This window comes from Myzus persicae, unplaced genomic scaffold, assembly GCF_001856785.1.
Source record: "Myzus persicae strain clone G006 unplaced genomic scaffold, MPER_G0061.0, whole genome shotgun sequence".
In the NCBI taxonomy this organism is placed as follows: domain Eukaryota; kingdom Metazoa; phylum Arthropoda; class Insecta; order Hemiptera; family Aphididae; genus Myzus; species Myzus persicae.
Window position 1 is genome coordinate 1 of NW_019104219.1, and position 72,089 is coordinate 72,089.

The 72,089-nt window shown below is 31.7% G+C and overlaps 2 protein-coding genes across 2 annotated transcripts; both read left to right on the forward strand.

Moving 5' to 3' along the window:
• Nucleotides 1–14,725: 14,725 nt before the first annotated feature.
• LOC111040152 (cuticle protein 7-like) lies at nucleotides 14,726–15,819 on the forward strand. Its single transcript, XM_022323909.1, has 2 exons — nucleotides 14,726–14,835; nucleotides 15,298–15,819. Exons 1-2 carry the CDS (start codon nucleotides 14,824–14,826, stop codon nucleotides 15,670–15,672), a joined length of 387 nt encoding a protein of 128 aa, XP_022179601.1. The 5' UTR covers nucleotides 14,726–14,823; the 3' UTR covers nucleotides 15,673–15,819.
• Nucleotides 15,820–46,949: 31,130 nt separating this feature from the next.
• LOC111040151 lies at nucleotides 46,950–52,377 on the forward strand. Its single transcript, XM_022323908.1, has 5 exons — nucleotides 46,950–46,953; nucleotides 49,344–49,815; nucleotides 50,911–51,138; nucleotides 51,523–51,981; nucleotides 52,083–52,377. Exons 1-5 carry the CDS (start codon nucleotides 46,950–46,952, stop codon nucleotides 52,249–52,251), a joined length of 1,332 nt encoding a protein of 443 aa, XP_022179600.1. The 3' UTR covers nucleotides 52,252–52,377.
• Nucleotides 52,378–72,089: the final 19,712 nt, after the last annotated feature.

Consider the following 72,089-nt stretch of genomic DNA (forward strand, 5'->3'; position numbering starts at 1 on the left):
GGACTCTACTACAGCTAATATCCATAAACGTACGCAATTGACTGTGAGATTACTCTGCAAACTCCCCCCCCCCCTTTAATATTCAACATGATTATTATGATAATCAATCATTTTAAGTTTATTTATAAAATACCTTTTTACCACGGTGAATTATGTATAGTTATATGAGGTCACCCCATCAAAATTCGATTTTATGACTTTGACGCGAATTGGAATGATGATACACGCATGTTTATGACTGCTCTGCCAGAAACGTCTGAGCACGCTTATGCTTAAATCAACATAAATAGTACAATATTATGATATCGATATTATGCGCGCTACGAAGAATATCGTCGTGTTGCGGTTACGACAGGGGGCATAATATGTATGGGTTTCGACGGTGCGACTCGTTCGTTTACCACCCACCTGCACCGCACGGCCCAATGATTCTAAATTGGCTACTGACGTGTATAATTATAATTATTATTATTATTATTATTACTAAAACAACAATAATAATACGGTAGTCACCTACGCATTTAATGATAACATCGCGGGCGCACACACTATTAAATATTAATGTATATGACGGGGCAGAGAGAGTGAATTTATAAAAATCGACGAAAACACCGCGATGCGATTGCCCAACCGCCGTCGAAATCGCGGTCGGTTAGGCGTAAATAATATCGTTATAGCACCTACATTGGCGAGCCGATACCGCTGCAGCGGTAGCTTGCAGCCCGTCCGTCCGCGATCTAGTTCACGGGCGAAGGTCGGCTCCGTCCGCGGGGCACTCAGCTCTTGCGCGGGTCGGCCAAAGGTCGTGCTCGGTGCACAAAATCATTACCGCGTTTTATTATTATTATTATTATTAAAATAATCATTATTGTAATTATTATTTTCGTTTTCATCTATTACGCCAGCGGCCGTCCCCGCATAGACCGCGGCAGCGATATGAGCCTAATGAGCGCGCGAGTTTGTTTGTTTGTTTTTTGTTTTTTTTTTCTCTCTATTCAGTTTCACTTTCCACGACTTTGGTACCTTCACGCGCACATACACAAACACACACACACACACACACACACACACATACTTACTTATAGAATACGCTTACGACCACACTCGAGCAGCAGCCCGGTATAAGGCCGGCGGTATCGGTGCCAGAGATCACTGTCGACCCAAATGAACGGCGTGATCAAACCCGTTTAAATCGCAGTTCACACCACGCCGACGAGTGTGTATGTGTGTGTGTGTGTGTGTGAGTGTGTGTGTGTGTGTGCGAGTGTGTATAATAAATACCAGCGATAACCGATAATGAGCGACTTCGGGTCCGTTGCGTCATTTTTCGCGCAGCTTTTAACAAGCTGCCGACGTCTGGCGTCCGACTGTTTTTTAATGTATATGCGCGTGACGCAACACTATTATAGCTGCAGACAGGCAGAGGCATAATACCTAACATAATATATTAAATTATATCGATACACAATAATAATAATAATAATAATATAATATATACACGCGGGACGTACATTATAATGTGAACGCGGAGACGTGGTGACAGACGTTCGGCCTCTGAATATTATTATAATAATATTCCTTTTATTTTTCGCCTAATGAGAACCCGCTTGTACATAATATCGCACTCTGCACACTGGCACACCGCAGCCCACCGCCGAACGTGCGATAAACGATTAAAATAATAATATGTCGTCATTAAATGCACACCGTTTACTGCACGCCGCAGGTGGGTCGTGTAAAACATGCGTTGGGCCGATGACGCAGAGTCGTATATGATCCTCGCATATGGAAGTGAATGGATATTGAGAGCTATTTAAGTCCTCTGGGATGTTTAAGTTTAAGAATTTGTAAGTTCAATTATTTACCCATCATTTATTATTAATATTATTACTTTTTTTCTATTGATCTTAATCCTTGCAACTATGGCCATTAACTGTAACTGTTCGTAGGGGGAAACGGTTGATTTGAAACACGTATCCGTATGTGTTGCTGAGAACCCGGGTGGTCACCCATCCGAGAGCTAGCAACGACGGCCGGTACGACGTACGCTCGGAGAGTGGCCGCAGATTGAGCGTATGCGACCGCGCCTCGCCACCGTTTATGATTTGTTTAATTATTTACATTAATATTATGCCCTCGGACTGGTATCGAGCGGTTAATCAGTGGCACCAAAATATTTACGGACACGAGAGAAGAATTCGGGGAAAAACTAACTAAACTAACCTCGCAATGGACATTCACAGTTTACAACTATATCTTATACAACACGGACCAAGATGATAATATTATACTAATCATAATTTTAATGATAAACGCTGAATAAACCCACCCGTAAGGCTAGAACAATTAATGTACGGCGTTGGTGATAGCGAAGGGAAACATCCGGACCGTCTTATTCCCGTCACCTTCCCACCATGTCGATAAAAGTCCATTATATCTTGTAATTCAGTGATTATGTCCAATGCGCAAGGCTGGGCAAGTTAATGATATTTTTTAACTCGGTTAAGTTATGTTGAAGTATAAATAAAGTTAATGATTAAAAGTCAATTTAAAATTGTCCATCAATTTAATAAAGTTAGAAGTTGACCAAAGGTTGATATTAACTTTTTAATTCAAATTAAGTTAGTTAAAAAAAATTAAGTTTCCATTTTTATATAAGTAAAATTAAAATAATATCTAATGGCGTATAGTATTAATTTGTATAAACGACAAACGTACTATTACACTACCACTACAGTCGTAATAATTATCATAATTGTTTATAATATTTTAAACGAAAATATGAAATTATAACTATTGAAATTGAAATTAACTTGACTTGCTTAAATGCAAAATTAACTCAGTTGATTAAAAGTTAATTCTTTGTACTCCTTAAGTTAATAATAATTAAGTTAATAATAATAACAAAAAATTAACTTAACTTTTTAATTTAACTTAAACTTATCAATGCCCATCTTAGCCAATGCGTATACTCTATAGGGTCTGTTGCATGGATCTCACGCACGTGAACATAGGATGTCGATTCCGTTCAGATCCGAAAGGACTAGTTGAGTAATATTTACCAATTATTTTTACTCGTTAGAATTTTGTCGATCCGGGAATAACCAAGTCAGAAAAAATATCTTTACAAGTGGTTTATTTTGATAAAATATCAGAGATATGAAAATAAAAAATACGTAAAACGAGTAAGCGTCTTATTATATCAATATTTTATTGTTCAAACACGAGAAAATATCGACTTTATGTAAATGGAAAAATAATAATTACATTTTTTAAATGTGTGTCTAAAAATTATAATGAATAAAAAATTAACGAACTCAATCTCTATCTTAGAACAAAATTATCTCATTAAGTCGGCACGAATAAAAAAAATTGTTATGGATTCTGCAGTACGCGGTACGCACTTGTCACATCGCATCAGCGAATACAAGATTTGAAATTCTCAGTATTTGCATTATAAATTTATAATTTATAAAAGTAATGAATAAAAAAAATTGAAATTAATCTAAGTAATATGATTTTAAATTAATAATAATTATAATAATATGATATTTGATTCCTAGCTAATAATTACTTTTTATTGAATAGCAATAACGTTTGAACTAAATATTTATAGAATCCAAATTCATTTTGTCGAGATTATAAAATAAATATATTATATGTTGAGTTAATTAAGATTATAGTATGCAGGTGTATGAAACCCGATATATAATTAATACGATCAGAAAAAAACGCCGAGCATAAAGTTGACACCAAAACAGGTATCTGCGCATTCCAAAAACCTTCAAAAGCGAATCTAAACACCCGCCTTGTCGGACGTTTATTTGTGACGAAGTTGAATTCCATTCGACATAACTTTTAACTATATTTACTGTAATACGTAATTTATGTTCAACACAATTCGTTCGTACGATATTCAGGCGGGAGGCGCCTAGATATGCTAATAGAAATTACTGAACGTATTAAACGCATACAATTCAATACGTATATTATATTATTATTATTATTATGTGTTGCGTCGAATTCATTTTCGATTGTTCACTTATTCGAATATTCCCGCAACAATATCGTGCATTGTAATACACGGCACAGTCTATATATATATATATTATATGCGGAATACAATATGAACTTCGAAGACCAAAATTATGATGGAAATTGGAAATTCATTTTACGACACTTCGACGGAACACACCTTTTCGCATAAAACGAGCATATTAATAATACACAACAAAAAATTTTCCCCGAATGCCCGATTATTAATAAACTATTATAAGTGTTATACATATACGTATTATACACACGCTGTGCAATATCGTATGCTCAAGGTACGTGTTTATTATTATTTATTATATTGTAAAAGCGTCGACTTTCCAATTGAATTATATTTTTGCAAAATAATACGAAATAATGGTGCGTCAATCATCGATTTCATCGATTTCCCATGGCCACGAGGGCCGATAGTTTATGTGATTACATGTCTCATTGTCACACAAAAAATAACAGAGATACCAATATAATGTTATCCGATTATTATTAACTACTCGGAACTCCTGAAAATATACAGCTTCATGCCCCCCTCCCCCACCACCAATTTTGGATTTTCAAAACAGAATTAACTCCATTCGTTTGTGCTGTTGTTTGTGACAACGCAATTCGATGTTAATGAAATTTTTTGGTGCACCTCGGTTTGAGTGTATTTCAGGTTTTTAGAGTACCTCATTCACGGGAAAATCAGTGTCTGCAGCGTACCTTGCTTTGTAAAATAATTTCAACCAAGACTGGCAACCGTAAGTCACATATTGGGTTTAGCACTTGTCATATTTTTTAAACTACTTTCTAAGCTTTTCTGATATTTCTAAAAAATAATATTTGAAATTTTCGTCCAAATCGAGTAGTTTTTTGAGTAGGTACATAAGCTCTGCAAGCAAACAAACATTTAGTTGCCAGGTATAGTTTATTCAATTGAAGCCATGCAAACGATTTGATGCACATTATGATTTTAATAAACCAATGACAACCATTAATATACGACAAATAATAATATTATTTAATATATTATATTAATTTTTACTAATGCTATTAATTATAACCTGCAAGTTGCAACCAACGGAAATCGTTTATAGACAAAACAATTTCAATTCCCGCCGTGAATATCAAAATCCTTGTTTGAGGATCTCTTTAAAATTATAATTTTGGAAAATCCTTCTTCAGTGAAAGTCTTTCAGCATTTTATATAACACGAAACTACCGATAAAAGTACATACTTTTTTAGCAGTTCTGGCTAGTCAATGATTAATCAATCAATCAGTCAATCGGCCCGACAAGTTTTTTTAATATTTATATTTCATATTTAATTGTCATGCAGAAAATAATCAAAATACGATTTCGTCCGATTATTATTAATTACTCGAAAAGCTTGAAAATACAAAATTGACTTCAAAACGACCGAGACGCGATGCCCATATATCATCCTATATAATGTACCTACATCAGCCACACACAATCTGAAAAACCTCCTCTGCCCGGCGTCTTCCGTTCACGTACCCGACGAGTAACGACGATCGTTCTGTATAGGTACGCGTATAGGTACTGCAGTATATAAAAGTCTCGCGATTTATGAATTTCCGTCGGATTGTCGTATCTTTTTATTGATACATGAAATCTTTATTTCACCCGAGCAACGGCCGCCTGAGTATATGGGTACCCATCACCTATACATATAATATACCTGAGCGTCTAATCCAGAGATTGGAAACGCGGCAACGATTCTTTTTTACGATTCCGCGAGCCGTAAAAATTCATAAGCTCGTCCTGTCTCTGTCTCTGCCCCTCTCGTTTTTACGACGGAAAGCGAAAATGTTTTTACACACGAAACCCCGTCCGTCCGAATGCCTATACCTACAGGCAAATATAATATTAGAGATCCCGGCGAGCGGAAAATAAGAAAAAAAATTGCCACTTCTTATCAAATATTGAGGCGTTTGCCCGCCGAAAAGTAAGTAGATATAACCGGTACCTGTACCTATATATATATATATATATATATATATATATCGTGACATCTGTATGCGTATGCGTGCGCCAATACTACAAAATTAAGCCAATAAATTCGTTCGTTATTAAGGTTAGGTAGGTATATTACAGTAATCTTCTATACCACGTGCCCGGTATATATACCCATAGGAAAATGGTATCATCGCTTTTACGCCGATACCTATATATAGGTCAGGTGGCCGTTCGATAACCTCTCGATTAGTAAATGGCTTATATATTATCCAGTGTATTATTATGTACGTACTGTACTGTTCTCTCGGGTGTACCATGGCACTCGGCAAAAGTGAAACGTAGCCGAGCACGAAAATAAATAAAATAATAATATCGAAGTCGCTTGCATGTCGAACTATCCAAATATTAAGCTCCAGCTCTACATCACGGCAAACTGTATTAATAATTTTCAATAACGTCGTCGACATTTTTGCAATTGTTATATTGTCATAGGCACGTGTATTATTAGATTATGATATGCGTTTGTTTATTATTATATTACGATATTGTTTATTAAGCTCGTGATTTTATTAAAATATTGTAATTTAATAAATTAAATTCATGGCAACAAAATATGGTATTGGATATAATATATCCATCTGCGGTGCCAGAATAAAATTGCTAGGTAGATACGTAGTTTATATCGACAGCTCTTTTGTGCCAAACGTTACGTATACTACACTTAACAGTAATAATGGTATTTAACCATGATAATATTAACAATTTCAAAATTATTCCGCCTACATACTATAAAATAAAAATTAATTTTACGGTTAAAATCTGTCAGTCAAAAATATTAAATAATAATTCATAAATTAGGAAATTCAATTATACGTCATGATTAAATAATACATTTTTATTTAACTAATATGAAATAGTTATAAGTTACAACACACATTTTTTTTTTATTATAGTTAAAAATACACTTTTTTATTTTTATTTTATACTTGAGCAATATATACAATTATAATTGTATCAGGATAAAACAAAAATACAAAATCCAAATTGAATATTATGAAAACAGTTTATTTGTCTCATTCCTTACACACATCGTATATACTCCGGTATATACCTATTACCTATACATGTTAATTTTATGTTTTAGAATTTACAAAACATTTTAATTAAAAAAAAAATTTGGACAGTTAATTTGTTAGAACTCATCACTACTTTTTGACGAATATGTATTATATACCTATTACCTATACGAGTACGTATAATCATTGGCAGTTTTCTAGTTTCTACAACAATTTTCCAAAAAAAATTGTATTATTTGATATAATTCTGGAGAAAAAAATGTTAAAAAAAAAACTTTTTATACTCGTAAATTTGTTAAATATGTAAATATCATACACAATTGTTAAACTGTATAATAAATACACAAATAAATTTGGCACAAAAGAGCTGCTGATAAAAACCCTACTTATTATTTTAGTGCTGATGGGTTACACCCACTATCTCGGAGCGTAGGATTAAACCGAATTTAATAACCCACTATTACGATCAGTTGAATAACTAAAATATATAGAATATATTTTGAACAAAGTAAACCTTTGTCCTTTGATACAAAGTCATGACTTTCAAAACTGTTAAAAACAGATTTTATTGAGAAATGTTCACGTTATTAAAACATTTATGCTAACTTAAGAAAAATAACATTTTTATTAATTTTATTGTAGAAATAAATAAATTTTGTAATTTTATTTACTATTAAGTGAATTCATAAAACAATGTTCTGATAAGTACGAACCATAAATATTACTTTACTCAAATCCTACAGTCTAAGGTGTAGGTAAGGAAGCCACGTCGAAATAATTTCAGTATCAATGTAATTTCAGTACAAGTAATACAAATAAAATTTAAAGTTAATATTGCAAACAGAAAGTTCATAATATTCAGTTACACCTGCCAAGTAAATTATATTTTGTACTTAAATATTGATTTAACTATAGAAGCTCAGGTAGAGGTAGTTAAGTATTTTTAATCAATTATTCTAATTATCATAAATAGCTGTGCGCATTTCAAATTCAAAACAGTTGATCACAAGTAGGCACTTATAATAATAATAAAAGAGCTTCAATTTTATCATAAATTAAACTATAAAATATTATGTTTTAAATATATACTTTTATCTTGACACATTCATTAATATTTGACAATGAAATTGAAGACCTGTCAAATTTAAAATGAATGCATGTATTAGATGAAACTTGAAAATATATTTGAATATTTTGAGTGTGATTTTAAGGGCGTGAAATCCCGTGGAATAGTTCTTGTTGTTAATAATATCACCTATAAACTGCAAATCGCATTGACGGTAAAGAGGGAAAAAATAGATAGAGACACGAGATGAGCCTGAAAACCAATATTTGCATAACTCTGTAGGATAAAAAAAATCGACCGAGACAAGACAATGCGTTTGTCTCAAACGATATATGGAAACGAGTTTTTGGAAATGTGTAAATCAAACCAAAAGGTCGGAGACTACACTGGATTCATTGGATTTACATAAATATATACTATATATATAAAAAAAGTAAAATTGTACGCCGCATATTTCTTTTCTTTTTCGGTAATAATTTGAAGTTACACAGTACTATACTTCACACAGAGAAGTTAATTAAAAATAAAAATATAATGTAACAATTATATTTTAAGAAGGAATAATGGCATATATTTTGTGCGCTTAATAAAACTTACTAGTTACAATACAGTTGTATTTGAGAAAGAAATAAAAACAAATCACCCAAAACAAAACTAATACAAGAGACAAATTGTATTTAAATTTGAAAATTCAATTTAAAGCGGATTACATGATATCTAATAAATATTTATTAAATAAATTTGGTTTATTTCACTGAAGTTTCTGAATTATAATCATCAATGTATATTGTATATTATATATGAGGAAACAACAAACAATATGGTTTGAACGACGTCTGTTTTTATAGTTCTTATATTAAAAGTTAAAATGGGTAGCATTTACCTTTTCAGAATACATATTTCAAATATTAATAAACTGAAATTTTAATAAAACAATTACTAACTATATTAAATGTTTTACTGGATAAAAAAAATTAATAATAGCAATGTTTAAATCCAAACACACGAACATGATTTAAAAAATATAATTAATATTCTACGGTTTCATCTACTTTTTTAATATTCAAAATTAATTCTATAAAAAAAAAAATATTTTGTGGCAGTAGGTATTTTATTTATTTTACGATATTAAATCTACGTAACCTCTATGTACTGCACACACCATAAAAATATATATATATATGTAAATTATATAATGCACAGAATAACATACGATCCACGTTGTTGTACCGATATTAATTTTTTTGTGCTTTTTTCAAACAAAATAATGTTTTATAGGATGCTCTATGGCTGATATAACATTGGTTGGCACGCGTACAGGACGAATATTTCAAACATAATATGCTCAATTTATATATATATATATATATGCCGACATTTATCAGGAAATCTGACGTCTCTGAATTTAAAACATTACGTCTTGACAGTAAGCTCGGATTGTATTGCAATTTATGAGTGTTGGGAGTGCTTTATAGAATTCCGATACTCTTTATCGTCCAACGTTTTAAATTCGAGCGAGCTAACAAACTTGACGTACCTACGCATGTATAGGTGCCTGCCTACCTATATATGCGCACATAACACCGATTCCCGATCGTTATAAAATAAAACGCGAAACTCGTATGAAACGGTTTCAAATGAAGAATCGCTCGTATAATATTATTATATTATTATTTTATTATTCACTGAACGAAAAAAAAAATAAAAAACGAAGATTCGATCGGCATCTGCGAAGCCATGCAATCTTGTGATACACGAAGCAAGATTTAAATATTTTTATTCTTATTTCTGCAATAGGTGTATAGGTTCGCCGTTTTTGTTACACAAATTAAAACACAATAATGTTCGATGTTTGCTTTGTACCGATAACCAAAACGTAAAAATGGTGGTTGTGTACACAAAAATAAAACTCTCATATAGACCGTAGGTATATAGGTATGTCACGATTTTCGATTTTTTTATTGCAATCGACAAAATAGAATATGATCTCAATAGAAACATAGCACAACAAACAAAAAATAAAAAAACCAAAAATATAAGTGAAAGGAATCTCAGTTTATATTATTTCGATCTCTAATAGGTTGAAATAATTATAATACAACAATATAATGAATGACGTTTCAGATAATAATACAAAAGCCAATTAACTCGAAATAATATAATTATCGTGACGACCAACAGCCATAAACAGACGATGTTGTCAAAGAGTTTTCATCTAATTGTCATAATGAATAACCCATCAAAAGTGGATTTTTAATTATTACATAATATAAGCAAATTATAACAACGTGGGTATAACACACCGAGAGTCAGTTTTCGATAACATGAACATTTTACTGTTTTCAAAACGACCACAATTTTCGTGGAAAATTATTGATTATCATAATATGCTATCAATTTCAGAATATATTATTATTTACTGGCACACATATTTTTTTAGCTTAAGAAACATAAATACAGATTGGAACAATACGAGTAATAAATAATGATGTACATTAAATTCAGAGCAAAGTTAAAAATTAATTGACTTCACGTAGACATTTTTAATTATTTAATTTTTTCAACACCTATGTTCAATAAAATAATGTTTGTACTTTAAATTTGTTATCAGTCACAGTTAAATCTAAACAAAACACTTTTTGTTAAGAATACTTTGTATATTATGTTCACTGTTATATTAAAGTGTTAGGTATATTATAAGATAAAAATAAATTACTTTGTTAACATTGTAGTATATTTTTTTAAATAGTCAAATTTCGAGAACAACGATACTTAATCATCGAATGCATAACAACAACAAAAAAATTCATTCAATACTTAATGATAAAAGTTTGTGCGAATTAAAAAGAAAACTAATAATAAAAACAATACCTTTGTATTTTTTACTGTACAATAGCGTCAAAGATCCAGTTATTATTATTATTTTTATCGTTATTGTGATTTTTAATTACCGGTCTTGTGTCTTCTGGGCGCAAATTCCTCGGAAGCCGATTCAAATCGGGCAACGGTCTTCCCCATCCCCCCTCCCACTATGTCTACTCACAATTTGACCTCTCACAAAAACAAAAATAAACAAGTAAATTAAAAAATGGCGATTAACAGTTGATATTAATTTACGAAAGAGATCAAACGGAGTGCTTTCACTATTATATCGAAATGCTGCACAAACGAGAACAGAAATTTTATTCTTATCGATCATACAAGCTAAATACCATTATAATAGGTACTTAATATAATCCAAAGTTAAAAAAAAAAGATATTCCATATCGGTTACTAAGCCCTTTTTTTATTATTATATCTTGTTTTCAGATAATATACTTAAAGGTAATTTGAAATGACTCACGTCGATCACTCCGTTAATCTGCCGCTTTAATTTTGTGATCAACTATAGATTTTTATAAGCCTCGTCTAATGCCAAACTCTAAGTCGTATATTCGTCATATATATTATAATCATTTATATTTCTACCCATTCGACATTGACATTACATCCATCGTCAATATAGTGCCTTATACTCTTATAGAAAATAATCGTATCTATTGTAAACCCCTCCAATTAGATCAATAATTATAAGATTTTTATTGAGCTGAACATCAAAAGATAAATTATTGGATTTCACCATACGCTTAGCCAACGAAAACAATTTGATTTCATAAACATTTAACTAATGATAAACGAAAACAACATATGAAAAATTGAGTTGATAAAACAAAGAAAAATCTTCAAGACCATTAAAAAACGTCAAAAGGTCAAGTTTTTGACGGTTAAAAACACTAAAACCACAACGTTAGGTTTATCTATAGGTATAGTGACGAATTCGACTTTTCGAAATACGATAACAACGGTTTTCGAGTGTGATCTAATAGTATCATACCTGAATCTAACTCAGTACCAATCAATTTCACGAGTTTTTACGCCACTGCAGTACGATATAATATTATTATGTATCATTCATAGTTGTCGTAGGTAGGTGCTTTTTACTACAACGTCATCCAGTCTACATAATATGCAAATCTCAAATAACAAACTGGTTCCGCGGCTGTCGATATCGATATTTATTTGATATCGCAAAGCGATGAACTGTATAGGTAGAGTTTAAGTGTGCGATTATATAATTTATATGACGTAACGAAAGCACATTTAATTAACTCTATAGGTATAGCTGTAGAGTACGGTATAATCATAATACCTATGTATAACCTGTTGGTATCCGGAAAACCGTCGAATTTTAGTCGAATTAAGTTTTGAACAAAATATGATCTCTATAAACTGTGAAGTATCTCTAGAACGGTTAGAAGACAATACACTAAATTAAAATATAATGACGTTTTCTATTCGATTTTCAGCCGATTAAACGTGGACAGTTTTGAAATGTATTTCAAGTAATGAAATATGCAGTGCCATCTAGTGGTGAAAGTGCGTTTGAAAAATAACGCTGGACACACGAGAAAATGTCCTCAAAATCGATGGAGCTTTTTTCATACAACCTATATAAATAACTGGAACAATCATAACCTATATTAAGTGCCAACTAAATACATATTAAATATCGAAACAGAGGATAGATCGCATGCAATTCGTTAAAACTAGTACGAAACCTGACCTGAATAAATATTTAGAGGAAAAATCGAGTCTAAATACTTTTGATTTCTAAGTATTACGATATTCATTAGATACTATTACATACCTGTTTTTTATTTTTTATTCATCTAGTCGATTGTATACGGACTCCGTATCTTAGTGACATTTTGAATATGTATTTTTAAAATTAAAATATGTTCTCCAAGTTCTTGATACCCAGAATGCTTAGCGTAGGCTTAAATTTAACATTTTTAATAAACATTAAATAAATTAATAATAAATAATTATTATTAATGTGTACTCGCTGATAAACTTAATTTGTATAAATAGATAGTATGCAGTTAATAATAACGGGCACTGGGCACCGGGCACTGGGCAGCATTAATATATAATATTATTATTTAGTTTATATTGGTTTAGGTATACCTACTGATCATTGTTTTAATTTTATTACAACAAAAGTTATACATCGTCGGCTTAATTTATTTATTTCAAATAAACGGACTATGATAATGTAAAGGTAGTTACAAATCTGAATCAATGAATAAGGGTTGTTTTGAGTTGATTTTTTTATTGACAAAATTGAAATTGTTCTACTTATAGATAGGTACTCATTATTCGGTCTACTATTCATTATTCATGTTATATTATTATGTGACACCAGAAACGTAATCTTAGGCATGTCAATCGTGACTCACCTAATCATATAAAAGTACAATAGTTAAAACCTTATAAGGTTTAATTATTGATATTTGGGTACTTACATTGGTAACTACTGCAGTGTTGACTTGATAATATACGTCGTATTGAAAACTCGAAATGGTTTATTTTATTAACATTGAATTTCCGGGCAGAGAACTATGTGGTATTGAAAATTATATAAATCAGCGTTTACTGTATATCATTATTATAACTTAATTTAAATAATTAAATTTTTTATAAATTATATAAAATACTAGGGAACTTTGATTTTATGAATCACTATTCTCAAACCTCCAGTGTATAGAGAAACGAGTACAAACCCCTCGGCACCAGTATATATTTACTACTTCCATCCCTGGAGGTTGAACGTGCTGAAATTCAACACTGAAAGCCGAGAATGCATGATTTCCGTACAACTAATTGTTGAAATATTATTAAAGTTTATGACGTTTATGAGTTACTCGCTACAATATTAGAACTGAGTAGACATTGCCGGTTGTATAAAGCAGCTGAGTGGCCTTTCACACAACTCCGTTTATGTGGACTAGGTGTATGCTTAAACGATGGAAATGTCACATAAAAAACTCACCGAGCATTTAATTTTTTGATTAAGGATAGTTGTTTAATGAGCCCAGCACCCAGGTGGTGTTTAAACGTTAACTCAAATCATACAGAGTTAGACACTGTGTTTTACCATCATGTCATTTTTCCAAAATTGGAAAGCAGGTATACCATATCTTATACATCTATATCCAAGTATAAATAGCATACTATTAAAAAAATATATACCTAAATACTCAGATGAACAAGATTTCTCTAATTGTCAGTAAATTAAAGAAAATAGAAAAATATTATAATTTATCATCAATTATTTAACATTTATAATATAATATTACGAATAGCCATTATAAAATATTATATTTCAGTCTTGCAAATCATTATTTTAATTCAACCAAAATATCTCAAATTATGATAGCATGCACTACATTATTAATTATTATATTTTATAGTATGGTCCATGAGTCGTAGCACATACGATATTGTAATACATAATAACATGTGTATTCACTAACTTTTCGTAACAATATTTTTAAATTAGAAGTATAATTAATTGTGTAATAATATTTACACTAATAAATATGAAGATGAGTATTTCGTGTATAATTATCATTATTTTTTTTATGAGATGATGTAACTCGATTAATTTCTTAGTTAATTTATCTAGTTGAACAATCTAATATAGTAGGGACTACAGTTCTACAGTATATAAATACCAAAAACAAAGTTTCAATCATCATCAGTGTACTCATTTTTTGTGAAAAAATATTATTTGTAAACATCTTGTTTTATAAAATTGTTCATAGACGACATACTAGCTACACAATCAAAATGGCTACAAAGGTAAGATTATTATATTATTATATTATTTACTTATTTACTTTTTATAAACAAATACATTTAGCATTTTAATTTTGACAGTATTTTACGATATTACTATTGTAGGTATAAGAATATTTTATTTATTATTCATATATTTTGATAATATTTAATAGATATTAAAATAAAGTAGTATAATAACCGCTCATAGTATTACAAACAATAATAATTCTAATACATTAATTTCTTTAAATAAACACATTTCGTATCCAACACTAGGGAAATATTGCATCGACTAAAATATACAGGTTCCTGGTACACGTTAAGATATAATTTGAATTACATTTTAGATTCCGGTTTAGACAGTCGATGTTTAGTAATTTAAAGTAAAAAATATTGCCTTTATGATTATCATCGCCCATAGACTATACTAGTATAATATTATATTGTCGGCTTGATAAGAAAACTTATCGTTGAACATTCCAGTTGATAATGTTTGTTGCTTTGTTCGGGCACTTGGCCTTTGCTTACCCACCCACCGAGTACAAAAGTTACGACGCCGACCACTACGACCACGCACCCAAGCCATATCATTTCGAGTACGGTGTGAAAGACCTTCACACGCATGACATCAAGAGCCAATACGAGGTCAGTGACGGTCACGGTAACGTCAAAGGATCGTACCGTCTCGTGGAACCGGACGGTTCCACCCGCGTCGTCGAGTATACCGCTGACCACGAACACGGTTTCAACGCTGTGGTCAAGAAGATCGACGCTCCCCATCACCACAGCGAGTACTCCGACACCACGGACTACCACCATCACGAGTCACTTCATCCTTACGGACACTCGTCATACTGAGTTTTTTTTTTTTTAAAGCCTTTGTTATACTGGAAAATGTGTTACCAAAAACAATCGCGTGGTTGATGCTACGGATTATTTGCAGTGCACGTCATGTACATTTTTTAATCGAATAAAAAATTCGCCATTGTTATACTTAAGACACGATGTTATATTGTATTCTCTGTACTGGATGTTAACCTAAAACCACACACTATGCTTGTCCCGTTTGCAGGATATCGAATTGATATAGGTATATTTGGCTAGTAAACTCAAAAGAGTCATCCTGCGAAATAGTACTGTTGTCCATTAGTTGCAGGACGAGGTATAGACGAGGAAAGTAAAAAAAAAAAAATATTGGCATAATAATAATACATGTACTTAGTAGTACCTGCCACTTTAATACAACTATAAGTAACATACAATATTATATTTAATAACATATTTTCGCTTTTACCTACTGTGAATAGAAAACGATTCTATATACTTTCTAATATTATAAAATAACGAGAATTAAATATAAAACAAACATGACGTACGCAGGTATAATGAGCCTAACAATTTATTATCTTTTGATTGTTCTCTTATACACCTATATTGCCTACACATTACGCCGTACAACACAACAACATTATTATTTATTATTATTTTATCAATGCACTTACACTATTGAGTATAATATTTTGTATTTTCTGTACATTGTTATAAATTGTTTTTTGTTGTTTGTCGTTTAACCTGATTAGATGATTCTGAAAATCATAAAAATGGCAATTAAAAAAAATATCAAATTTAACTTTATGAGTACTTCAAGCTTGGCTTTAAGTAATTAAAGCAATTAATTTTTTATCTAGCGAAACAGTTTTTACAAAAAATTTGCGGATGAAACATCCAAAAAGGACAATTTAATTTCCAATTACAGTTTGAATTTAATAAACAATAATTTATCAATTATTATTGACAATGATTTATTGTTGTCATAAATTCATACACCAACAAAAAAATGCAACGTTTTACGAAATAAGATACTACTGGGATCTAATAAAAATATAAGTCTAAATTCATACAGTTTAATGTTCAATACTATACTTACTATTGTCTTATATATGCGATTGCAAGTAATGAGGGTAAAAATTTAAATCCAAATAGTTTTACTGCAATCAATCGAATTTTAAGATGGTGGGTTTATTAATTTTAAATATAAATCGAACAAATTAATTTTTTATTATTCGTACAACGTATAACTAGCGCGTGGACCTCAACGATTGAATAATTCCGCAAAGTTTCAGCGGAAGATCCTATACAATAAATTATGATAATACAACGACATTGTGTACGATGCCATCATGGATACGATAGGTTATAACGGCGTGCAGTGTGCGTGTATTTTTATTGCATTTGATTACCTGCCAGAATAATTCACTACCTAGGTATTTTAGGAATATTGAATTTCTCTTCTCCGATCTCGAACCGATCAAGTGTGCACTAAAAAATTATGTATTTGATTATACGTCAATTAAAAGTCCCGAGTCACGAAGTGAAAAGTACAATATTCAAACATTTTACTATAATATACCATTCGTTATTTAACTTTATTATTTGTAATATTACTCCGTCGTTAGGTTTACAATTTTTATAAAAAAAATTGTGGAAATTAAGAATCTGAGACTAGTTTATAGGTATTATACGTTTCAATATCATGCGTATATAAAATATATCGAGTGCTTTTAAAAATGAAAAAAATCAATGCATTTAATGAAGAAAAATAGTTGTATTGTGTTTAAAGGTTATTTCAGAAATTATTTTTTACTGAAAATTTTACATATCGATGGAGTGATGTAGTTGAACATTCAAACAAAGTTTTCAACTTGTTCAAACAGCAATTAAAATGTATTATAAATAGTACAGCAGATCTATATTATTATTATAATTATTTTGTACAAAAAATCATTTTTTTTTTTTACTTTATAACGTTTGACATATTACATATAATATTATTATCGTAAATAAGTTCTCATGAGTTAAGCATGTCTGATATACATATACGTAAATAACAATATTAAAAACCCATAAATACTCATAATAAAAATAAAATGTAATCATATTGTATGATGGCAATAATAACTGTTAAAAGTTTCCCACTCGATAAAAAAAAACCCACCGAGATTAATTTAATTTCAAATAAACAATTTATTTCTCATAGGTACGGTTCAACCGCCGCGCCGCTGTCACAGTTTCGTATAAATTATCTGTTAACGTACTGCGTAAATCGCACACATCCTATTATAATGGGCCTACGTAGTTATTAAAATTAAATAAAAATATAATAATTTTTGATATCAACACAAAAAACATATTTTATTTGGTAGGTAATTTGGATACGAAGGAAAGGCGTTTTACTTTAATATTTTATTTCGCGACAAACGAAAACGAATTAATATTTCCAATACCTAACACTGTGCTATAAGTTTAAACACGGCGTACTTTGTCTCACGATTTTCCGCTTCCACTGCTGTGAAAAAGCCATTATATTATACAGAAAATATTAATAAAAAAAAAAACAGAAAATCGAATATAATATTATATTATAAGAAAATCATTACATCCCTTCAGCAATATATAGATGACAACGAACAAGCAGATACGGCCCCAAAACTCGCCCACTCAGCCCCAGATGCTCTCATCTCCTCCGTTTTTTCCTATAACGTCTCAAAGAGAGTTATTGTGAAGATGACACATATTGCAGCAGAGTGAAATGAAACGGAATAAACGTTCAACCGAGCTAAACGAAATAAAAAAATCTTTTTCATCCTTTTCTCTTTATTGGTCAACACCACTAGAAAACACGAGATCTCAATCAACCGTCTTGAGATAGAGGACACATCCACCCCACCCATATTTAATGAAATAATAAGAAGACCCTATTTGTCCGTGGTGTGGAACCTAAAAAATGGGTTTTTGCACATAATCACTGTACAGGAGAAATGATTTAAATTAGAATGAAAAAGTTCTACACGTAAAACCTTTTAATTCTAAAATTAATATTTTGGATTTTTATAGTTAACTCGATCAATAATTGTGGATAAACAAATTGCAGGTCAAGTTGTCTTTGGAACTTTCTTGATATTGCATTCAATTTTCATGATTTAGTATTTATGGTAAAAAAAGTTATTCAATCTCCAACTTAAAAACGTTCCCTTAAAAATAAAATAAATTACGCCAGAACTTTTTCATTCTGAAACGACAAAATAGTTTTTAATACTTAATATTTAAATATATTGTTAAATTAGTTGTAGTAATACAATTATTTTATATTATATTTTTAATATCATTAATTATGTATCTAATCAATATTACATTTGCAATTTAATGTCACAAATGCCAAGGACATTTAATTTAAAAAAATATTTGACGAACAATTTTTATTTTGGTTTTCTCCGTAGTTAAGTGCGCTCCCCCCCCCCCCCCCCCCCCGAGATCGTAATATAATAACAATCTAACGGGTGTCATCGTGTGCGTTCGTGTGCACGTTACAGAACGATAAATAACGTTACAGTAATAATAATATAATTTAATGAAATATACAGAGTGTGGCCCGAAGTGTGGGTATTTATAGTTATCTCATACGGTTTTGCAACGTCGTTATAATATTATATATCCGCACGGAGCATCGACGAAAAAACGTGTACAATTATAATTATAAATTATTAAACTCTTATTACGTAAACTGCTGCAACTGCAATCGGGTCGAATTCCGACCGGTCGATAAACAACGCTCGTAACAATCGCGGTGGCGTTTTGTCTGGTTTGCGAGGTGAATTCGAAACTTCGAAAGTGTCCGTCTCTCGAAGAAATAAACAAAGATTTCGAAAAAAGCTCTTAAAACTTGACTTTCAGTCGATAGCGGTAGTCATTATAAAGTCGTGTCGAGTACAGGTATTTTATAGTTTTATTTTCAACAATATATACTTAGGAAACAATTATTTAAGGATTTTGGGATTCAATGATATTGTATCCCTAATTATTAAAATGCATTACTTACGTCCTGGATTTTTTGGGACGGGACACAACTCGTGTGCTCCCTTTTTTGGGTACCTAATGTAGGAATAAGTTATGTGGTATTATGTATTAATTGAAAAATCTTGTTCATTTAGGTTTATTATATTATATTTTTATTTATTCTAATAATTGTCGAGGCTATTATAGGTGATCGTAAGCTATTGGTAGAAAATCAAAAGATATAAGAACTGGATCGTTGTATTTTATAACTTTAGTCTACCGACGACTGCAACCGATCCGATGATTTATCAATCACCAATAAGACGATTTCCAATAAATAATTCACAGTGTAAAAAGGCATTCAAGTCATTACCAAATTTTAGAGTTAAATTTATGAATAGGAAAAAAATAACAAATTGTTGTTTGGCTTTAGAGAATATATAGACTAACCTTTAAGTATAAAATATTGAATGTTATCTCATTATTGTATCAAACGTTTTGTTATTGGTAAATAAATATTATTCTTATGGTTTATTATCGGTATATGTGTTACTAGTTTCAGTTACTGACTTGCCTAAAATGTGTAACAGATTTTTTTCTTTAAATCTCTATCAATATTGCCGTTACCGTCCAAACTTATCAGTGAATTTTTTTTAATATATTATACTCATGCCATCTGAATTTTTTGACCGAACCCAGCTTATCCGTTTTATTTGTATTGTTTGGTTTTTCGGCCTTTTTCCCAGACAAATATTTAATACGTACCATGTATAAGGCCACAGTCTTATCCCGAAATCAATATCTTATGTCAATATTCATCACTCGTTCGTCGATCAGTTTTGTACGGTGCTTTGCAGTTTTTCTTAGCACAAATCTCGCGATATTTATAACGTCAAATCGTGGAGCATAATACGCATATTCCGCCGTATTAAAATCATTTTAACTGTGTTTTGAAATTCAGTCGTATAACGGCGGTGAACAATTTTTAAGTCGGCTACGGTACCCACCTTACAGTCAAACATCGTTTAACCGAATGCCGTACGTACTGTAATGGTGATAGGCGGGGAGCCAAGATTTTCAACATCCTGACCGAATCCTCCGACCGGAGTGACAAGTAAAAACGAACCATTAAAACAATCCATTCAGATATGTATAACCTACTCAAAGTTAATTATCAAGGCTCGACCGTACAAACCCTATAAATGGCTCTTATAATATTTGAATCACGCGATGATTATGTTTTTAATTCAAAATCCAACCGCCACAGTCACCTAGGAATATCTCAATAAAACAAACAAAAAAATAAATAATATTGTTTATATGCCTGCTGGGCATAATGTCGCTGTCTACTGTTTGTATCACTATAACAATGATCGGGACGTACCTACTTCGTGAGGTCAGTTCGAAAAATAATGATAAAAATGGATCGTAATATCATTGTATTACTAAGTCATTCGATTGTCGTTTGGTCGTCGGTCAAATAGAAACTAAAAAATATTACGATCGTGTGATGGTTGCACCGGCACCGGCGGTTTAATATAATGTTATATATATTTTTATATGGTACCTGCAGTGTCCCCCGCAAACTGGTTTGCCGCGGAGCAGATTTATTTCTTAATTATCCCGAGACGTTCTCTACTATACAAGCACACGAAAATAATAATAATATTATTGTAATACCGTCGGCAGCAATAGACTACGAATAATCCGCCTACGTAAATAACAAAATACCTCCTTAGAGTAGGATACAAAATACATAATATCACTGCACACAAAACACGACTGGCCGGCCCCGAAGTTGCGGTGTTCGTATAATATACTTTGTACCTATACATAATAATATGGTGATGTGGATTTGATATTGGTGAAAAAAAAACATTCGGAAACTTGATGAACCTTTTCTGCTTATTTCTACCAGTACAGACGTTGGAAAACCATTTCTATAATTTTATTATTATTATAATTTTTTTGTTATTCAGACTAAGCCTCGGCAACTTGGACATTCCATTTGACATTCCATTTGATTTATGTATTAGTTGCACGTTATTTTTTCAAAATTATTACTTAATAATTATTACTAATAATTGTATTATATTAATGTTTTCAATATAAATTTATTTCATGAATGCAAGTGCGTTCTCGATGGTTATCTCGTCTTGTCCTAGGAACTCTGTGATGTTATGCTTATTTTTGGCTGCTTCTGTTTCTCTTCATTTGAAGAGTATTTCTGTCACTGCAGCGGAACTCCACAGGTTGTGCAAATGGTTTGTCATCCTATTAGCTCACCCATATGCGGGTCTGGCGAGTTCTATTTTTAGGCTTGTTTAAGTCACTTTTCTTCTTTTCTGGACAGATAGCTTGTAGTTTTCCAGCGCTCGGTTGTCAGTTTGATTTCATTGTGTTTGATTTATCGTCTTTTCAATTTGCGTAATAATTTTATTCCGATTGCAGGGTTTATTGATCTAAGAGTGTATCCATAGGTACCGCATTTTAAGTTTGTCTCTATTAGTTCAATCTTTGCTTTACAATTAGTCAATTTGTCGACTTTCTCGGTTCCTTCAATATCATTGTACCCTGCAGGTATCCAGGGTATGGTGATTTTAGTTTCTGTATTCGTTTCACTCGTTTACTTATAATATTATTATTATCTACGAAAACAAAACACACTGACATTTTCTCGGCCGTTACCTAATGGAAATATTTGTGTCTTGTGGATTCCGACTAGGAAAATTTCAATTTTATTATTATTAATACTAATTTTTTTTTGTCATTTAATTTTACTGAAAACTCTTTTTTTACAGACATAAACTTAAGCGGTACATATACAGATATAGCAATACTCATAGTATGTCAAATATCGGAGATCTCGGTGGTGTAGTCGGAACATGGCATATTTTTGACGATTTTCTCAACCGTTACAAACAATAAACGTAATGAAAACCACCAGGTACGATTGATACGAACAGTCTTGGTGAAACATCCACGAGCNACGAGCGCACTTCCAACAGAGCCACTGTCAGAGCACTGCTGTAATTATGTATTTTTTAAGTTCAGTGATTATAATCATAGCTCTCATACTTAATTTCATCTCTACACTCCACAACAACAATATACAGTGATTATCTCATGGAGGTCCCTATGACTCCGGTTTCTAGTCAACAATATAGAAAATTATAAAATAAAACGAATTGGACTACCTATATAATAACATCGATGTAAGAATTGTTTTTTTTTCAAAATCTTGAACTGGTCGGCTACAATTGTATAATATTATTATATTATACTATTAGTGTCATCGTGGTCATAAAAAGGTTTCCCATCGAGCAACGTTGACGACAGAGGGGAACGGTTAAGTACAAATACGTGCGAGTCGTGTTTTGAGTCTTGTGTGTCTTAATCATCGAAGAAAATCGGTAACATTACACTCGTCGGCCATGGTCAAAGAAAACATTACAATAGGTCTGTTATTTTGAAATAACAATATTATTATTATTATTATCGTGTTTACGAACATATTCGTAAACGAATAGTAGAGCGACATCTAGTGGATTGTATTATCAACGTTGCTCGACGGGCACGACACCTTTTTCGATACTTCAGAAGTAGATTTCAGTAGAACCGAATCATAATATTACACTCCGGAAAAATAACTACTGTAAATTGTAATAATTTAAGTCGTGATATTGTCCGAAGGTGACATTAAACTCGGAAAAACAGTCAATTATAAGTCATGACTATGAATTACCACACCGGATATGCCCATCATAATGATATTATAAATTTTAACATAACATAATATTATGGTGATATATTTTCATGACGAACGAGTAACATTCATTTTCGTGTCGTTATTGATTAACCCTCGAACTATATTTCCAACAGTTAATATTATGCTTTTGAATTTGTGAAGATTTCAAGATTGACGACATCTATCGCAAATCACCGGTTGCTCGCTTCATCTATTAAAATGAAATCGTTCGAAACAGAATATTATTTGCAACAAGACAAGCGCCGTATAACACAAGCATAGGCAATTCATGTGTCATTTCTAAGATGTCGCTATATTCCAACGCCGTGTTTGGAACATTAAATCACCATGATATTTTATTTAAAAATAAATAAGGAAATAATATTTCCATAAAATAAGTAAAACGAAGATAATCAATTAAATCGTTTTTATAATATTGCAATCAATAATTATTACCTATTATTTATCATATTATATATTTACAACAGAAATCACTTTTTTAATATTTTCAATTGACGTTAAAAATATTCGGAAAATAAAAATAACATAATCATACTAGTTACAACATAAGAAAAAATATTATAAAAAAACTACTCTAGTATTTTTTCATTTGAAGAACTCGATCCAAGAACAACATAATTCGTCCATGTGCAATTATTTTGTGTTTTAACTTAATTTTTTTATCAGTTTTTATACTACATGTAGAGGTTGCCTTTATATCATTACTTGAGCAGAAGACACTTAGCCATAAAAAGTTACCAAATATGCATTAGAATACCCAAAGTATGCATTGATATGCAAAATAAAAAATATTCCTTAAATATGCATTTTAAAAATAAGAACAAGAAAGTTTTTATATATATTTTTATATTTCATTTAATTTGTTTATAATTTATAGTTAGTTTCATTTATTCCATGTGTTATAACTTATAAGATTAAGTATTAAATTGTATTAAAATTTATAAAACCATCATTCTTCTAGGAAACAAGTATCAAATTATTTCAAATGAAAATGTCATAGGAGAAGAAATTGATAAAATTATTATTTAAATTAAAATATGTCTCAAAAAGTCAAAAATCGATAAAATATGATCTAAAAATCAAATCAACCCAAAATACTCATTTATATGCAAAAGAAAATTTTAAAACTACTTTTAAGAAAGCATGAAACGTATTTGTTTCGTACCCTGATTTTTTTGTGGTTGTGCAAAAACTACTGACCAAATTTCATGTGGTCATATAGTGTCCAAAGTTGCGACTAGGCGACGATAAAACGGTCACTCAATATGCATTTTTTTATACACACAAATTATACTAATTATACTACCACAGTTACCAGTAAACAATAAAAACATCGGTGTAACATGATAAAATATTATATTCCATAAACATTGTAATTAATATTCAATTGGTACACGAATGATAGCGTACAATTTCTCAAATCCCATTCTGACTTGATCCCCGTAGAGCAATAACAAATTCAATTAGGTAAAACATAATATTATTAATTGGCGTAACAATATATTATTACTCTCTCTACACATATATCCATCATCCCGTTAAAACGTAAGTGCAATATTAAACTCTGTACCATACTATTGTTTATTACCTACTTATTTGGTCTCGCACAGACGTACTAGAGAATACGATTATTGCAGTATTTCCCTCGTCAAAAAAAAAAAAAAACGAATACATATAGGTTCTGTTGCAGGAAGTTTTTATTGCTGCAAAAATGACTGGGCTCACTTTAGACGGCTATAATTAGCAACTAGCAATAATTGTTATTAACATTTCAAACGATAACGCCGTCGACGCTGAGCTTATATTTTTATACATTATTATAGTGCATACCGGCTGAAAAAAAAAATGTAATAACCTGCGTCCTGCAGGAAAGGTTAATATACAACGCTCGTTCATGTTCGGCAGTGCTGGGTAACAATATTATATACATACAAGAGAGACTTCAGTGTTTATAACAGGTATTTTATTGTTTAGAAAAACGATTTTTTTTCAATTTAAATGGCCTCGCCGCAACATTTTTCCATTTTTGTAATCGTACACAATGGGACATAATATTGAAAAAGGAGATTAACCTCATTTTTTTTTTGTTTTTACGGTGCGTCGTCGTCCTGCAGGTCGTGGTGCACAATAATGTAGGCGACTGCCGCCGCACACTATGGCGAGTTTTATAGCTAATAAAACATAGAAAACCATTTCACCGCAACGATTCGAAACAAAGCTTCTTCTCCGTCGCGGGTCGAAGGGTATAAATTAGTTTTCTTCGATTCGGTTTTATCAAATGCAGAGATCGTCGTTATAATATTATATGGTCCGACCGCCCGAGGTCCGTAAATGTCTCTTTTCGCTTGCTTCTCCATAACTTTATACGTACAATAAAATTATATTGTCTCTGCTAATACTAATTGAATCTTGCCCGCGACCTACGGTCCATCAAACGAACGAAACAATTATCGTTCTAAATAAATATCAAACTATTATTTTCGTCTACAATCATACGGCACAACACACATCTAGTCCTGCGTCAAATAAATCACGATTGTTATTCTAAACATTTCTCGTAATAAAATTTGCTTGTTTATAATGATAATAATATTACGTTCGTTTGAACCCTGCAAATGAAGCACTCGTGTCCAAATAATAATATTATACGCTTGAAAATTGTTTCAGACCCCAATAAGACGTTAGCAAGCATTATATTGTAATATATAAAAACGAAATAATATACCAACTAACTTTATAGATGCTTATGTTAATATTTTTCTTGTTCATTCAGTATCCGATCCAACAAACACATACCAACCTAATAATATTATATCTCGGGGAAAATAATTTCCTTCGGTCCATTATGTCTTGTATTTTTTTTATTCTTATAACATGGACGATTTTAAGACTAACAAAAGAGTAAATTTATATTTATGTCAAAATAACTAAAAAAAAATAAAAATAATAATAATAATAATGGGAAAAACAAATATAACGGTTATGTCAAGCAATTTCAAAGGAAACCCTAACCTCCCGTATGCAATAATATATTATGCATGCACCGACGAAACTTTGTGGTCATGTTTATTTGAACTGTGAACAAACCTAAAACTTTTAGCTTACCTTGTATATATTTTGATTATATTGGCCCGGACATTTATTGGTTTTGTCTCTTTTTCCGGTGTGTTTTTGTATATATATTTTTTCTATTTCACATCTATTTACTTACTACAACACTACCGTATTTGGCAACCAAAAGTTAGACTTTCAATAATTCATTTCCACACACACACACACACACACACACACACACACACACACACACACACACACACACACACACACCTTTATATAAATAGTGTATTACAGGGTTCACATCATCCCAGCGTGCATCCGTATTCTTATACCGCAGAAAATAAGTTAAATATATATGTATGCTGTTAACTTGGTATTTCAACGCAATCCAATTGATTGGATTGATTTTGCGACGAATCTGTATGTACTGCTTACTAAGGGGGGAAACAATGTTTCGGGGTAATGACCATGGTATAAATTAAGGTTTATTTTACTTCTGTCATGATCGCGAAACCCTAAGAGACATATCAAACAATCTGCAGCAGTGCTGTTTGCATTGCGATGGACGATTGATTGTTTGTTCATTTAATTAAATCATCTACTCCTGCAGCCGTATTCTGACAATATAATTTGGCTGCAATCGATTTACTCGTGGACGCATTGACAAAATGAAAACGTACAAAATGATAATACATAACTGGACGAATATATGAATTTGATCAAATAAACAGCGTGCATAGTATTCCAAATTTTAAATAGAATATATAATAATAATAGTATACATACCTCACCCTGTGGCCCAGCAAAGTTCAACAAACAGTTTTCCATTAAATAGTGTCATGTACAATTTATTATTATGCTTTACCCGTATAAATAGGTTACATAGGTACATTTTGTATTTTAAATTAAACAATTTGGTGTCCACACTTTGTTCCAGTAATTTAAAACAATAAACAACTATATGTTTTGGTATCCAATTCCACATTAAATCGATGAACATATATTATTATTATTATTATTATAATTATTGATTTTAAGTGTAACAATTTAATAAAACAGTCGTTGATTTTGTATTGTTAATACAATAAATATTTTGAAGCCATGGAAATCGACATAATATTTTAATTGATTGTGACGTAAACAACATCATTATGTTTAAATCAAACGTAGGCGAGACAAAAATAAATACTTTTATAGTAATACATCCCGATGGACCTTCTGTAATAATGGATAGGCAACAAAGTCTGCACTCAAGTGCATATAGTTACTCGTAGAAAATCGTTTGGGAAATCACTTATCTTTATCGACGATTGAAATAAAACCAAACGAAACGTCATGACCGACAAATACGACCGCTGGTCAGTACGGTTTTAAAATCATATGCAGATATCGGTGTTTTGTTTGCTCTATAAAAAGCTCATAACGTGTAACAACGACGAGACGTCAATCACAACAATACTACGTCAAACCACAACTCAACAACTGCACTGTACCGAACCTCTTCAAATTGTAATATCTCAAACGGGCCTTTCAGTTCCAAAAAGTTTTGGAAATTTATTTAACTTCATCGAGTTATTATTGTATTATTACTGTGGGTGGCACAGTATATGATGATGACCAGTATTGAACGTTTTCGATTGAAAAAGGCTAAAAAATATATCGTTACGAAACACGATATTGCTACTATATCAACTATAATATAAAACTATAAGTAATATATACTACATTTAAAAATACCATCCGGTCTGTGTCACAAACACTAGCCGAATCTTTGGCCTGGACAGGGAAATGACGTGGACATCCTTCGAAGAGCCAACGCCCGAAACTAAAATGTGTATCGATGGCCTAAAAGCAAAATATAATTATTGTCCACTTTTTTAAAAATTGCTTTTATACTATGTCCAGTCAAGAAAATTATAGATGCCCTTTACGATTCTGCCAAATAGCCAGTGCCCACAATTATTGGAAATGCACTATTTTCACATAATAATATTTGGCATTTTGCGAAATTTTTGATTGTAAAAATGTGAGGTACAATTGTTTTAAATTTAAATATTAACATTGGTGCTTATTATAAGCGGTCAAAATATGTAACATGTCCGGGCATACAATATTTGGAAAAACTGATGAATGCAATATTTAGTACATTTTTTTTTTTATTCAATAAATATTTCCATAAAATACTTGTATGTCTATAGCAAGATATAAATATATAATAACAGTTTCCATTCATAATAAATGCATTATAGTTCTTATTAAGTTCACGAATAAGTTAAAAATTATCATTAAAAAAATATACAACTAAGCTTATTTCAAAAATCATAAAATTTTAAAATGGCTTTCCCGAACATTTTGATATTTGAGAAGTATCATGTTTAGCCTTTAAGCCATCGATACATTACTGTACAATATTACGACAGATTTTGACGTCGTGAGACTTAAGGCCGCACAAGAACAAATCATACGTCACTCCAGTTACCGGGGTGACGTGAACGTTTTAATTATTTAATTTCAACCATATGTAAAATCTACCCCTCGTGAATATCTCGACTCTGAGACACCACCGACCGCACTAAATCTTATAATATTAATATAAATTACCATTTAATACATATCGCCCAAAACTATCGCAGTATCACACTCTGAAAAGTAGGTCTTGCATGATAATTACTATGCAACGACACGACCGAATTATTCATTCAATACTATTCGACAATTCCCTGTGCATAAAGTTCATTGCATGTACAGGGTAATTTTTTTTAACATGCTCTCAATATTTTTATAGTTAAATTGAGAATGTTATATTCGATTTCTGAATTTTGGAAATTTTTTAATATATTTGAAGACCATTTATTTTTGAATAGGCACTTGAGGTTTTTGGTCCTACTACTTCAGCTTAGGGATGATCCCGGGACAATACAAACTTCTATTTTTCAAACAGGAACCACGATTTTTCACTAATATTTAAAAAATATTAGTATATTGTTACTTTAGTGTCGAATGTTTACGTTCAGTACAGGTTTTCGTTTAAATTTCAGCGAGGTAAGACGGCGCACCGTAAAGGCAAAACGTGTGCTTTTCGAGTGTAGAAGACCGTTTTCGGAGTATTCAAAGACTTTAATTATGTAATCTCATATTCGTAAATATTATTTTTCTTCACAAGTTTCATCTTGCGTATTACATCCAGTTTTACAGTGAAAAGAATATGACATGATGGTCTTCGCATATTATTGTATCTTTGCATTAATTTCAGGGACGAAAAACTTTATTCAAAATCGTAACAACCCTTTAAACGAACAATTAATACGAAAACGAAAATAAATTATACCACTATATGATAAACAACAAAACCAAAAAAGTTTTGCGTCCCCTGAACTCAACTTATAATGTTGTCGAAACACACGGTATTTTCAAAATATATGTTATAACAGCGTCATTGAAGATGGAGCAAAATGTACGAACTACGATCGAACCGATAGCGGTCGCTTTGGACACGGGTCTTGCGGATAAAAATCTCCATCGTAGGTGTCCGTATGTGCATCGCTTTATAGAGCACATAATAATAATATTAATCATATATACAATATTTACATATAATATGGACATACGGTGTTATTCTTCAGGGATGTAAACGTTTCCAATAATGTCAGTGCAGCGCGTGAATATTATTATATTCGAACAGACGAAACGCATCGCGTCGGCCGTTTGTTTCCGTTTTATTACCATAATATTATTATTATTGTTGTTGTTGTTGTTGTTGTTGTCAATGTATACCATCATACACGTGAACCAGAAGGAGAAAGCTCGATTGTTATTATTATTGTTATTATTGTTGTTTTCTTCTGGCCATAACGAAAACATAAAAGTTTTTGCCACACTAAGAAATTACCCAGCAATGTATCATATTATTATAATATACGGTACTGGCAATTTATTGTTACACATTTTGATAAATTATTATGTATATGATAACGGCCGTGTTTCTATACTTCCGCAGCTTTGATCCGTTTGAAGAGCGAAATCCTAAGTTTATTGGATTCCTAGATGTCCGGCAGTGATTGATGACAATTTTGGGTGGCAATAATAGTAGGTACTATATTTAAAACAAAAAAATTATTGTATTTTTTATCAATATTTTATCTTTAAGCTTTATTCCGAAGCTAAATTGAATAAAACGTCTACTGTTATTTGATTTATTTGTACCAACCATCAAATATTATTTTATGTTATTTAATTTTCTCACTTGAAACGATAAAATTTTTTTTTTATCGGGGGAAACTCGAGGCGACATAGAACATATTGTGTGTGCGGTGGTACGGTAGGCGGTTTTAGTGTCGGTGAGGGTTTTACACGTGTTTGTGTGGCATTATATATTGATAAAAATCCAGGGTGATCACCCATCCGGGAACTAGCAACACCGGCCGGTGCGTACGGAACTGAGACACCACGGCACATCGCGCCAGCGATACAATTTTATTGGAACGGCTGTTGTTATAATATTGTTCAAAATGTAAAAATGACATATTATTTTTTTTTTTTGTATTTGTTATATTATTCTGTCAAAATATTAAGTGTTTTAATGGTTTATGAACTTTTGAAGTATGATGTTTAAATTTACGCAGTTCTACTAGTAAATTGTTCAATATATACATGTTGTAAAGGACTTTATGGAAATTGTATAGAACAAATATAAAATTGAGTTAACTTCAGTATTATTCTTCAAAGTATTCTTCTTCAATTATTCGAGTTTAGGGTAATTGGTTAATTTGAAATTTTATATTTAGAATCAAAATACTGTAAAGATAAATTGTTGATAAAAAAAAACATACATTTTGAGTTTTTCAAAATAGTTTATTTTTCCTGCTAAAATTGTGTTTTTAATTTTTATAGCACTGTGAGTCCGTCGGGCGGCGCTTAAATTCGGAGACTATTTTTTTTTTTTTTAACACTTGATTTATTAAAAAATGATTAAATTAATTAACATTTAATTCTAGGATTAACAATGTACAACCTCTTTTTTTGTATCGTCGACTAATAGCTCGTGTAATAATGTGGGACACGATCTCTTTGTATCCGGTAAAAAAAACAATATGTATAATACTATAATGTTTAGGTGGGTAGCGTGGGTTCTCTCACCATCTTTTTCTACGCGCATACTTCATAATTAATCCGACCTTTACAACTCATTAGCTAAACAGCTTTAATATGAATCGGCCGAACTGACTTTCAAAGTGTAGCTACGGCCTCGTCTTTTCACATTATACAATATTATAATGATTATATAGTAATCTGACTTCGCGTTTCGACTCCATTTAAAAAGCTCTTATTTTAACTTGACTATTTGACCAGCCAAACGCAAAAAAAGATGAAAGATGTTGTGATCGTTCATTTTAAATCATTAATTATTATTTATTTTAATATTTCGCTAATCATGCACAAGGTGATGCATTGATAAGCGAGTACACTCATTATATAGACAAGTCTACATTTTTGAAAATATTGTTATATATATAATTTTCATTATTATAAATATTTACATACAACATTTTTCGAACAAATTGTTATAGGTAGTAATCATTTTTTAAGTTATTGAATTTTAAATTTCATATTTTCCAAAATGACATCGCACAGGATTTCTACCTTTAAATTAATATCCAAAATTCTAAACTATGAATTTCCGTATGTATGGCATTGTACGAAATTACCTAAAAATATAGTCTTCCAAATAGCATAAAAATAAATAAGGTATGTCATTATTTAAAAAATAAATACTCGGAAAACGATAGGTAGCAATTGCATAAAAATTAGTCAAGACATAATTTGTATTTCATGATAGCCAAAATGACCTTCAGTTTTTTTTTTTTTAATGTAAAACAAAATAATCAGTACAATGATGTAGAACAGAGAATTAGTAATAACCACGAAAAAAGTATTGCTAACATTGACAATATACATCATAATTGAGTTAATATCTATCAAAATATAAAAAAATAAATAAAATATCTACAGTTGACAATTTACTCAACCAATCAATAAGAATTAAAATACTCAGTTAGTATGATCCAAGAGCATTTTCATACATTAAATTAACATTTAATATTTCGAAGTGCTTCTGTATATTATATAGACTGCTTATTGGGTGTGTATGATTTTATTTTGAATTGTTGCAGAGTGTAAGTTAACCTAACACTAGGTAACTAATCTTTCCGATGTTTTGTTAAAATATTATTTCTTAATATTTTTCATGCTTCAATATTTTAATATTTTGTTTTTTTTTCATTGATATTGTACATTCTTAAATTTGTATTATTTCAATATGACAATAGTCAATTTTTCCTTAAATATTTAAACAGTTTTGTAGTAAACAAAAAATGAAGTAGAAAATGAAAAAAATTTGTCTTCAACTATCATTAATGTGTTGAACTTTCATTATTCATTCCGCAAAATTAATGTTGTATTAAAATCCCAAATGAAAACTTTGAACTGCTAATCTGGCATATTTTCTCGAAACACTCAGAAAATAATGAAATATTAACATCATAATCCTTTTAATGGAATACTAAAAGTTAGTAATTAATTAAAATAAAAAAAAAAGCTCTAAGAGAAATCATAAAAGCATAAAAAAAATATCTCTGAGTGATTTAAATAATTTTTCATACGAAAACAAACTATAATAAATCGTATATCCAGCTGCATATTAAATTGTTTCAAAAAAAATTAGTTTAATATAATATGCAACAGTCGGAATTTTCATATTTAAATTATAATTTTTATTTATCAAACTGTTTGTTGTTTTACTATTTTTTGATTGTAATTATTATTTAGCTTATTTCGTTTTGTATTAATTATAGTTATCGGAGTTCCCGACTACAATATTAAAATGCTCTAATTATCATCAATATGTGCTTAATTTCGGTTTTGGTTCGTGCACGAGTCTCCGTCTAGGGCAGCATGACAGCAATGAAAATTAATTAAATATCATCCTCGAGGGTACATTATTCCCGGTGGACATTATAGAACATTCATTATCAAAGACCATACTCTCTTTTTGCCTTAAGGGTCAGATGATTTTTGGTCATGACGTTCAAAGGGAACAAAGTAAATGTCTAGTTTTAACTACTAATTAGTGAATTGTATTAGGCTCAAAAAGATTTATCGACTTGTCATGAGGGGTTAACTTCTATCGGAATATTAACATAAGTTGTTTATTATTATTATGATTTCATGACATTTTCAGCAGTTTCCCAACGTCTATTATTTTTTTCTCAGATAAACTTGTCTTTTGATAAAATCTAAATATTTTTTGTCAAGTTACGTTTTACAATTTTCTAAATATTTTATTTTTAGTTACCTAATCTCATCACTACGGGCCAAGCACCAATCAAAAAAAACAAACAATTACTGGATATTTTAATTACCTATTTTTTTGTTTTAAACTTCCAAAAATGATTACACTTATATTATTATTTTTTATTGTTTGCTCAAAGATTATGCTCGCTTTTTGTATAGTGTTAAAAAGCTACCATTAAATACCAAAGTTTATCAAACTCTCCGAATGGTATATTGCGATAAGTGCTCTCAGCCGATTTACCGCCAACGAATGTCTTGTTGATATGATTCACACACCACCGATTTTGCGTATTAGTGCGAAATTATAATATTAAAATATATTTTCCTTCGAAAAGATAGTTCATCGAGTTGTTGTACGGAATTCACGTGAATTCAATTCATACATTTCATGGTTCGTTATGATAACAATTAATTATCATATTTTGTAAGCTATTTCGTACACAGTCGTGACTACCGGACTATTATGCGACTTATTTATCCGTCTGATGATATTGTTATCATCGGAGGCAACGATTTTCTTACAAACTCGTGAAAAATTACCCAAAAACTCATTACGTTATTTTAAAACAAATACAATTATTTAAGGCACATCGGACTTATTCGAGAACATTAATCGTATAAGCGATGCGATGTTCCATTTCCCATCGCTGTTGTTTACACATTACACGCACTCAGTATATTACATTATTTCCGCATAATTAATATACACGATTGTTTTTTTGAAATAAACTGCAAGACCGTTACCGTTTATACACCAGGACTTTAGCAAAAACCAACGAATCATGACCGACCTCATACCTGACCAAGCTCGTTTTTGTGACAAAAATATTACGCTGTTACGCCGTGCTTGTATCATATACCTACTGGCTACTTACTATAATACACGAGACACGTTTTAATTACCAACACGCTATAAAGTGCAGGTAAGTCGTAGCGAGAGGCGTTGCGATAATTTAATGGCGTGTCACTGAAACGGGAAAAATAACGAAAAAGCCAGACTATACATCGAATTATTATGAAATTAAACAAACTCGGAACAACGTCCATTACTCATCAGTCGTCATTTCCGGACGTGCTCTCACATTAACAATTCGCTCGGAACAATATTTAAAATAGATGCAATTATTTTAAATCAAACCACGAGCCCATGATAAACTGATGCAAAATAAAATGATAATATACCCGGACATCAGGAACTCGCGGGTATAACGTGTTGTTCAACGAGAACCTTTTTCCCGGTACAATTTTCGCAAAACTCAGTTACAAACGGCACCAGGACAATATTGTTTTTGACTTTTAATTCCGAATCCCGAGCCCCGAGTGGTAAGGTCTGGCCCATTGCCCTTCAATTCCCCGGGGCATTTCGTTGATGTAGTGCGCGTGTATAAATAAATTATATATATATATGAGAAAGTGTGCAGTGTGTATATATGGTATGTATATATTATATTATGCATATATATATATATATATATATATATACACACACTTGGACTGTCGCCTTCTAAAAACTATAGATGTAGACTTAATTTTCTTGGAAAAGGCCCCAAGTTCAATTCAATTATTCCGTGACCCTTTACGAATCCTTTTGAATTATGTATTAATTTGTTTAAGAGGCGACCCGTTGTTGGGAATAAGACCACGGTACTGGAATTTACACCGAGTACGATACGTATTTCATATATATACACATAACATTATATATGTGTGTGTGTGTGTGTGTGTGTGTGTGTGTGTGTGTATAAAATATAAATATACATTTTCTACTGATTCGAAATTGATTGCTTCTGTAATAACGCTACTCGTCTAAAACATTTTTTTTAGTTTTTTTTAATGTATTTATTTTGTTAGAGAATAAAATTAATTTAAATAAATTTACTTAGGGTTACCATATTCGTGTTTAATTAGCAATAAGCCAATAACTAATTATTGTATGTACATTATTGTGGAACAACGTTTGAACTGTTTGAAGTAGATACTTACCCAATAATATAAACAAGTTTTACTGTAATAATGGCTATTTACTTATCACATGATATCAATTTATTTCATTTTTTTATTCATTGAAAAATAATAAGTTTTTCTTTTATTTATTGATTCATATACGCCTCGACCGCTATAGGGTTATTGGAGCTTCTGAAATAAATATACATTTTAAAGATTTATTCAAAATATTTTGAGTACGATATAAGCCTGTGTTATTTTAATTACATGTGATATAATCCAAGTGTATATGTCAAATGTTCTGCATCAGGTCGTCTCTTTGATGAGTTTAAGGAGAATCGAGGTCGTCTCTAGGTTAAGTTGTAGTAATATTCACATAGATTGTTGGAGAGAGTCAGTCTATCTCTGAAGTCCGTCCTTCGCCGTGAGATATTCGGCTATAAAAGGAATTTAACTAAAATTGTGATGCATTTTCGATGTTCATTTTTGCTCATTAAATTTTCGTGAGTGTACAATGTGTGATCAATTCTTAATCTGTTGATTATGGTTTTATGTCTGTGCGGTAGTGATACGTCAAACCTTCTATAACTACGAATTTGCACTTATATTAATTAATTATAGTGGTCCGTGGTCTGTCCCGCACAGATTTCAATTCAATTAACAAACAAACCACATTATTTTAAATTTTTCCTAGCTCTGCCCACTCTATCAAATGTAAAATTTACAACTCGGCTCTGGACTTAAAAAATAAATAGTAAAATACAAAATATTAATATTGAAAAATACTAATAAATTAAGTTTTAAAAAAATATAGATCTATTATTTGTTTCATACAAAACTAAACAACTTTTTTAATATTAATATTATATATATTTTTTTATTTTATTGATTTCATTATTAATATATTTTTTTGTTAAATATTATTGATGTACTATTCGTAAGCGTATTTTAAACGTAGCCGTGTCATTCATGAGGCCCGTTGCAATCCAGCCAGCGTCACCCTTTTATAATATAATATGATATATTACATATAACATTCATTGCCCATAAATATTGACAAAGTCGGTATTAGTACATCAGATCCTAGGTTAAAAGATTATACCTAGCATACAATTAATTCTTATTAAAACAGAGTTTGATGGTGAATATCTTGAATTTTTGGTTTTTCGAAAAATTCAATCTATACTTATTAGTTATTATGATGAAGCCAGTACGAATAGTATAAAAGGAGCTATGTGACAGAAGATACATCAATATACAAGATACAGTATGACAAGATACATGTTTGATATCAGTAGAATTATAACACTTATAGTTTCTTCACTGTTTTCAAGTTGAGTAGTTGATTTTGGTTAGTGGTAAATGGTAAGTAATATTAATTTTTCAGTGATCTCCTTAGTCGTTTCCATTAGTAGAGTACCCGTATTAGATATAAACAGTAACAACGAAACTGGAAGAAGATTTTTCTTTTTCACCACTAGACACAATTATGTCTGTAAACATGATTTCCCAAGTCGAATTTACATTTTGATTAAAATGTACTGTTAAAATTTAATTTCTCTATCCACCAGTACTAGACATATTATCCCGATGATGCGGCTTTCAACTTACTGTTAATTTCAACTGGGAACAAGTTTCATACATTTTAATCAGACGCAGTGCATAAAATACTAAAATAATACAATGGATAGCTATTTGAAACGAATAGATAAATTTAATTTAATTCATAACAGTAAGCTATATTATTATTGTTTGAGCAGAGAGTTTTAATTATACTATGATCTCATCGTATACTACGATCGTATAATTACCCAAACATAAAATCAAAGGAAAACAGTTTTAAGACATAGTACTGCAAATTATTCTTTACCACAGTCTATAATGATTCAAACTAAATTTTTAACAACTTGATAAGTTATATTATACACTTCTATAATCATCAAAATTAACATAACAATAATAATTACAAGACAGCTAATTAAAGTTCAAGAACAAACATTTTAATGTAGCTTAAAGTTTTTAATTGAAATACCGAATTACGAAACAACAATTAAAGAATTCAGTCAAGTATAATTTAATTTTACTCTGATGTATCAAGTTTTAAACCTAGCAAGCATCATTGAATCGTCTAGTTGAAGTGAAATGTAATTAAAAATAATAAACTGTTTCTAACATTTAATGTTTTTATAAATATGTTTTTTGAATATTAAAAAATATATTATAATTACATGGTTGAAAAAATATTAGTTACGTAATATGTTAAGTGTAGGTACCCATTATAAAACTATTATAGAATAAATCTATTTAAATTGCCATACTCAGAACAATAAAATATCTGAATTTGTTATTGATCTATAAATTCTATGTGTTTATCTCGTCACAAGTTTGCCTTCAAAAATAGTCATTGTACACGGTTGGAAATAAAATAATATGGGAAAAAGGTATACTTATGGGGATTCGAAAAGGAATGTTTTTTTTAGATCTATTTGAAGTCTATTACTGATCGATTTAATTATGTGATATGGATTTTGAAAACAAGTTTGGATAATTCGTTTTTATTTTTTAAATTTTACCTACAACTTTTATACAAATCATTTGGACATAAACGTATCGAAATTTGACTTGTAGACGTGTGTTACCTGTGAATTAAGCTTTTTCAAATAAATTAACGGAAAACGTTATTGTTAAGGATCAAAAGTAAACATAATACGAAAACCGAAGACATTCAAATCTGTTTTAACTATCAAAATTACATCATCGGATATATCAGTATGATGATTATTGGTTAAGCAGTGAATTAATATGCGATAATAAGCGACATTGCTAGTTATAATATATTATTATATTTTGCTAATTATTGACATGCACTTGTGTGTGAGAACAGATTTTCTCTTTTATAACCACATCACCACAAACATTAATGATCATTAACACATCGACACATTGACCCACACACCTGAAGAAAAAAACTTTATTATTGCCTATACAAACTCCTTATAACACCCCTTTGAATTTCATTAATGTTATAAAGAAATATTGTTAAACATATTTAATGGTCGTATGGAGTAGCCGAAGTAGTTTAGGTAATCTAAAAATGATTTAATATTCTTATGATTAAATTCGATTTATTCTTCAATTTGTAGGACTACTACTATTACAGTGGCCGTTTTTTAAGGAGAAAAATATAGGCAAACTGATATGACGTCAACTGTGCGACCTGTGAACTTGTCACATTTTAAACTAAGACTAGTACCCAATTGTTCCAATTATTATTTTTAAACTATTGAGTCTGTGATTCTGTTTAAATCATTTCATCACTCGCATGAATGAATGGTATGTATAATTTATCGGAAAACGTATGAATGTAAAAGACACATGTTTGTTAATGGATATTTTGGTCACTGATTTAAATCAACTCGAAACGATATAAAGATGAAACTTCTGACAAAGGCCTTCGAATAAACAGATTTTAATTCTGAAATATGATTTTGATTAATTTACAAGTTTACTATATTTTAATTGACGCGGATTTTAATATTGAAAAAAGCTTTTATGTTAAGTACCTGTTATATAATACTACAATAATAAAATACAAAAAACTAATTTTCAGTTCATTGCAAGTTCAGTTGAATAAAAGTAAAAACAACATTCAAAATCGTTTTTCTTAAACACAATTCAATGGTCAAAATCAAAAATTTTAAAATTAACATCTTTTAAGCAAAGTCTTATTATAGTTTTGTTAGATGATTAGGTTATTTTTTAATAACTGTCACTCTAAACTTTTTGAAACAATTTAATTACAACAGCAATAATAATAGTGACCATAATAAATAAATATTAACAATAATCTATTAGAAATTAGTCATTAACACTGTTTTTCTTTTCTTATTACTATTATTTCTACCACTGTAAGATTGAAATGGTCATTATATTGTCATTATATTCAACTTGGGTCAATCGATGCTTTTTGATAGAAATTAAATTGATCAAAGTTATCTTAAAATTCTATACTTCTAATATTAATTTTTCAAATAGTTCTCAATAGGTACCCAAAAACCCGAACATTTAATTCTTTTTTGGACCTAAATTATTTTTGTGATAGTTATTTACAATTTTTTCTAAATCATGTGACAAAATATAAATAAATAATCTATAATATAAAATTTGGTTTTGTTAAATATTTTATATTTCGTATGCGAAGCTTTGTTTGAAAAATAATAAATACAGTCCCGTGTGTAATACTGAATCAAGTGGGTATAAATAATTTACATATAAACGAAATGGAAATCCCAATACATCACAATATTAACACTTCACCACAGATATATATTTTCCACTAGTCTGTATAAATTATATTACGTATTACCTACCTGATGAGACTGGATGAAATTGTTCAATTGAATTTTTCTTGGAAATTCGATAGTCGTCAACTGAATGAAAATTTTATTATTATAATTATTGCTTGTAAATAAGATTTGAAATAAATTATAAAGACTTATAGCCTCCTTGTATGCTAAGAAGTGTAATAGTATAATATCTACAAATTTTGCGTTCATTTAGTGTATTAGTGTATTAATACTAATTTTTGTAAAGGTAATCCCAATTAGTGCCTATGGGCAATTACCTACCCCAGTCCATTGATATTGAAAAAGTTATATAATTAATTGTCGATTTATCCGATAAGATTAAATATCGAACGAACCCATAACTATTTAGGTATACAATAGTAGCTTTAGTAGTGAATTCGACACGTACCTATGTGGTTCTACCGATCTTAACTGTACGAAATGCCAAAAATTAAGTCAACTGTATGAAACTGTCTACGTAGTGATAGTCTATCACTAATGGTAAGTGTAAAAAGTTCATATATGATTACATAATTCAATGATAACCGAATGAGAGAATAACAGATAGAATAGATACATATTAAAAAATTACTCTTCTAGTCAATTCAATAGAATACCTAGGTATAAGATATTATTATTATCTTACAATAATTTTGACACGGCGTCTTAGTTATGCAAAATAAATTACAGTTATGTTCGTAATAATAGTTAACTGTTCCAAATTACCAGGCTCTTAATTTGCACGATACAGTCTCCTAATGTTTTATACTCGTATAATTATAATCAAACCAAGACAGGTAAGACAAAATGATATTTTTTTTTTCATTTTCAAAAGGTAGTGTTGTCGCATCGGCCAAAAAACTACCATTGGCCGATGGTTAAAGTCACGTAAGGATTATATGATAATATGAAATAGTCAGATATTTATTTAATATTTATAAATAATAATTAATTTCAATAAAATGTATTATAAGTGCAACATAGTATTTATACTAAATTTTTCCATATTTCATAGTTACAATTTTATTGTTTTAATAATGTTTAAATAAATAATGTAATTAACTGCGGAACACACAAAATAGAAAATCTAACTTATTATTATCGTGATAGCGATACAAATGAATTTGGTTTACCTTTACTTTTACGAATAAATATTTGAAATGATACTTAAAGTAAATCATAACATTCACTATTTATGTTAATTTATGAACTTCAAATATTATGCATATTTTAATCTTTATGAACGTCAATAAACTTAATCACTTGATCGTAGAGGTTTTTTTCCCTACACTGATATATAAGGTACTAATGGAGATGGGGATGGGATTAATAACGACTTGATTTATCAGTGAACCAAATTAATTCGTAAACGATCATGTTGTTTACAATAAATTAAAACAACACGAATAATATAATGATATCAAGCTTTTCAAAACGTACTCTATCATGCACATAAGTACATAACATATAATGTGGTTGCTCTGCTAAACTTATGGTAAACGTGCACAATGCATGTATGTGTGAGCTTAATGTAAAGTAACGGTTAGCTCGTGAAATAGATAAAGGTCGTATTAAATATGCGAAATGATCAAAATTTGAATAATTCTATTAAAGCAACTAATGCGCGAAAGCCAAAACTTTAGGACTGGACGGTCTGATTGTATGTTGTATCAAACCGTAGCCCTCAGGCGTTTTGCGTTGGCGAGTTTAATTCCAAATTGGTATTCAAAAACCAAAATTATTATCCGTCCCCTGTTTATCCCACGGCCAGATATTATACTATTATGTTTATGAATAATACGACTAAAATGGTTTCTGGATTATGCGGAACACTGTTGTACCTAGAATATTAATTATTTACTTAGTTTTGGTCTATTTTTGGACCGGTGTTTTTAGATTTATCCTGTGGTAAAAGTTATAATATCCATATGTTTTACAGTAATTAATAAGATATTATTACAATTACATGGTATTAATGTCGTCACAGTTTCACACAATACTCGTTACACATCATTGTAAAACAGATAATATTATTGTTGACATTTAATTCGTCAAAATATTCTCAGAATGCTTCGTTCGAATTGTATTCAGTAGACAGTTGTATTGGTCAGGTAATATTTTACATTCATTTTTGACGCCATCAAATTAGTTGTATTTTACTTTACCCGTAGTGTGTACGCTTGTACTGAATTATTGTACAATAATAGTTCAATGACCAATATGCGTTGCAGAACGGTGAGTAGTGATGATTTATTTAATAATTAATTTTTACTACTCATGACTGGAACAATCAATGCGCTATTAATATCGCATTGATCAGTTCTAATTGTTTTGATTTGTATTTTAGTTTAGTTAGAAGAAATCTGTATAGTCCAAAACTCGTCAACAATCGATAGAACTGTTCGCTGTCCGCGTTTCGGTATAAAACGTTTTGGACCAACGCGAAACTTCGTCCGCCAGATGTCGCGGAGCATACCGAATACAAAATAATAAATACATTTAATCAACACAAAACGAAATCGAATTATAACAATATTCAGTGCGTACAATAGATACCGTATTTTTAAACGATATTATGTCGTGACGACGCCATTGATGTTAATTACATTAATAATAATAGTAATGAATATTGTTCTCAGGTCTGTCTGGGCAAACTCTCGGCCATTTGTTTGTTCGTGATTTTCCGGGACACAGCGCTGACGTCCGTAGAGGTTAATATATTATTACTGTGGACTTTGCTGCGACGACGACGACAACGATGACGATAATAATAATAATAATAATTGTCATTTGGCTTTCGTCCTTTGGGGGAGGACAATAACGGTGCTCAACAGTCCGCCGGGTACCAGGTGGAAGCGAGACCGATGCCCGACGAAATATTATTGGCGACTTGGGCCGCTATTATAATAATAATATAGCCATAACGTCTTACTCGTCAAACACGAAAATAATATTGTCCTCAGGTGCCTCCTCTATATCCTGTCGGGCTGTTTGTATAATAATAACAATAACAGTATGATATAATGACCTTCGACTCTGCATCCAATGGCCTTTTCAGCTCGTATAATGAACGCCATCGTCTGCGCATAGTAGTATAACAGGTATTTGCTTTATTTTTTCAGTATTATAACAATTATTGTATTATATTTTATAAGTCACCAAATATACGTAATTCCCGAACAAAATACACTGTTATTTATTTTTACCGCAGTTCGCGGCGTGAGTCGTATCATTATAAAGGTCTAAGCGTGGTAATAAGCGACCATCATAATATAATAATAATAATTATTGTTGTCATCATTATTGCAGTTGTCACGATATCGTTATCTCTCGGAAACCGCTCAGAGCCGTTTGTTCGTCAGATCGGCTCGACACGTCAACCGCCGCGGTAATAACAATAAACGAGTGCCCTAACAATACGACAATTATTACGGGCGGCTAAATTTTTTTCTCAGTTTTTAATTGAATATAAATAATAATAATATTATAGTACACCGACCTACCGGAAATGACGGCGCAACGCGACGTCCGCCCTTCTGTCGTCGTGCAACGCGCCGTGCATAGAGCTCGCCCGATGGTATCAACCGCGGTTATTCGGTCGCGCCACCAGTCCGGTAAGCGGTAAGGAGGCGGGGGAGGGGGAGGGGGGGTCCGATTTTCCGTCTTCCGTGCCCGAAACGACTGCGACGACGACGACGACGACAACGGTGCAGGCTTATGCGTAACAAATAATAATATATAAGCCGTATATAATAATATAATAATAATAATAATAATAATAATAATAATAATAATAATGTTCTCTGTAATTGGACGCGTCCTCTCCGTGTCGTTACGACTCCATAAACATTTGCATTATTCGAATTTCAACGGTATTGACGTGGAGGTTTTACCTGAACCTTCTCTCGGGCGTACCTGCCTGCATTATCTGCTTTTATATTATAATAACACAACATTTATTGTAGAAGAAATGCGCTGGGTTTTTTTTTTTTTTTTAATAAGACCGTTCGTTAAAAAACATGTCTCGGACCGGCGGACGAGACGTGTATCCGAAAATACATGCACATCATAGTCACATTACTGTACGAAATCGCATTTCGCTCGTCACTGTGTATATATGTACACGGGTCGTACGTCCTGCCTTGTGGATTTCCGAACAATAACAATATTTCGGGTCTTTTTTCGGTAATTACGCTATATTTCCGCAAATTCAAAACACAAAATAAACATACCTAATATAGTAATATGTTTTCCGCGGCGAGCGGTGACACCACCACCGTCCCATCATCACTGTATACACGTATTTATAGTGTACAAAGTTTATGGCGTACCATATTTTGTAAACGTATCGGCGGGTGCGGTAATAATGAGATTATTTTTTTCGGCGATCCGTCGCACACAATGCTCGCGTTCGGTTCGATTACTATAATCTCTCGCGAGAGCTCTTAACTCGGGCGCTTGACGTTTTGATGTGCTTCGCATTGAAATATTGTTATTGAGCAAATAATATATATACGGCGGCGGTTGTTAGGTTAAAAGCTTCTGTGGAGATATGAAAGGATTCCGGGGCGGCTGTGTACAGAGGACGGCCATCATCGCCGTCCACATGTACGTGCGTATATATATATATAATATATATATATATATATATATAGTGCGACGTACAGTCGTGTACGATAAGTCGTAAACCCAAAGATCGTATACGTCGCCTCTCGTCCATGCGATACATTATGATATAATAGTAACGATGATAAACGCAGTCGAATTTTTCGGCAAGAGGATATCGCACTGCCGAAACCGGTGGCGGTGCGCGGGGAACGCGGGGGGATGAAAAAAACAAATAAACTTAAGTGGACGAGCCGAACGTTGTTTTTACGCTCGCCGGGCCGCCATATAGTTCATAATATAATAGTGTGACGGCTGCATAAGAGTCTGTGTGAGAGGGACACGCGTGTAAGTTGATAACATTGCGGGGGAGAGGGATGGACGGGACGAGGGACGGAGATGGCGGGCAAACGGCCGCGGCGGAGAGTAATGGCCGAAATACCGGTCGGGGAGAGGGACCGTGTCCAGACGTGTCCCTTTGTTTTACAGCCCATCATAAATAATACCGGGCACGTCACCCAGATTTGTCTTATCCGCTGTATAACAAGTTTTTTGAGACTTTCAAATGTATACGTATTTCGATGCGGGTGTGTGCGTGCGCGTGTGTGTATTTTTGTATAATATAATATATCGAATGAAATACGAGCAAATAAATTTGTTTGCAGCAGCGGCCATACAGCCCGGGGTTGGCCGGTCGGAAATTTATCTACGAGCAAAATCGTATAAAATATGACACACAGCGACTGTATATATTGTGCAGGGACTAGTATTTACGGTATTATATTCATGTACGTAAAATAAAAACGGAACACTAAAAGTCACATATACCACTTAGCTAAATATATCGGACGGAATTATGGGTGGGTACGGTATATCCGTCTGAACATAATAATGTCTACACGCAGTGTTGTGCAAATGGATTAGTATTGCTAGAATATATTACAATAAATCACACCGGTATTATTGAATATTTGTTTGTATTGTATAATGAAAACTCTATAAATAAAAAAAAAGCACACACACATTTGGATTATGTTCTCCGTATGAAATAATAAATTATTGTTTTAGAACAATGTTTGGACGACGTTACGACATGTCACGATGTTTGACCGTAAAAGTTTAATTCGAGAAAAAAAACACTGTAGGTATAGTAATATTATATCCTCTGAGGAAACCTCAAAAACAGAGAGTCCGAGTTAGGTATCCGAGAAAATATATCGGAGTAATTTTACCTTGAACAATTTTAATATTTTCAATGGAACGTCGTTTTTCATAAAAAAAAACGTCACACAGTTTTGGGTCACCATTCAGGTCACTAGGGGAAAAAGTATGTACACACACATAATATCAACTCGAATATATAGTTTACCCGGGACAAAGCCGAAGGCACATTTTATTTTTATGAATTATGTAATATGTGGTCATTTGTGCCGGAGGCGCGTCCGAGATTCTTTATTTTTGTCAACGTGTTCGGCATTTTTCATCGTCACTGTCGTTGACTCTCAAAGAAAAATCTTGAGAAATAAGTCCCGTCCCAAATAAATGAGCTGTATCGCATATAATGGATGGCTTTCGGTAACCAGTTTTTTTTTTTTTTTATATATAACATTTAATAAATACACAACATAAGGATTTTGATTAGTTATGGCGTCTTTCTTTATGGTACATGGGTAGTTGTATAACACATCAATCGTGCATTGCTGGTTACTATAATATTAAGTCAACAGATTTATTTATAAAATACGACTCTCACACGATTGCCTACTTAACATGGGTGACGGACTGAACAACGAATTCAATATGAAAATATTTGAGTGGTATCATTTTTCCCTCGAAAATGATTATTTGTTTTTCAAAAACACTTAAACCTATAATTTAATAACACTTATTCTAAATTATTCAGTAAAATTTCGAAAAAAAATTACTTAACCAAATAATCAGATGATTTTCAAGAAAAAAAATGTATAGCAATAGCACTGCTATATAATATTGTTGACCGTTGTTGTATTATACTAATATGATTATGACTTGTCTTTATAGACTTTTAGAGTACTCTTCAATGAACTAAAAGTTGTGCCTTAGCGCATTATCTGTTTAAAGTCATCGCGGTACGTAAATATGATGTTACAACAATGCACCCAAAAACCTCCAAACTTACTTTAAATAGGATGTTCTGTATGTACATCAATTAAGTTCTTTGTCACTTTAGTAATCAACATAATATATTCATTATGGGTCAGTCAACGGTCTAAATACGAACTTTAAAAAGTGATAATGGTTTTGTCCGAGTTACATAATTAATGGATGACCATAAAGTGTCAAGGTGAAAACTTGTAGCTTAATACAATAATATTAATTATTACTATGCTTTCAAATTTCAATGGTATAATTAAAACATGGATTTCAATTTTTGTATACGAAATAATCTAAAAAAAAATTAAATTAATTATACCTATTACCTTGCGGCTTGCATGTTCTATTTCTTTCATAGAATTATTTTTCAAACATCTTATATAATAAAAAGGGACATATGAGAAACTACGCCAATCACTATATTTTACAATTATATTGTTTTTAGAAAAGTTTTTAAGTGACTTAAATCTCAAGCAAAACTAATGAATTGAACTCAATGTTTTTACACTATTAATAAGTTATTTAAATTTAAAAAAAAACTTGTACAGCTTAAAATGTATACATTGTTTAATGTTTGAACTAGTTGAACTCTAATATTTTATGACCATTGGTTTTCTTGCTCTCAGACTGTTGATTTTTTTTTTATAATGTAATAAACTGCATTTTTTGAAAATTATGTTGTATATTACTGTTGATAGAGCAACAAAATTAGTATGAAACGACGAATCGTTAACTTGTAAAGTTAGAAATCACTATAGTAGAACACTCATATAGATGATGATTGATAACAATATAATTTTAAAATAAATACTTTTGATTGATTAAGAAATATATACTACATCATAAACATACTTGACATTAGGCATATATCAAGTAAAATTGAAACCAAAATGTTTAACTTAAACTCACTTTATTTTTCTTGTGATTTTATTGAAATCAGTGACACATTTATACCTACCGTACGAGCATGTAATTATTATTGTTCGATAACATTTTACGGGTCCATTGTATGGGATTTTTGGGTGGTCTCCTGTTTTGACAGACAGGGTTAAAGGATCTGCCACAGAAGCGAAAAAAGACCTCGGCAATTTGAAAAACCTCGAGGAAAACAAAATATATCCAAAAAAGCACTTTACCATGTCGATACAATAGACGACCCCCATTCATCAAACAAACAAGACACATTCCACCGCTCCCTTTCCACCACCAAACATCTACAGGCTTCCCATGTATATATAGATCGGCGTGTATCCGTTAAAAGCGCCTTTTGTTTTTAATAAATTTTAAAAGCTCCCCAAGAGTCTAATACTTAGACATAAGACGAGACCATTTTCTGATTAAATTACAGAGGACCTTGGCCGGGCGTGTTGTTCTTAGGAAAAAAACCAAACAAATAAAAAAACCAAAAATATATAACGTCTTTTGTAAAACGACTTTACTCATCCGAAAACCGGTAATAAATCGCGTCTTGGCAAAACAATTTTGATAGGATTTCACGGGTCAGTGCACAGTGTAAGCGTCTAACTGAATGTACCCGACCGAAGGCGCAAACGGCTAAAGATAACATCATGCGAAAACATTTATTCGTGCTCTTAACGCGAATAATCGAAAATCTTAGTTGTTGTGTATTTAAAAAAAAATTATGTACACATATATATATATATATATATATATATAGGTCAGGTGGATTAGTGTTAAAATGCATGCTTCTATAAGAGTGTCGACTGCGAGGAGTACTGTTTAACTTTTTAATCTAGATCGTTTTTTACAATAGATTATACGTTTATGTAATATATTAAATTATAATATTAAAAATTATGTATTGAAAAACCACAGAATAGGTATATACTAATCATCAAGCAATTACACAAGACATTATTATCTTTCTTCATTCAAATAATGGCTCTCTCAGCAGACGAATCCACACAGGAGACAATACAACAACAGTCCAATAAATAATATCGTTACACAAAACCTATTCATATTATTCAATTAAGTAGGTACTTAAAAAATATAATAGTTTAAGCAAGTATTATTACAATAAGTGTATATTGTAATAACTAATAAATAATGATTTAAATCACTGTCAGACTAATGGGCACAGTTGTAGAGATTTTATTTCTTTAATAGAAAAAAAAATATATAAATAAATAATAATATTCTTAATTCACTAAATGAGAAATTTGCGAATATACTATTATTACATCACATTTTATGGAGTAACAAAAAAACGATTTTCATTGAAGCTAAAAGTAAAATTTCGGTCTGGCTGGATGTCTATTAAATTAATCATAAAGTCCTCATAATAAATGTACTACGCAATGATAATATGAACGAAATTAACACAGCGTTTCATTGACGACCGTATGCATGACATCTTGTGTGGTGTATTTTACTAACAACGTTGTCAAAAATATTTTAAACATTTGATCACACGTCTTTTAATACATATTATTTTAGTTCAATATTCATAAAAAAAATTTTGTAAGTAGTACGACAAATTGATCGACAGAATAACGATTCATCCAAGCCAAGTATGAACAATAATAACAAAGAATACGGTATTAAAGCCACGGAATTCAAAGAAATACTCATCATGACCCCAGAAATAAAATTAGAAAATCCCGACCAAAAAATGTACAGGATCAACGGAGAAAAATCACCTTGGGTGGTAAAAAACATGAGTGGCATGGAATTTCCTTTAATAACGAACGAAATTGATCGGAAAACACTAGGAACAAGTATTTCGCAAGACACGTGTTTAACTGTAGTTAGCGATGATATTGATTTCAGTCGCTCTGACATTTCAACATCGAACCATCAAATCAATATAAATGAGAAAATTTCCCAATTCCTAAAATGGGATGATTCAATTGCCGAACAAAAAAATGAATATTACGATATTTTACTAAATAAATACCAGTCGAAATCTCGCTTGCCGAGTGGTCTCGACGAACACATTAAGTATGAATAATATTAAATCAGTTTTATTAAAAATTCTTAAGAACAGATATTCAATAAGTGTATGACGTTATAATAATATGATAACGCACATAAGTGTCTCGTCTTCGGGACGAGTAAATATAATTTTGCTGTTTTCACGAATACCATATTATTATTTATCTTGCCTAAATTATTGTATTATATCAAACAATAGCCAGCAGTGGTCCTCTTAATGTAGGTAAATATTTATATTTTAACACTAAACAATCAAGCAATAGTATTATACACTTTGATACTTATCTTTAGTTTTAATATATATTTAAAAGTATTTTTAACGAATTAATAAGCTGTATAAAATTTAGTTTGTTTGTGAGGTATTTTGAATTAGTCATTATATCAAATCTAACCAAATATTATTTTATAATCAATAAAGTGTCAAAACGAAATCTAAAAAAAAAACTATTTATAATAATAAAATGTAAAAGTTTTTTCTTATAAACAGTACATTGGTAAAGTGAAGAGATTAAGAGTCCTATAAAAATATAAACTATTGCATACCAATATTGACTTTGTTAATAATTAATATCATTCTGAACCAATCGTCCGGTAAATGAACAATGGTAGTAATTAAGTTCCCATTAAGAAAATAAATTTTGATATTTATCGAATATACACTAATTACTTGTATAGTTGTATACAATTATGCTTATAGTTAGGATGTGCCTAGTACTCGTATTTTTCATTTTATGAAAGCTCAACCAACTACACAATTTTTAGTGCTCAATTTATAACATTATAATATTATTATGAATATACAAATCATTATAAATCAATATTATAAATTGGGAAAATTAAATTATAATTAAATACTGACAGTTATTTCGTAAAAATAAAAAATAATGTTTATGTTAAGTTATGCTAATACCTAGTTTACTTATTGAAAATTAATATTGTATTTAGATTATTCATCTTCATCGCCATAATAATATTAATAATGATGACAACAATAATAATATATGTAGTTATTATTACTTTATAATTCAATACCGTAATTAATATCCATTAGAAATTATAAGCAAGTTGTTAATTTGAATAACGCCATTAATTATTATACAGTCATGACTCAAGAGACATAAATGATAATATACCGTGGTCAAACTCGAACCATGTCTATTGGGACGAAGACGTGAAATATTACAGATACCCAATGGAATCATCGTTAAGTACGATAGACATACGTTCTGATCATTCTAAAATCAATGATATTCCGAGGATACAGAGTCAGCCCTATTTACTGGATAATTACATTACAGACACCAATCCTAGCTTCAAAAAACAGAAAAAGTAAACTTTTCCTATTTATTTTTTGATGTTTTATTTTTAACCGATGGGGGAAATAAAGCTTATTAAGCCCTAGCTGTTTTTGAGATTTAAACATTATTAATCGCTGAAATACATGCTTCCAACTTGATCTATTAAACTTAAACTCAACAAAACTATGTTTGAAATCTAATTTCCCATGGGACGGAAGCACAACAGTAATTAGTTAATAGTCGATTCAGACATCCAGATCTATCAGTTGACGAGTAGTTACAATTAATTGCGAAAGTGGTTATTATAATATATTTTAAAATGTAATTCCGGATCTAACAGTTTCACATTTCATTCAAAACTAGTATTATTTTAATCATGTCTGGAATTTAAATATAATTATTATTTATTTTTCAGTATGTTGGATACATTTTGGAAGGAAATAGGTGAATTTGAAAATTCTTTCGGGCATTCTAACATGAAAAAAAGTTCTAAAAAAAATATAGACAACCCAGACTATACCAAATATAATTCAAACAAATTTACAAATACTATTGGAAAACAAACAAATATTAATCAAGGAAGGAAATGTTTGAAATATAACAAGGAAGATTCAAGTCAAAATCAATTTAAAAACGATCATACTTTCAAGACTTTAAACCTTGAACCCCATCTTAATACTGAAAACCTGGTGACTTCAAAATGTCAGATTTGCGATAGTCCAGGTTCAATTTCTAAACGGCAAAGTATAGGGGATTTGATACCATCAACTGAAAATAAAATATTAGCCAAGCGTGTCAATCAAATCACACTTCTAACGGATAATCACACGCAGACCGAGAAAATGCACAATTATTTCGAAAAATCTAAAAATGAGTTAGTGAAACTTTAAGTCTACCTAGATTGAATGTTGTATTAATAAACCATTTAACTATTAAAACTGCTCTGATATATGTTCTTTTTGTTCTTTATTCTAGCAGGAAAAAGTTTTGTGAAGAATGTGGTAATTATTGTCACTCCGAGAAGAAGAAATTACAGACCGATAGAACCGAAAATTCTTTATTAGTTAAGCGAAATAAAAAGTTACGTGATTTATTGGGCTTGAAACCGGAAGAGAAAAACGTATTGGTTATGTTAAAACTATAGCTGGGATATATAAGATTGTCAAATAAATTTAATGCATCTATACATGTAGTGTCCGTTGTATGATACTTTTTGATTTTATTTTTAAACATATTTTTACGATCTACCACATTTGTGTATATTTGCGTAGAGCACCAGTAACAGAATAAAAGTAATAGTATTGAATAAATTTATTTCATAATGTAAATGTTACGGTTAATACTTTGAGTCATAATATACTATTTTAATAATAATAATATTTATTTACCAACAAAATGCGCAAAAAAAAAAAATACAAAATGTTGAATACAGCTGAGATTGAGTGCAATGTTATGAGGTTGGTACACTCACTAGCAAAGGTTGTGGTGTGGGAGTATGGTTCAGAACAGAACAACACAAAAAATAATTCTACATAAATATACAATCTAATTTAACAATATTTTTCAATCAATTTTTATTTTTTTTTATTTTTAATTTTTTTAGGTATACCTGAATACAACGTAATTATTACATTGCAAAATCCTTAAATTGTACACTATTTATGTAGAGTTTAAAATTAATATATTTATCACCAAAAATAAATAAATAAATTATTAACCAGTCACACGTTTTGCAAAAACAAACAGTGTATAAGACTCATTAAATTTGGTTCTCACTTTTGGGATTACAATCCCACTCGAACTCTTATAATATCTAGTAGCATGACATCACGAAATCCTCGAAGCATGTGTTGGACTCGCGGAAAATAAAAAAACAGAAATTAGAATGGCGTGATAATAATAATTTACTAAATTATTGAAAAGTATTGTGTAGCCAGTGAAGTGCCGGATGCGGTTTTAGTGTAGTTGTACAAATCGTTATCCGGGTATTGTGTTCGGGTATATCCTCACTATTCCCATTGGTTAATACGTATTATCCATTTTCTATTGTAGCTTACCACTGGGTCAATTAAATATGCACAGAGCACGTTTTGTGCGTCATCCGATAATGAGCGGATAAAGTACTTTGACGAGTTCGTTATCATTTGCGCTTGTGCACAGTAAATAACTTCTCGACGGCGGTGGTGGTGACAATGGATAATAATATTGTTATAAATATTAATAATAAAAAAGTTTACCCAGTGCGGCGTGATAAACAAGAGTGCTTGTGTGAGTTTATTATTTTAAATTAATTAAAAAGTCTTGCGACTCTTTTGAAATTAATGAATATGCTAAAAAGAATCCATAATATCCATTTTATAATACTGGAGTCGAGTGGATCAGATTCCGGTACTGAGACAGCAAATTGTAATTTTCGGGGTCTTAGATAGACAAAAATAGTCAACAAAAAAGAATCGAAATGGTTATAAAATAAATCATTGGATAGGTAGTTATATAGGCACTTACTCTATCACTCTGCGGAATTGAGATAGCAATGATGACACACACAAAAAAGGTACTTTCTATGTAGGTACATAATATATAAAGTTATAAACAAATGTGACGAGCTCAACGTAACACAATATTATAAAAATATAATTTTTCAAGCAGCTTATTACTTTTAACTTGTATAGAGTTAATGTGAACCCGAAGGCTTTCCTCTCCAATCAATAACTATTATAATATATTATATTATTTTATTTACTAAAAAACTAACAGTAAAATACAACGGGTTACATATACAATATATTAATTTAGGCATAGCATCATCATACCGTTCATTATTCACGCGTTATATTCGCTCACCCCGAGCAACGCGATTTCAATATTGTAGAGAACTTTTTTTAAACGTAGTGACTTCCTATCAGCGTGGCCCTTATATTTTTCAGTTGATGTGCATAGAGAATGAACTATGAGAGGCGGCACTGCAGTGCAATTACAGGTAGCCAGGCAGGTGTGGTGGAGCTGTCAGGTCGTAAGAAAATGCTACAAAACCGCGAACTATAATGACCATCATCCCCGTCAATAGATATAGTATTTCACGTAATATTATTTTAAAGATTCATTTATTTCGAGTGAACTGCAGAACTCATTAAATTACAATAATAATATGCGAGAATTTCGGTCTACGGGCGACGGCCGTCGTTGCTAACACGTTTGTCACACTTATACCTTACATACGCGTAGTGTAACGTTGTTATAATACACTATTTCCGCTAATATATATCAAACGTACATACATATATACACGATTGGGGGCGGGGGCGTTGGTCTCGTCGGACGAAGCGCGTCCGATTAAAGCTTATTTTACACAATTCACACCCCGCAGGTCCGCCGTCGATTTACAAAAGCGTCTGTTCGATGTGCGCGCGTGATACCGCGTTTGTAATGCAATGTTACCGCTGCAACCACAGCTGTGGTGTGTGCACAACTATAGGAGAATAATATAATACCTATATATATACATATATAATGGGTATAAAGAACGCACAATAAACCTTAGATGGTGTGAATGGACAATTGGACGGACGGCTCGTTGTCAGCTACTCCGGTTTCTGCCGGGACGACAGAGTGACGCGGCTCGGCACGATTCGCTTCGGATACTTTGTTTAAATTATTGTGATGCGAAATTCCGACGGTCAGCGCGGGCACAATATAATATATTATTATTATTATTATTTATAAATTATATATTATACGGTTATCATGGGGGGTGCACCACGCGGGACCCGGTATATGCAAACGCGGTATATACCGCTAACGAGTAGATAAGATTGATGTGACCGATGTAGAGATCCGATTGTCGCGATATGGCATTTACATTTTAAGAGCATGAGTACGGATCGGGATTCCTTGGCTGTCCGGTAGCACACTGCCAAGAGAATTATAATGATTTATTATTTATATCTGTAAGTGGAATATTTTTTTGCATTGTTTAAGTTAAATATTTGGCTACGTTAAGCCGTTTAGATGCGATTAGAGTGGTTTCGTTGTTTTTGTATTGGTATTCATATATTAAGTAATTGTTACTAACTAACGGTCTAACACAATACATTGCAACCTATAAGTATGTATCTTAACATTCTAACAACACGTGACTAACGCAAGGCAAATAAATCGATATATTGCATGAAAAAATCATAATATTACTTGTGCATTGTATGTACTAGAGCAATTAAGTAATTGTTCCCACTACAAGGTCCATTTAAACATTTTGTGCAGTACGCACTAATTTTAAATACTGTTATTAATTATTAAGTGTGAAAAATATCCATGTTCTTATGATTCTATTGAGTGCAATATATATTGCAGGAGACAAGAGAACTTCCGTCTATCAATATCAAAATAACATACCAACAACAATCACGAAAAAAAAATTAAATAAATTAAAATTGTTCTTATAATATTATGTATTATTTGTATTTTGATAAAAAATTGAATGATTCATAAATCATAATATATTGATTATTTGTTAAGTTGTATTTTTTTTTTTTAATTGATACTAAAATATTATCATTATTTAAATTACTAACTAATAAAAAAAATGTATGCAGGCCGTAAGTACTTACTCGGACTTAAAGTTTGAGATTTGCTATTATAAATATATAAATTATCAAATTATCTAAACAGACATGCCGATTAGACAAATGTCCATAAAATTGTCCATCATTATCCGTCTATATTCGGAGCACAAGATGTTCAAATTATTTTTTTACATATTTTTTCAACTCATCAAGGTTACCGACTTATCGAGGTTCCACTGTAATATCAATAATATGAACGTTGGCGATTTTCATTCAAGACGCGTTCCAGAGCCGATTAATGGTGCGTGTTACGAGATCTACTCGTATAAAATGTTATTATTACCATTACGATGCGATTGTTTTGGAAAATCACATCGTTCGGTCCTCTTCGAGACTTCGGGATTCGTGTCGAAAACTTCGACGTAAGACCAAACGCCGAACCCGTTGACGGGTGTGCTGCCGACACGAGTCCGTCGCAAGGGATGATTTATCGGTCGCGGGCGACTCGCGGCGGAGATCATCAATCAGTGGACGGTCGTCGCCCGACAAAAATGCCGCCGTTTTGTCTCTCCCGATCCGCCGCCCACACCGGACACAAAAGTATAATAGCAATGATAATGATAATAATTTTTGTAAGCGAACGTCGGCGCCGGCGGCCGTCGGTCCGTCGCCAGTAACGACGCGCCGCCGCCGCCGCCGCCGCCGTCGACTGCTGCTAAGTAAATATAATATTATGCGCTCGGATAAGGTCGGTGGTTCGTCTGAGATTTTCCGAGTGAAAACGCGGAGCAGATAAGAAAATCATAGTCGGCGCCACCCCTACGAACCCCACCACACCCTTACCGTCGACCGCGCACAACCTCTTGACGATTTATCGTACGGCAGAACTGGACGATGGCGAACACACGCGCTGCAACACAGTCGACACTATTATAATTTATTTCATAACAATGTCATATTGTTTTGCACAGTGTATAATAATATAATATATTATACACGCCCATTTCCCCGAACGGTATTTGCATATTAATATTATGTAATTTATTTTCTCCTAGCTCCTTAAACGAATGTGACTATATATGTGAGTGGTTCAGAGTCACTCGTGCAACAGTCGCAAACCGTAGATTTCGATCCTGCACAAGTCGACCCACCAATTCGTATAAATTCCACGAAGTTGTGATTACATCTCTGGAAGTCTCTACGTATAATATAATACCAGTATGTATGACGTTTACCAAACTTCTCTATAAAATTCTTTACAAGTATGTACATTGTACACCGTTGCAGGTCGCACAACAATCGGTCGGATTAGAATCCAACAGCAACGACGTTATGTATTATCAGCCGCCCGACATCAATGCATTACGTTGCAATTAATATATATAACTATGCAGCCCACTCGCAATGTAGGTAGGCACATTAAATGTGCTTAACGAGCTAATTACGTTTTGATCAGTTCGTCCTTTTATAAATTGATCGATTGTAATAATATATTGCAGGCATATAATTGCTTAATTGATCCTTTATAGTCGTACCTACTTTTAATTGGATACTTAAATTATCTTTGTTATTAATCGTTAACATTTTTATTAATTAGTTATAATTGCTATTTTTTTTTCATTGTTCGTGAACCTCGTTTAGAACGAATAAAAATAATAATAATGATACGAGAGTTTGAAAATATTGAAAAAAAAATTTCTATTCACGAAAAAAATTCAAGGCTCGATTTTTTGGTTTGTTTTCCCACAAGTCAAGTATTCGCCGTTGTTTTTCTCATCCGGAAATCACGAATGCTCATAAATAAATAAAGTGCGAAAATAATTCACAAACAATATGGAAATATAAAGACGGCATGTAACGTGTATAATAATGCAAAGCTCCCGTAAAAAAATTCGCATAGGTCGAATGGAAATGAGGCCAGCAACGGTTGTGGTATCAACCAGTATTGACTCATATCGATTGTTTTGAATGCGATTTATCACGTGCTGTCGGTACTAGTTCGTGTCATAATGTCGAGACCATTATTTTCGAGCTTCTAGAAATTATCGAAACAATAATATTTTCTTTTCACGAAAAACTTTCCAGGTTATAATTTTTATTTTTTATTTCTTCAAGTCATCAAGTCATCTACTCATCGCCGTTCTTCTCGTCTGGATATAACGGCCGTTTGTGTGGGTTTACCGCATACGACTCACGAATACGAAAATAATTTATAAACAATATTGAAACACGAAAATAGCACGTATGACGCGTATAAAAACTTGCGCCGATCGAATGGAAATAAGTCGCGCACCGGTTGTCACACCAGTATTTGTTTCGGATGTGATTTATCGGTATTACTTCCGTGTCATAACGACGAGACCCGAGTACAGTGCACACAAAGTATATTAATGGCACACTGCGAGTCCGCTGAGAATTATTTGCGCCCGCCTTGATAAAACTTCGTCACTCGCGGGAACCTCGGCCCCGCGGAGGAGGAACGCAGTCAACACGGTAAGTGCATTTGCGGACAAGGGGCTGGTAAGTCGTCTGGAAAAAAAAAAAATAATGTTATTTACGTACGTATAAAAAGCCGAGAGTACTAAAAGAAATAACATTAACGGTGAGTGAAATTTTAAGGTTAACCCGCGGACACGCGGGTAATAAAATAATATTATATAACACTAGGCGACCGTTATTATATATATATATCATTACATTATATACGCGCTTATAAGGGTAGCGAGTTCTTGGTTTTTTTTCGCACCCCTGTAAGCAATATGTCAAAATATCCAAATTATGTTGACGCCGTGCCGGTGTAGAATGCATGTGCAACCGCGAGGTCAATGGGGTGCGAAAATCCTAAATGGATTTTCGTGGTGAGCCATACATTATACCTAATATGCTACATGTTGGATGTATATAAAATATTAATAATAATATTTTCCTTTTCGTTTGGGATTTTTTTTTTTTTTTATTACTATTCTCCCGCCGGCGCAGGGTCGTTGGCGATAATTCACAACTCGAAAAAGAAGAGAAAATGTTGCTCATTTATACCATATTATTATTATTATTATAGTAAAGGTGCGTATGACTATTAATGTCGTTATTTATATTCGCGCAGCACTGTGTGGGATTCGTTTTTAGCTAATGAAAACTTTTCCACGACGTAATGGCCGTAAATGATTTTCCCGCGGGAGTCGTGTAAAAATATGGAAACCACATCTATTTTGTAGGACCACGCTGTTTTAGTTAACGTTTAGTTTAATTTTCAATTCTGAATGTACATTCATAAATATTCTACAAATGCAAATTATCACGAGAGACACTTTTAAGAGCCAAAACTGCAATTACCTGCAGTCGTAGAATTTGTAGAATTCAAACGCGTATTGTATGAACTGAAAAATTTTTCAGAATAATAAAATCATTGCGAACAACCCATATAATATCAGCACAACGACTGACTAGTATGAAAAGATTAAAAAAACATCAATCTGAATATTAATGGCAAATATTATTAGGAAACCTCCCAATACCTGAAATATATAATCCTGTCCTGTATATACGAACATTTTTATGGTACATACTACGTTTAACGTTGGTCAACAGGTTGATGAGAAACTTTGGAGGAACCAAAGTCTTCCCTCCCAGAACTGTTTGAAATAAGCTAATATTGTTTTGGGTAAATGTGCAATGTACTAATATATACACTTACATAATATTGGTGGCATTATGTTTACTATACACTTTCAAAAATACCTGTATACTAAATATCATTGATCTTTAATATAAGCTGTTATAACTGTTGGCAACTGTTTCCTTTTCAATCGAAAAATTGCAGAAATTAAGGGCCTATGCCCTATAGGTACGCCTATGGCCCAGGGTGGGCCAAAAGATTGGTTGTATCTGTATTTAACCATATTTCCGTGTTTCTAGGCAGTTCGCATAAGTGCATCACCCCGGCCCCACTCGTTTGGAATTTTCGATAATTTTCTTTACCGATATGTCGTACGTAATTTTTATGAATCTGTAATACAATTTTCAAAATTTGTACGGTCTTGGTTTTCTCGATATCAATCAAAAAAAAAAAAGAAAATTTTCGATAACTCCAAATGGGTGGGGCTGGGGTGATGTACATTGTTCGTATCTGTATAAACTGCATCTCAGTAGGTCATTTTTTTTCTCTAAAAAATCGTGAAATACTGCGAAATGAGTTTTAATAAAGGTACAGTTGAATATTTTCAACTACATTTCACGATTAGTATTAGAGCATAGATAAATTAATTAATTAGTAGGTAATACATACAAGTAGGTATCTCCCTTTGCCGTACTGATAGTGGTAATTCGTCGTAATTTTTTATAAACTTCTTAGGCCACTGAGTTTTTGTGACACCTACAATCCTTGATTCAGGTAAAAAATAACCCATTGCCAAAATCAAAGTGTTAAACGTTTTATTGTACATAATTATCAGAAAATAGTTGTATAATAGATAATAAATTATTGCTGTATCATTGATATTTTGTTATTATTACTTAGGTCAAAACGCATGCCTTTCACGAACAGCAGAATATTATGTACACATATATACAATACATTATTCGCAGTTAATCTGACAACCATATATACACCGAAACAATAAAAACCCGACCTTATCAACTGCGTGAACGTCATCGTGTTGGAACAAATCCAGGGCAACCGCGATGTCCCGCGTCGATCGTATCACTTCAAAATTTAAATAATATGTTCACATTGAATAGAATTGCCACGCCGTTTGCGTTTTACAGTATTTAATGATATTGCCGGCCTGACCGTAATATTTATAATGTTAAACAATATTATGAAATTATAATATTGAACACTATTAAACACTGTAAAATGATATTCGTTATAAGCTGCAGTTTTTGTAGATAACCAGTTCGAATAATGTTTTAATCTCGATAATTATTGAGAAAAGACCATGTGGTGCCTACCTATATCGAATTACTATTTTATAATACTATGATACTAACTATCTACCATTAATGCGCATAATAATAATTTTTAACGACACACCAACAGTATAGCAATTGATTGAATTAATATTCCTTTTAATTTAGTCAATTTAGTTTAACTGTCTGAAACTCGTAAAACCTTTTTCGACGCACTGACGTAACGTGCAAAGATAATCATTTCACTTTCCTGACGTGTATTTTATATGTCAGTGTATTTTACAGCCAAAACGAAAATCGAGTGTGGATTCGAGAGTCGAGACAGACCAATGAAGAGAAAGAAATCATCTGCTTGTTACTGCCGTTACAGTGACGTATTTTTTAAACTTTCGTAGTTTTATAGATTTGGACAGTACCTAGGAGCATTTCAATTTGTTTTGGTTTTAAAGGGCAGTGTTTATATTTTTTTAATTTTAAATTTATAAATTATAATACACGAATCGTATAATATATATAATCGCCATTTTATTGCATTGCGATCATTGTGCCTCTTATAATATTATAATCCTTTTCAGACGTTAAGGACGTGTTTTAATGTGTGATAACTGATAAGTAAAAGGTAAAACAGTAATGAATATAATACTTTAAGACGACGAAAGATAATATTATATTCACTGACGTAAAATAAAACATTAACAAAAATGTCATCACAACTAGATTTGAATACTTCCAGCATTATGGATACTAGAATACAAGTGGTTAACAATATTAGGTGTATAAATACTATATAATGGCATCTAGTATAACTAAAAAATAATAGTTATTAATTATAATAGCTCATAATTAAATATTTATTGTGATTAAAAAAAAATTATTATTAGGTATGCTGATAAGTATAATTTTTTTTAAAATAATTGTAAGTAAACAATCAAAAAAAATATTAAATTATATTGTCATAGGTATGTGACTGCCTTAAATACTTTAAATCGTTTTTACTTAAATCATAATAATATGTCTGCTGATGACAAAGAAGTAGCAGTACAAAAATAATCGTAACACGGCGTTATGTATAGACTATTCTGGTACATCACGCTACCGAGGGTCCAATTTTCTAGGACACTCTCTTAAGTTAAATGTAATATATTTCAAAACTTTTTCTTAAATATCAAATTTGTGGAATAGTGGAGGTGGCTAATGCAACTTCCCTGTATCTTCAAGTTTTTATAAGATTAAAAAAAACTTAAAACTTATTGACGATGGTGTTTTAAAAGTGTTGTTTATGTTCAGCTCACGCCAAAAAAATAAAAAAAATAAACATATGAATAAATCCATAATATTTAATAGTTTATCGCTTCTAAGCATAAACACCGATGACTTTGACAGTATTTTGTAAGCACGGTCTTTAGAAAAAGTCCACGCCTACTCACGAACACATTATTATATTGTATGAAGACATTATTTTTATAACTTTGATGTGATAATAATATATTATATGGACGGTATACATCGTATAATGCATTATAGTATTATACAATAAAGTCTATGGAGAGATTATTTTATAGGTCAATATTTGTTTTCCCCAAAATTATTGACATTTTTTGAAAAATATATGGTAACGTAAAAACTAAATTAAGTAATTATTTATCATTCAAGATTTTAGAAACAAAAAATTAAGGAGTATTTCATATAATTTTATTTTCTTAAGGTTTTACATTTTATAAATACACATAAGTTTTAGTTTCATATTTCGAAGCAGAATATTTTTCTGTGAACTTTGATATACGACAATAATAATAATAATAACTGAATATAACAAATAACTTGTAAATATTAATAGTTTAGATTTGTAAAACTACACCCCACAGCACTGCACTCAGCACAGCAAAAAGTGAAACCCTAAATGCTTTATAACTTATTAGTTATTAATGATGTACAAGTTGAAAATTCGGTATTAAACATAACACACAATGTACTCTGCAATATTACTTATCAGAAAACTGTACGAACAGATATAATGAAAAATAAATCATTTGTAAAATAATGTATTTTTTCGAAAATGTTGTTTAACATAATCATTGTGAATTATGAAAAAAAATTATTTTTTTTTAAAACTTTAATACTTTTTTTGATAACGTTTTAGTGTTTTTTTTTACTATTTAGAGAATCACCTTCCGGCTGCAGGTAATTTACGAAAATGGGTGTGAAGGTATTGTAGTTTTTGATCAAGGTATAAATGAATATACGTTTGGCATAATATCTGTTCTTTTTAGTTTTCCATCGATGTTTACAACTCACTGCATTGGCTTATAACGTCGAAGGTCTCGATATGAGTAGAATTTAGTGGGTCGGAGTGACTCGGAGTGTAGCTCGGTCGGTGTGATTGACTTGGCTTTTTTATTGCCACTGCAACAACGCGACGCAATATCAACACTGTTCGTACTCGGAAATCCGGCGAAAAAAACGTTGATATAAACTACCTGCGAGTGTAAGTCTCTCGTACGATAATAATGTATACTGGTTTTAATATCCGGCACTGCAGTGTTATATTTCTTTTAAATTTGTTATTTTTTGTTTCTTCTCTCCCGTAGAACATAACATTATATTAAAAAACATAAAACCTTGACGCGCGGTGGAGTAAAGGGTGAAAGAAAAAAATGATTTCGGCCGGCGCCGGAGGATGCAGTCGTTTACCACTGTATTTATTATTTACCCTAGCGCGCAAATTTCCCTCTAATAACCACCCCGCGCTATACAGGGTTTTGTTCTTCGGGGGCTATAACGTCGTCTGCGCAGGATACTGCAGCAGCAGCAGCAAATACCGTTCACCGGAGTTGTAAATAAATGAGAAAAAAAATACCCCCCCCCCCTGCGAACGAGAGAGACACGCGCACGCGTTTAAACGTACATTTTATATATATAGGTATATTATGTATTTATTTATAAAAAAAATAAGCGGTTGGGGGTTGGGGTTGGGAAAGTCGTTACGCGCGAAAAGAAAAACCACTCCGGCCGGAGGATTTAGTTATTTACGTCCCAGAGCAGTATTATTTTTCGGTTAGCTTAGGTTATTTTTCTTTTCGCGCGCCCAGCGCCAGATAACCGAGCGAAAGGCGGTTTAGATTTTTTTTTCATCCCAACCCCGATAACGGGTTCTCGTCGTCTCGACATCCCAACTCGGCTGCGGATTTTCCTTTTTTTCTATTTTTTTTTTTCATTTTTCATTTACCTCACCCGGCGCCAGTTGTTCAGATAACACAGCCACAACACGGCCGAGTGTGACCGTCAAGCAGACCGATTATGCCGCCGCCGCGCCGTTTAAACGAGCGACAGATAACGATAGATGCACCGATGCAACCATCATCATAATAACAATATAAGTATTATAATATATATTGTTATATATTTTCTATAAATTCTGCAGCACGACGGTAGACCACTATTTTTACGACCCTGTTATCGGTCGCGACTCGCGGAACGACGTCGTAACACGCTTTTCTCTCCTTTTTCGTCATGTTATACCAATAGATAACGAGCATGAAAGTCGTAGACATAACAATATAATATTTACATGGAAATGCGAGCAGACGAGAAGTTGTGTCTGTAAAGTTGGCTCCACCACTATACTATCATTATTCGATCTATGCGACACAATTCCAACATGTTCTTAAATTAATTTCAAACTGGTTGTTAGAATTTACTAATAGAATATTATATTACAAGCTAAAAACCATCTCGACTTATAAACTTGTGAAATTCACTAAAAAATATATACATATATATTAGATAGTTTTGTGAAAAACTGACTCATAGTTATGTATATTTGCAAGTAATTTGCAAAATATCGGCACAGTTTTCAAGGTTAGGCAAAAAACAACTATATGTACTGTATTAAATAATACTATTACATTCTTATTTTATCTGACTGACGTAACCCAGATGGCCACCTGATTAGATGGAACCAAGAAGCTAACAACAAGCATAGTATAGAACTCGATTATTGGTCCGACAATAATAAACCTACCAGACTATAATAATAAATCCAAAATTCTAAACTTCAATTTCATCGTGGTGCCGTTTCAGTGAATAATAAATAATCACCGGGCTTAGATTAAAATTATATTATACAACATACTGCCGACGTAGGTACTAGACATTCGTACTGTTTTTAGTGGTCGTCAATTAATATTATTTCATACGATGGCATTCCTCGTGGAATTAACAATTTCAGAATTTTGTATTTATCAATTATGGAAAATGCAAACGTTGGTTTGTTTAGACCGTGTTCGTAACAAACCGTATACTAAACAAACAGCATATTGGCTTACAATCGTTCTTCTTTGTTGTCATTAATAGCTAATATTTTATACGTAGGTACCTTCTGGCATGCAACTAATTATTATTTTCTGGGGAAATGAAAACTATATTATGCGCAGTATTAATTCAGGTTAACAATGAACAATGTACCATTATTTCGATCAGAGTACCTATTCATAAGTATTTATCGAGTTGAATAACATGACTAAAATAATTGTATGCACGCATTCATTTCAGTCAAATTAGATTTAATATACAACCTGCAATAGAACGAGCTCTACATTTTTAACGAAATAATGCTCCCATTTTGTACATTAAAAACTAGATTTTAGTTACCGACATAGGTACCTATTTTAGTAAGTACGGATCGATAATTTGGTGTACAGTATACAAAATATGGATGAAGACGTACAATATAATATATTATATATAAATTTGAATATGACATAGTCTAATTTAGTTGATTTTCTGGTGGTGTTTCCAGAGTATACAACTACTGCCTACTTTAAATATTGTACTATTTAATAATTTGATTTAACTTTTATGATCGTACTAATATGTTGACAGCAGATAATAATATAAATCAATTTGATTTCAAGTAAAAACTAAAAAAAACTTAATAATAAACTGAAATAACTGTATGTTTTTTTTAATGATAAACATTTAGAATAGACCATATTATATTTATATTTAATTGTTGTATTATTATTTTTAATAATTCAAGAATAATGTGAAATTAAAATTACAAAAATATGTAATTTGTTTTATTTAAAATACAAAAGGTGGAGTGATAATGATTCCAACATACGTCCAATGTTAGTATAATATAAGGTTATGTGTACTATTTTAAATTTGTATTTCGTGCAGTGTAGTTTATATTATATCCAATGAAAGCAATATAGGCAGACGCTGGATTTGGGTTGCTTCTGAAACGTTATTATTTACAACGGGGGTGTACAATACGCGTATTTCAGTCATACCATGACGTATATTATAATATAATAATAATAAGTTTCCCGTCTAACCGTTTGTTTCTGCGGTCGATCGTTGTTTTTCGTGTGTATAATTTTCGTCATAATATTATAATAATAATATAGTTTCCGGAACGTTTAGAGGGGAAAACAAAAGCCACCCCATTTTAAACTATGATTCTATAATAATAATAATAAAAATAATAAGAACAATTGTGGTTATTATTATGATAGAGATAACCTACGCAAATTATAGGTAAATAGGTACCTACATGTACGCACACGGTCAACCGAATCCGTTGTTGGCGTGACGAAAACGCGACGGACAGACGCTATACTCGAGCAATTAGCCAATCATTGTTCTGCGCAGAGACGCTGCACACATAGCTACTCGTACCCGTAATGATATAATTCCTAAAAAACTACAGACGAACCAGAATACAATCGATCGACTGCGATAATTATTGGGTGGACGCCATTCTGTCGCCGGCGACCGGGCCGCGAGACTCGAAAACGCCCGTCGTCGGTTCGATCGCAATTTCCAATTTTCCTCGTCGCACCGGGCACGGGCAAAGGTCGCGAGTGCGTGAGCGCGCGATCGTATCACTGTGACTATATTGTAATAATTGTTGTTGTTGCCCCGGCCCGTCTGCCGGACAGCGGTCACTGTTTAATGATAATTATATATATTTTATGTGGAATACATACATATTATAGTGCGCGCACACGGCGAGAGGCGATCGTTACTGCAACACAATATTTGCATGTATATTATATCGTCCGCGCGTGTGTGCACGTACTTATACATATATATATATATGTAATGTGTATGTACGTATGTAGACATATATATATATATATATATATATGACGTATATTACCACTCGCCGCCGTGTCATATCAACGCTCGTACTTTATTGCGCGATTAACGAGCGTACACGCACTTTATTATTTTATCACCCACCCCCCGAGTTAATGTATTCATCGAATTCCGAGTCACTGCCCCCGCGGCAAAATGTCAAACGCGCAAAACGTCCATTCGGATGTACAATATTATTATTATTATTATTATTATTATTGTGTTCCGTATTATACGCATAATAATAATATATGGATATGGCGCTCAGTCTTCATAGACACTGTACACGCACATCGAATTCGTCCCGTTATCGCGCCGACCTAACAATGATGTGACTGTGTAGTTTTATAAACAATAATAATTTACGATGGCGCGTGGTAAGTTCACGCGAATACGGGTAATATCGCGTCGTGTTGAAATTGGAAAAAACCGTATGTGTGGGAAATTCGAATATCATGATATGACATTGTATGACATTTATTGTTTTTGATGGGCCACGTAATCCTAATAGGCGGTTGTTGCCTTGACTCTATCCAAGATATCTTGGATTAAAATAATTACACTACCACAAGTTCGATGGTAATAGGGTAAGAGATTTGGTTTTGAACAGGTACACCTTATGATTCAAGCTACCCGACAGAAAATCGTGTGATTAGGTCGATATCCGATGGCTGAAACTTTCAAGTTTGATACATGATAGCATACTATTTATGATATTACTTGAATGATAATGATACTTAGATAGAAGACTTAAGTGATGATCGTGACCCGTATGCACTACTAGACAAGGGCTGTGTATAACATCAGCATTACGATCGGCGTAACAACATCTAACAGTGTTGGTAGGTTGTCTTGACAAAAAATATAGTGACTTAACGACAAAATACAATCTATATATATATATATATATATAATATATCTTATATATCTTATCCTACTGCCACTCACTATCGTATATATTGAGTGAACGAGTAAACTAAAAGCACCTTCTATGTTGTTACGCTTTCGACACACTCGTTGCTTGCCCAGTAAGTATAGTAGTATAAGGTTGATGGTGATAGTATACAATAATTATTATTATCAAATGACCTGTTTCACGGCTACGGCTGTATCAGATGTTTGGAGGACGGCTTTACGATGATGAATAGAATGACGAGGCTTCTGCACTCAGCGACAACTGCAAGTGTCATCACGACTGCACCGCGACGACAACATATTTGAAGGCACAGTTTGCACTACGACAACAATAATAACTGAGACCGTCCTCCATACTCGGCGATGATTAGAGCGGCAATATCATGATCCGCGAACTTCCGAAGCCGATAACACGAGCATGAGACCGGAACGGATCTTAAGTGATTCGACAACCTAACAAACACACGTCTTCAAGACCCTTCAATGCCCAAAGGCAAGGAAACACCATAAATCAATCGGGTGCTATGGCGGATCGTGTTTCGGAATCGAGGATGTCCGCAACATTAAGACGCAATCCCCCCCCCCCCCCCAAAAAAAAAACACTATGTCTATTCAAGGTAAGTTGACCCACTCAGTTGACGAAAAAAAAAACCCAAACGGGACAGACGGACCCGCACATTGACATACGAAAAAAGGCCGTAAAAAAGGTATGTGTCGACAGCAAATTAGGCGAGACTTAACGGAGCTCACGCGCAGGACAGCGTTAGAAACTTTTTATTTCGTTTGAACCAGCTTGCTTGCCGTTATTACCTATTAGTTGTTTTTTTATTATTATTTATTAGTATTATTAGTAATGATACTTAAAAATATAATAGGAATCGTTGAAAATTAAATCGTATAAATTATTAAATTATTATAAATATACATTATAAATCAATGAAATATAAAATAAATACCCCTTTCATATGATCATCGTCGTGTGCCGGTATTATACTTATTCCAATATTATTTTATGTCGAGAACCGATAAGACAACTATAATATATTTGTGTAACGTATTATTATTTATTACCTATATTGCTATCTATAATCTGTGTATTACGAAAAATGAGACTTTATAATTATCATCAAACGTTTTTAGATATCAAACCGATACGAATATCTATGATCGATATCATACGATATTTTCTCTAAACAAATATTAAGCACCAATATACGTATGTACGCGTGGTTACGGATCGCTGATAGTTACCAATTATAATTTATAAACGTATTGGCTTAATTCGCTTAATATTAGGCTCAACACTGGTACGTATTTCGAACTCGGATATTAGCGAGTGGTATTTCCACAGAAGTTACAAATCCAAAACTATTGAATACAATTCATTATAATATGTAGATGGTGTAATGGTGTTCCATCGGTCTGCGGCAGTTTAAATGTCTTCGGCGCACCTGGTCGTCGTCGTCGTCGTCGTCGGTTTCTAGCTCCCCAGACAATTAGACTACCCTATATTATATTATATGCGAAAGGACCGAATTTAACGCTTCATATCCAGTTGGAGTTTTGGACGTATAGTGTGGTTTCGCGATGTGGTCGATTTCACACCGCGAACCGGATAAGCCATATGGTACGTTATTTGAAAAACTTGCGGTCGCCATAATCGTCGCGGAAAAAGAAAAAAAAATCGTATTAAATAATATTATAATATTGTAACGTTAATATCACCAGAGCGTATTATTACAGTACATCCGTCATATCAACGAGTACGAAACGATAATAATATGTGCAGTATTATTGAAACGGCACTTTGAAGGAATTTTGGTATAAAAAAATTGTATTTTTAATAATTCGTACACTGAATGCCGTATTTAATTTTGTTTCTTTTTGTTTAAATAATTTACCTTAACATGATTATACAATTTAATAACTGGGTGGCTTATTTGCTCGACTGCAGTGAGGCAAACCGTAAACCGAAGACAACTCGACTCGGTGAGGCGATATTACGTTCGCAATTTATATTAGGTACTTTTATCATGAACTTAAACATGGTATCGAACAATTATTATATAATACATCTAAAATGAATACGTTTTCTGTGTAAATAAAACACTGCAGCAGTTACGGAATGTGCCTGCTGCAGTTGATTTGACGACGACATAACAATAATAATATTTAAACATCCAGATACGAACATGCCGACAAAACGCGCAATCGAAAAACTCTACGGAAAGTTAATTTTAATTTTTTAGGTAAACGTTTTATTATTATCATCATTCGTCTTCTGCGATATTGCATGGCGCCGTAGGGTACTTACATGTACAATATCTCAAAATTGTCTTTCAGACCCATTAAAAAATAAATAGTTACCTACGTCATAACTACATAATATCTGCCGGGCTTATTATAAGATGTTTTTTTACTGTTCTGCAGACAATTTCGCAAGGGTTGCTGTATTTACATGAAAAGTATGAGTTTATTTTGTTTTATCAACGTGACCCATGCGGTCTATTTATGCGAACAAAAATACGTTTCCCACGCGAAAAGTTTCAATGACAATGATATTAAAAAAGTTTTGAAGTACCCACGTATATTCATGATAAATAAATAATATTTTTGTATATTTTTTTAATATACATTTTTATATCATTTTTTTTATCCTTATCGTCGTAATCGGGTACAACATAAAGACGACGACAACGTAGACGGGATAAATCGAGGAAATCTGATAAACGAAATTAATTTAATACTAATAACGACAATAAATTACCTACGACACGCAGTAGTGGTATTTTAATTTTATTTTTAAGTTAAAACGAGATTATTAAGAACATAATAGTATTACAAATGACAATATATGATTTATTTTCAATATTAACGTTGTTCGATAGGAAAATAAAATATAAATATTGAACGAATCGTAATAATATCATTACACTAAGTAGATTTTCGTCAGATTTTTTTTATCACTGTATTTGATTTAATTTGCTCTGACAGTTCAATTTTATAGATGAATGATATTTTTTGTATAAAGTTACTGCTGAAATACATTTGAAATTAAAATGAATATCGAAATGTCACCCCTAGTGTTACACCCATTTTTTTTTATATTCATTCAACTCGGGCACTTTTTTTTTCCTAATAATGTTCTAACCCGTAACCCGATTGTACATTTTCTGTATTTATTGTTTTTTTTACGATTATTTTTTTTCGTTTCCCTTCTTTTATCGCCCTCTTTTAAGTCCCTCGTTTCAGTACAGTACTCGGTAATTTCACATTTTTACATTTAAAATGTATATATCATTTATTTTATTTTTCTGTGGTATCTAATCTAGATACTAATAAATCGAATGGTTTACCACAATTTGTTCAAAGTGTATATTTGCACTAAACTATATCACAAACTTATTATGAAGTTTTTTTTTAAACTGAGGCCGACTTCTATATTATTATATATTATACGATAGTGATCTTAAAATCATTGAAGACTGAACAGTGTAAGGTTTTTCATATAATATTATAATCGAATTTATAAAATATATGATTCATAGTATTTCACATTTTGTTAACATTTTTTAAATGAAAACATGAATGTTTTTTGATCAAGTTATCGCCATAACAAGCAAAAAAAGTCATCGCTAGGCGGGTTGTTTTTATCAGCCAATTGATGGTAACCTACTATCCCATAATAAGCTTATTGAGAAAAAAATAAAATCATTTACGGATTGTATGTTTATTATTAAAAAATATAAAAAAAACTTTTCATATATATTGTAAGGTAATATTGTAACCTATACATGTATAGACATTATTATAACTAAAATATGGAAAATGATTTTTTATTAGGACGCATACGAGTAGGTAAGAGCGATATAAGAACATGCTAATTTTCTCATACAAAAAAAACCATTATCTATTGATTAATCGAATAAAATATATATTAAATATTTTTTTTCAATTTACATTTCAAACAATGTTTAGGAGTTTGCAAAGTTTAGTGAATAATGTTTTGATACGTATATAATCATTATAATACTATCTGACTGTGTAGATCTGATCCATTATTTAAACCTTTATAGTATCTTAAGTTTTTTTTTTCAATTCCATGAGATACAACGAGTAGTCTTATCTCCGTTATTGAATCTAGTTTGTCTTCTTCGGCCGTCATTTAAAGTTTTATTTTTACTTCACATATATTATCATAATTATACGTTGTTTTCTTTTTTCATCAGTGTTTTTCGTTATTTGAGTTCGGTACAATATAATAACTAGGTAACTGATGAGATGTGTCGTGGAGATAAAACTATATACGTGGTCTGGCTAATCGACAGACACATGTATAATAATAATAATAATAATAATCGTTGCCGTGTACACGTTTTCGCGTGACGTCTTCGAAGTTTATTTGTACATAATATTAAAAGAAACGTCTAAATATATAGGTACAGCATTTTTC

Coding starts and splice junctions, on each gene's coding strand:
- LOC111040151 (XM_022323908.1), top strand. Junction 51,139..51,522: donor AGCTTCAAAAAACAGAAAAA/GTAAACTTTTCC, acceptor TTTATTTTTCAG/TATGTTGGATACATTTTGGA. Junction 51,982..52,082: donor TTCGAAAAATCTAAAAATGA/GTTAGTGAAACT, acceptor TCTTTATTCTAG/CAGGAAAAAGTTTTGTGAAG.